Source organism: Phalacrocorax aristotelis, chromosome 3 (assembly GCF_949628215.1).
Source record: "Phalacrocorax aristotelis chromosome 3, bGulAri2.1, whole genome shotgun sequence".
Classification (NCBI taxonomy): domain Eukaryota; kingdom Metazoa; phylum Chordata; class Aves; order Suliformes; family Phalacrocoracidae; genus Phalacrocorax; species Phalacrocorax aristotelis.
Genome location: NC_134278.1, coordinates 65515318 through 65587225, shown reverse-complemented (window position 1 = coordinate 65587225; position 71908 = coordinate 65515318). Strand labels below are relative to the sequence as shown.

The following is a 71908-nucleotide window of genomic DNA, read 5'->3' as shown; positions in this document are numbered from 1 at the left end:
GTAAATACAAACTGGTGTGCTATTACCTACATTTTCTTCATTTTTTACAATCTTATTTGTAAAATTTTAAGTGTTTAGGTTTTCTGGTTTCTGGGGAGGGTTGGGTGCAGATGGGGCTTTAACTGCCTGTTTATTTCATAGGGAAAATGATATGTGTGTGTGTGTGTGTTAGATGTGGCTTTGGAATTCTCTTTTAACAGTATATCACTTGTTTTAGACCAGGTGTTGACTGGTCAAATTACAGGAACATGAAGTATAATTTGTACTTGTCACGCAGGCAGCCCTTTCTTAAAGGCATTAAGTACTATCTTTTTCACCTGATTCCGTGAAAAGAGATCTAAATGTGTGGTGGGCAGTTACACCCTCTCAGTGTGCCTCCACCCGCATCACCCTGCGGATAGTGCTTTGTTATCTGAGCACTGGAATCATGCTGGACCCAGCTGGAAAAGAGGCAAAGAAATAGATGTGGGAGGAGCAGAGCTCTTAGAAACCATTCCTGGTTTTGTAAATAGGAAAAAGCAATTTTAATTCAAGATGATGTAGTTTCCAAGTGATTAAGCCAGCAAGAAAGATGACTTACTCTTCCAGTGGAATTGGAAGAGGCATGTAGGGAGTCCCTAATGCACACAAGGGTCCAGACTGCCAGACACAGGGGTCAGAAATTATATTCCTAAATTCTCAGGCTAAGTTTATCATTAGCCAAAATTTGACATTATAGGTGCAGATAAGTCAATCAAAGTTGTTGGTGCTGAGGCCCCTATATCTGCAATTCAAGCAGTCTGGAGGACTTCAGACTAGACTTAGTCCGATCCCCTGAGCTGTGTGCTTCCCTGGCCAATTCAAAGTTGTTCAAGGGAGCCGTTACAGGCTTGGATCATCACCAGCCGTCGAAGTGGTTTCAGTGTACAAGCAGAGCGAAGCTTCTGGTTTAGTTTCTCTGAAAGAAAACAAAATTTAGTTGGCACGTACCAAAACCACTTTGCAAACTAAGCCAGAGCTCAGTAAGTAGAGACAATTGGGGAATTAACTTTAAAACTGCATTGCTGCTTCAGCTTGGAACACCATGCACAGCCTCAGGCACCTGAAAAAAAGAATCTTGGTTTCCAAAGCAGCCAAGTACCAACAGTACCCGCTGACTGTTTATCCTCGGAAATAAAAACATAACATTAAGCTACATAACAACAGCCAATTAATTAAAAAAACCCACACACACAAAAGAAATATTGAAGCTTCATCTATTCTTTCTAATGCCTCATCTGACAAATTACTGAATTAGAAGAGCTAAGCAGTGTTTAGAGCAGGGAACTGGAGGCCAAATAGTCAGGCCAAAAGCTACAAAGGTCTAAGGCACCAAGCAGCTGGGTAGATGGCCAGCTCACACTGAAATCACTCAAACCCAGTGAGGTGCCTAAATACCATTGTACCTCCTGTCTCCGTCTCCACCAAATAAACCAGGGCAAATAATTCAAAAATTTCTGGGGTTAGATTAATGTATTTCTGCTTTGGCAGTTATATAATAATTTTGCACTTCATTTCAAATGCAAAACAACTGACAGACTTTCAGACTGTAGATAAACTAATAACGCACTGCATTTCTTCCTTTGTCCTTCAATGGATGCTACGTAAAGTGGGATGGATTTTGCAGCTATTGCACTTGAGCAGCTCCTATTTGGGGCAATGGGCGCTTGTGTGGGAAGAACTGCTGTGGAAGCAGTCCACATAATGCACTTATTGACAAGATTAATCCTCAGTTTTCCTTCAAAGCGATTACAAGCTGCATCACCATTCCAGTGTTCTTAGATGGTTTCTGCAAATGTCCCCATGTGGTGTTAGCAAGAAGTTTTTGAAACTTATATGGCAAAAGCTTGATTAAAAAAAAAATCCCTAAACCAGGCCATATGTAGGACATTCCTCTTGGTGATCTCTCTGTATTATGGAACAGCCTCCCAATTTAAATAGAAGTCAACCCAATTTACAAAATTGGATTGGATAAAACACTAGAGAACATGTACCAGTGTGGGGAGTCATCATGCATATGCAGTGCAGATGCACTGCTGAATGACCTAACTTGCCATTTGCATCTCTAATTTGTATGATATAATCTCCATTCCACACTGCAATTATTAGAGAAAGAAATTAGTTTCTTGGTTTCGAGGAAGTTTAGAGAGGAATAGAGGGATGAAGAGAGGAAAACAAATTTTGCAGAACCATTATTTCAAAAATAACTCGGAAAAGAAAAAATCATATATGTGTAAGAAGAGGGTAGAAGATTAGGGAAGAGAACTGGTGTTCAGCATGCCTTAAAGGAAAAAGTTTGCATTGTTGGAATAGCAGCAACAAAGTCACTCCTTGGTTCTATTGTATTCAAAGTGTTTTGTTCTCTTCCACTATTCTCTGCCATTTGTTTTTATATTTACTGTTTCATATACCTATTAAGAATTCTTAGCAGGTCTTCTAAACAGTAGAAATTTAAATTGGATTACAAAACAAACCTCAAAAGCAGAGTGAGATTTTAAATGGATCGTTGAAACCAACTACAAAATTCTTTTATCAGAAGGGGGGAAGGGTAATGCTTTTTAAGAGTGCCTTAAAATTAATCCAAAATGAGTATCACTTATTTTTAGAGTGTCAGATTTGGCAGGTCTACTCTGAAGTTAATGTGGAAGTGAATGTAAAAATATTTTAAGCTTTTTGTTCACCAAACTGGAATACCATGAACTGAAAGCTTTGGGGAACCAAGGTGGTATCAACAGTACCAGCCACATAGAGTGCCCGAAGGTATATTCTGTTGAGGGAACAGAATTGGGGTACAGGTTGCTCAGGGTATGAGTTGCTGCTTCTCTTTCTGCTGTGTAGGGTTGTGAACTGCTGTTCACCTGTAACAGTGAAAAAGGTATCTGGATGCACGTTACCTGAGGGGATCTGCTGTCCTGCCATGTAGTTGCTCCACATTGTATAAGCTAGCAATACAGGCATTCCAACCTTGCCCCCACACCACCAAACCCCCATCTTTGCCTCCTGCCCCATGCTGGCACAACGGTCATGTCTTGACCAGAATCACAGCTGGCCTTGCACATTTAAACCTGTGATTTTTTTTGCTAGCAAAAGCCAACAAGTAGTAAACAAGGCAACCTTGAAAAACTGCAGCATCTGCCATTCGGGCCACAGTGGCCTTGTCTGCACCAGTGTTTTTTCTGGAGTCTCTCAGGACTGACAAGGCCAGTCTAACCCCATCGGTACCAGCCATGGTTGGTGCAGAGATGCAGATGAAGCTCCCCAGCCCTGTGTATTTCAAACACTGCCATTGAGACTTCATGGCCTGACACTGCAGTGCTAAATTCATCAGCGACTGTTTTATCTCCATCAGCACTCCTAAAGTTTTAACAGGAGCTGTGTCCCTACCCATTACCAGTGCTTAACAGCTTTTTTACAAAAAAAAAAAAAAAAAAGATAAAACAGCAACGACCAAAAAAACCCCCCCTCAAAATCCCCTTAGGGAGGAAAGTTTGTCTCCTCCTGTGTAAGGCTGTCTCGGAGCAGCTGGGCAGCTTTGCTCTGCCATGCTGCACCACTTCCCACACACTGTTGCAAGTCTCTAGCACTTTATGCCGTTCTGTTTTGACACCAGGTGATCTGAACTCCTCCTTTCTTTGTTTAAAGTAATTTTCCATTCCTTATACCTATAAAGAAGAGTTTGAAAAACGTGACCCATGCAAAGCCAAACTGCAAGCCAGGTGATTTCTGCACCCATTTTTGGGCAGTTCCCCAGGCCCAGCCAGGGACTGACCACACAGGACCACAGCTCTCCTTCCTCAAATCTGTAGGTCCCTGCTCACAGCGACAGCAAGAAATCGCTGTGAAAGCAAAGCCTGCCCCAAAGCCCCAAAGCCAGGAGGCGGCCCCACCAGCCCCTTTTCTGCTCCCCGCATTGGGCAGACACCTGCCAGCCCCCAACGAGCCGTACGTCTCGGCCCTGCCTCCAGTTTATCCAAGTTAATCACAGAAGCACGGGACCCCAGGCTCAAAAGTGAACCCTCAGTCAGCTCCAAACTGAGATGTGGGTACTTTGATGTGTCCTTGCACAGAAAGCATCATTTCTCAACTTTATTTTATTTCTGAAGCTCTCAAGTGGCTGCGAGAATTGCTTCTGAAGAGATTGCTACTTGTACAAAAGCCGTCAGCCCATCAGATGGATTTAGTTTATAAAGCAGCTCCCCATCGCAGCAGCACTGAAGTGAGACAGGCCTGAAACTCACCTGCCTGTACAGGACACCGAAATAACAACACTTATAGCAACAAAAACTTCTGGGTGAACAAACAGAAGTTTGTGAAAAGAAAGAAGGCTTTGGTGTCAGATCTTTGGATTTTGAGCAACTTTGTGAAGCGATAGCAAAATGCAGGGTAATGGGGAACCATAGGAAGGCTTTGAATAAAGATGGTTTGCAAAGGGCTGCTAAGGAAAGTCAGTTGCCAGGAGGAGAAGAGGTGGTAACATCCTGCCAGTCGTGGATGCAAATCCAGTTAGGGGATAGCATGCAGGGGCAGAGCAGGAATAATTGCTTGGTTCTCTTCACAGCATTTAAGTAGTGGGGTGCCTCAAGGATCAATACAAACAGCGGCATTGTTTAAGGTACTTATTGAGGACCTACTAGAAAGGCTGGATACGTAATAGTGGCAGGCAAGACAAGGCTGGTGGATCGTGAGGCACCTCAGTAAGCCTTGACAACACTAAGTAACTGAGTAATGCGGCAGCAGAGGGAATGTGGTGTAGATAAGTGGAGAGTAATGTGCCTTGGAAGGCATGATTTAAACTACTCGTATACACAGATGGGTTCTGAATTAATTGTAACCTTTCAACAAAAAGATTGAGGCATCAGTGTGGACAGCTTAATGAAGATGTCTGCTCAGTGTGCTGCACTGGTCAAACCCAGAAAATAAACTGTAATAAAAATATGGATGACAGAAAATATTGTAATATGATTATATAAAACATTGATAGAAAGTTTCAGTAAGCCAACCTTAGAGGTATGCGGAAGAGAAACCTGCCTACAGACTAAACCAAATGACCTTGTAGAGGTCAATCTGGCCAAGTGCCGGGTTATTGCTGTTACTGACTACAGAGCATCCTAGGCTTTCGGCACCTTCACTGAGCAGAATGATGGCTTTTAAAGGAGGAGCACAGGAAAGTTTGTAAATATTTGGACCAGGCATGGCACATGGCACGCTTGTGTACCTTGTTCAATAATAACGAAACATGCAAAAGGACATAGTTTATCAATGCAGTGTATTACTAATCTCTAGAAAACTGGTCATAAACTGTTACTATGGTAAATAGATTAGTTTACCACCAAATCAAAGGAGACTTAAACACACATTTAAAAAAAAAAAAAAGGAAATCCAGTCTTTCAGCTCATGTAAATCGAGTCAGTCCATTAACCGCTGTAATCAGTAGAACTGATTATACAAGCCAGGGAGGTACCATTTCATCAGTAGCTGTACAGAAAATAAAAATGACAAGAGCCTTCAACTTCCAATGCTCAAGACTCGGCAGGGTTAAGAGAGAAATCCCTCAGATTTATGTCTCCATCAGTGATGATATAACTGGCAAGTTGCTTTATATTAAACGTTTGTCTTCTCAGTTGTATGGCCACTAGGGAATCCTTCCCCAGGTACGCTGTTGCTGAATGCCTGATGCATTATGAGTTCCTTAGAAGACGTTAGTGTTGGCACTGCCAGTAGGCTGATACCGAACTTAGTGTACCAGCAGCTTTTTCTGTGCTATGAATACCTATCTTCAGGCAAAATACATGTGACTGAATTTCAGATACCCTTTAAGCTATTTGTTCTTTCTGAAATCAAGTTCCCTTGTGCTGTGCTAACAAAAATTGATCCAGGGATAGCTAGCCATAATACATGAGCAGCAATGAACCTTACATTACAGTTAAAAATAGCATTAATCAGAGCTATACCCGGAATTTAAGCCAGTATTAGTCACAGAGCTGTTTGGTTTATTCCGCAAGCAACATAAATATTCTCGAGCAATCAACTAGCCTTGAGAATTTATACATGAAAGACAATGAATGAAATGTTCATAAAACATTGCAAACTGGCAGGAGTTTTGTCCTTAAATGAGAAGACTTTTAGAAATCTGTAAATGAAAATACAGAGTAGTAGATATTTCTCAAACTCTTGGAGGAGTAAAAACTATATGTACATATTTATTAGTAGCAATAATCCTCTTCCTACTCTGGCACAGGACTGGCGGGGAGGATTGCAAGGGCAGGTAACCTCAGGAGGTAGAAGGGTGGGCCAGCCTCACACTTGGAGGAAATATTTTGCTGAAGATCTTGAAGACAACTTCAGATGGATGTAAGAGCCCTAACACACATTCTTGCTACCACTGAACACCTTCCATACCAGAGCAAACTATAGGATATTTGTTTTATTGTGCATGGGCATTATCATGAGGGAAGTTCTTAGATTTAGCATTTTCTGCATGAATGGAAATCGGCTTTTGGGGTGTCAGAGTCTGGAGAGAAGAAAGTGGCTGTGGATCCAGTTATGCAAAGAAGTTATTGTCGAAGAACGAAGAACATAACTTCACTGTGATAGGTTGCTGGACTGCTTGCCATTCACCGAGTGAGAGATTTGGTTGGGGGTGTTGCACATAGCTGCAGGAAATGGGCTATTTGGAAGGAAAATTGCAGTGATCTTCCTGGACAAGAGCTACGAGGATTGAAAGTTTGCAGGGATAATTCATCCTGGAGCAGAAAGAAAGCAAGAGCCTCCAAAGAGTCTTGCAGAGGTAATTGGTAAGAGGCACTGGGAGTGGAATATTTAGGACACAGGAAAGGCAAAGAAGAGAGGGGAGCATTTTGTCCTGTTGCTTAGGTGGGAGCAAGCGCTGCACAGAGCCACTGCCAAGAGGTTATTGGAAGGGTTATCTTTTGTGTGAGATTAAAAGTGCCAGGGTGGACCTTGCCTACACCAAAGTCAGTGATGGTAGTGACTGTTTCTGCTGACATCAAGGTGGCCAGGGTCCCATGCATGATCTGAAATAAAAGCACGAAACTAGGATAGCTTTAAAACCTTTTTGACATCAAATATCTGTGGCCACAGTAATGACACTTAGGCGTTCACCCAAAAAGATCTTTGCTAGGGATTTTCTAGGAGGACGGTATCAGTTTTTCCATTTTATAGAAAGAGAAACTGAGGTCTTTGTGAGACTTTCACAAGGGAAAAGAAATTTGGGTGCCTAGGTCTGATTTTCATTACATTGCTGGAACTGGGAGAGGGGGGAGAACAAATACCCTGGCTCCTGGCCTGTTGATGAGACCACTACATAGGCTGTTAAAGGGCTTGTTTTCCTTTCTGATTGCATATCACCATTTAAATCCATCAGCTTCTCCTTTAGAAGGAAGAGAGTGCATGCTCAATTCTAGAGTAATTAGGTAATGTTAGTATTATGCTCTGAAGCTGTAAAGTGCTAATTTATGTAAAAGGCAAGCAGTAGTATTATTAGTGCTTGAGTATGATATCAGCAGGCTGATGCATAAGAACAGCAAAGTGTGAAAAATCACATACATCTGCTGTGCCTTCCAAAAAACATCTTAAACCGAAATTAATCAATTGAAAAAATCAGTGCATCATGATTTTGCAGCACTCACAAAGATATATCTGATAAGAAAACAGGGTTTATCTTTATGTTTCCAAATAAGGGGCTACAAAACTTGAGTTTTAACTAGTTTTAGGAAATATAAACTGTTTTGAACTATTTACATTTACTTTGCTTGCCTTTCATTATTTTTCAGGGGCCCAACAGATTTACTGCACATATTTCAGAGCAAAACTTGAAATGTACTGAAACCAGGTCCGCGGCTTCTGAATCCTATGGCCCACGAAACAGCTACTTACACAAGTGGGAACAACACTTGCTGGTGCCAACCAGAATGCAAGGCTGAGGCATAACAGGAAGTAATCCACATAGAAAGTGTGTAACTAATCTTGAGAGGGATAGCAGCAAGCCTCCTCTGCAGCAAGCATTTAGGAAGGGAGAGAAGCACAGATAGGCATCTTCTACACTGAGAATGGCCTGTCTGAGCAAGATTAACCCTTGCCACAGAGAACAAAGATAGCATATCTGTGTTCCAGAGAAAGACAATGTGAACTGCTAGACTGAGATGAGACCCAACTTGAAATATAAATCCTCGACATAGAAGGTTGCAGTAAAAAGGGTTACAGGTTCCCAACTACAGAAAAGCAGTGAAAAACCACTGAAAAGACGGGTCAGACTGGAATGATTTCCAGATCCTTCATACTTGTAAAAGGAACCCAAACTGCAGAAGGTGTATGTGAAAGAAGTTGCCTAAAATGCTGAACAAGATGAGATGGTTTAGTGCTTACAAATTCTCAACCACAGCATATTCGTAAAGGCCTGGAATGAATGCTGCTGCCATTACCACACAGTACGCACATTATAATTATTTAATTTAGGAGAAAAAACATAATTAAATCAAAGGAGAAAATGTAACTGAAACTGCAACTGTCTGCTGACAATGTCTGACATGTGACCAACACCGCAGCTGCTTGTAACCCTTTATCACCATGAGGAGGATTAAACTACTTCCCTATTTATTTGAATAAAATTCAAAGTCACAAGGATGCTGGAGAAGCTTTAGCGACCACAGCGACTATACTGAAGAACTACTTTCCTACATGCTACAACACTCTGTCGGCACACACTCGTCTGCTGTACACTGAGCCCTTGTAGAGTCCCATGGAAGTCAGTATTTCTCATGTGATCTAGAAAAATTCTGCTGCATGTGATACCGTCAGGTCTCATAAGCATGTCCAAACTATGTGCTTGCCCAAAACTAAATTGACGTTCAGTACAGCAACAGAACATTTCTCTTATATAACTATTATGTTAATTCTACTAATATTTTCTTCGTGTCAGAAATATTGGAACTGCAAAGGGAAAATGTGGACTTAATCAAGGGACTAATATAATTACATTTTAGATGGGGTATTACTGAATTCCAGGCCAGACACTCACACAGATCAGTGTCTTAAGTGGACTGCTGTGCTGTAAAGATGCGACCACCTGGAAATCTAGTCCCAAGTACAGACCATCGTTGGATTTAAGTTGTGTCAATTTGATCAGTTGGTGCTTTGAGAAGTCAAGATTTTGTCACCCTTACTCATACTGAGAAGTATCTTACTTCCTGCGTAGCCTCACTGATTTAAAATAGAATATTTGTGTGCAGATGGGAAAGAGTAGGGTACCATGTAAAATGATCTGCCTAAAAAATGTGACGGTCAATCGTGTGTATAAATGTATCCTGGATTGGGGCCTGTATTTGTAATCATTAATCTTTCCTTTTTTGGAGCATTCCAATTCATTCTAATAATAACCTTCAATTATTCAGTGGACTTCAAATAAATTACTTGTCAACTACCAGTTCAATTAATTACAGAATATAGGCAATGAACACTTTGGGTGTAATCATCCAGGTCTAATACATACTTAGAAGTATGTACTCTGCTTTCTAATAAATCTTTAATTAAATAAAACATTTCATTCTACCTGAAGTTTTTTAAAAAGTCTGTGTTGACCCAAAACAGTATTCTTATTACTTGGCTGGGTCCCCAAACAGAACACCTAGCTGGTGACAGCTTTCCATCTCTGCGCTTGATTCGAACCTCGTGTCATTTCATTTACTACAGAAGCTACTGCCACTTTCTCAAAGGCACCTGGACATGTTCCCTTTGCTATTTCTTGCTCCCACTGACAGCCAAAAGTAAAGGTCAGCAAAAAGGTCCATGTCAGGGTTATGTGACAATACAAATAGAGTGATACTAGAGTAATGACTTACTTTATGGTTTGTTTATTTTTGTATATTTACATCTTCTTCAGCCTCTTCAAGAAATAATGTTCTTAATAAGAATTCCCATTTTTACAGATTTACTTTTTCAACGAAAATACCTTGCAGTGAAATTACACTTAAGGAAGAACCTCGGTTGCGATCATAAGGCTTGAAGCACTGCACTGAGAGGGCGTACTGGTAAAACAATGGAGCTTGTCACCCTTCCCAAGACACTCTCACAAGAATAAGGCGATGCAGATGAAGGGTGCAAAGCCACATTTGTCCTTACTGATATAAAACACACCAGCATATTACTATCTTGAGCCATCTAAACAAACAGGAAAAGGTGGGTGGGGAGAGAGTAACACAATTTGCATAGCCTGTGTTCCTTAATTTAGAACAGCACTTTGATGGGTACATCTTTGGCTCCTGGCACACCAGCAAGGGATGCAAGAACATGAAACCCTCTAACATACCCTCAAATGCTTCAGGAAGCTCCTTGCTCTGGGTAACTCTTTGCTTTTCATAAAGATTTGTTGCTAACAAATACACTGGTAACCCCCACTCTCAGCAGAGTAACCATTTCCAGTCAGCACACAGACCAATTACCTTGTACAACCTGGTCCTGGGCTGACTGGCGGAGACCGCCACGCTCTGTCTCTCTCTACATTTCCACCGATGCTCCCACACCTGCCAGCTGTGAGGAACGCAGTACAGATTTGCTTTGACATCACTCCAGTAGCTCCTTGTAACATACGCCACCACTGAAAGAAATCCCCGGTGGGTCATCTCCTCCACACTTGGGCTTCCTACCTGTACGTCAGGTGCACTACCTCACAGAAGGGCAGCCTTACCCAGGAGAGCAGACTGTTGAAATTGCAGGGCAGATGCTCAGCTCTGGGAAATGCCTGCCTATGCCTGGACCGGCAGAGGGGAGCTGTGATGGCTTTAAGAAGCTTGTGCCTGGTATCGAACTAAGTGAACTGAGTTAATCCTATGTTTTCTGCCATAGTCTGGACTTTGGTGCTGTACAAACAGCCGAATTTGCCAAGGTAATTCCTTCCCACCTGGATACTCAGAGGATCTTATGCTCAGACCCACTGCTAATATTGTCTCCACTCTTCCCCCAATCACATAAGAATAATAGGTCTCTCAGTAAAGCATGACAGAAAATGGAACTCCCTTCTAGCCAAAACCCGTGTGTTTTCAGCCCATAGGGAAAAAAACCCACTGTTCTTCCCACAAAGGGAATTCCGGGGGTGGGGGGAAGGCATGTTGAGAAACCAGAACACCAGAACAGATTTCTCTGCTTCCTGGGTGCCCATCTGGAACAAACTTGCCACATTCATTTCTTTTCCTCGAGGTGGGCAGTGAAACCAGCAGCAGCCATCCAGCTCAGTGCTGGTAAAGCAAAGAGCTGGGGACCTCCTGCACCGCAGTTCCCTCTCGCCTCCCAAGTGCAGGTGCCCCAGGCAAGGGTGGGATTGAAGGAAGCTGTAAGGAGGTCAGAAGCGAGAGCAGCCAGAAAAACATGGCTTCTCTTCTCAATAGCAGAGCTTAATCATTTCCACAGAAAGGGTATTTCTTCCAGGATATCATTCTAATATAAAATTTCCTATCAGATAACCCTAGCAGATGTCCTGAACTGGGTTTTCCTGACTGCTTTGTGTTAGCATGGGAGGGAACATATACAAACTCACCTCCACAGTGATCTGGGACATACAAGTCCCACAGACTTAGGGATTATATTTTCAGAGTTGCAAAAAAGGACTTAGAGATCCAAGTCCCTCTGAAATGCATTGCCCTGTGTATCTTGTTCCAGTGATACATCCCTGGAACTACAAGTACACAGCCGGCTTGAACGTTTCCAGTAAATACCTGGAAAAACACCATCTGGGATTCTCCTTTTTGATTTTCCTTTCCTTCTTTTCGCCACACTCTCCAGAATTTCCAGTCTGGAAGGAGTGAGTGGGGCCACATCCGCAACCCAGCCTCAGTGCCTGCTCGACCTTCCGATCCAAAATGTTAACACCCAACTGAGGATCCATCTTTCCTTTTCTTTTCTGTTGTCGTGTTTGATATTTCTCAGTGATTCTTCCTAGATGGGCACAGCAGTCACATTCTGCTTTCAACTCTACTCAGATTCTTCACTGAGGAGTGACTCTGTGAACCCTGCTGCTTTCATTCCTGCCCCCGGCCATCTCCGGCATTCTCCCGATAGGCAGTGCCCTTCTTTCTCGCTGTTTGACTGAAGAACCAACTCAGGTATGCAGAAGACTTTGAAGAACATGAGTGAAAAGGTTTCTTTAAATAACTGTGGCTTAGATCAGGAGAGGCAAACAGATGAGATTCGGGGCTTCCTGCTAGCTCAGTGGTGATGGGCTCATGCTTTGTCCTGCATTCCCCTAGCTGCCTGTCACCAGTTTTCCAGCCATTTCCTGGAAGGCAACCAACTGATTGTGTTCCCACTTTGCTATGGCCATAAACAATGACAAACTTGGCTTGTCTGGCACAGCTCTGCTGAGCCTTATCTGGACGCCATTGCAACCCCTGATGAAGAAAGCACCATTCTGCCTAATTCTTTGCATGTGGGCTGTAAATACCTGGAGATCTGTTTTGTACGAGTGAGGTGCCATGGAGCCTGTGACTTCCCTACTATTGCTTCTGGCGGTCTCATGCCAATTCTCCATAACTAACTCGGCAAGCTGGCAGCTTCCAGCATCTGAAAGCCAAAAATAGGAAAGGGCATTTGCAGGGCGGTGATATGATGTGTGCTTGGCTTTAAAAAGGATCACAAACTTAAGGCAGTGGAGAGCAAAAGGCATACCAGTATCACCATGGATATGTGACATTAAACAAACCACTTGTCACGATACACAGCTGACTACTTGCCAAATGGAACAGGATCTTCTTATTATTCATTGTTTTGCCCTGCAAAACCTGCACAACCATGAGAAGGAAAAACCTCCAGGAAGGTACTGTCAATTTTCTGACCATCCCTTGCCAGGCTGCAGGTCCTGGTTCAAGGGCAACTCCCAGGCATCCACCTACTCACATGCATTTGAAGGTCAAAATGTGAAATCATGGTGGGCACCCTACTTAAATAGCCACAGGAAACGGAGTTGCAGGATGAGGTCACTTCCTCAAGGTAACTCTGACACTTGTAAAGCTTCCTGTCTTCCCAGAGCTTTGATTCCATCCCTGCCATCCTTCACAGCTGGGGTGTCACAGCCAGGTATTTTTCCAGCACCTCGTGTGTGCCCACCCACTGCCGCCTGCCCGCATGGCTTTGCTAAGGATTACACCAGCCACAGGAGCAGGGAATCACCCTTCTCCTCTCATCCTCCACACCTCGCTGCACCCAGGAACCCAGCTCTGTCTCCACCCCAGCAGGAGACGAGGTGGAGCTAACCCTCCTTTTGTTTCCACCTTAACAGGTCACTGCGGCCAGGTAAGGGTCCACCCAAAGGGGGTCAAGGGAGCTGCCACATGGACAGCATCTTGAAGCATCGCATTTGCTCTCACCTCTGCCTCCCCAAGGAAGACCTTCTGCACCCCTGCGACCTTGTGGGGTGAGTGAAGGAGCAGAAACCTCACCTCAGCCTATGTGATGGATGCTTTGACCTCAAAAGAGGAGCACACAGTTCCTCCTGCCCGGGGAGGGTGTCCTGCCTGTCACTACCCCCTCGGCATGCCCACTGGGCAGCGGAAAGGGGGAAAGCAGAGAAGGGGAGTGGGAAGCCCGTCGAAGGCACTAGTGGAAATAGGCCTCCATCCAGCGGCTCTCACAGCAGGCCGCCCCCGGCCCCTCAGCAGGTGGCCCTTCAGCCCGGCCACCCTTCAGAGAGGAGCTGCTGGATCCGGAGCGAGAGACAGGAGCACCGGTCTCGGGGCGCGTGGGGGTTTGGACACGCATGGCACGGCCGTGGCAGTGCTGCGAGACAGGGCGCTGCTGGACTCAGAGGAGGACTAGGGGAATTGGCCTGCCAGGGCGACTGCCTTTGCAAAGCTCCTACCCACCCGTGCTCCGCGTGTTCTGGTTTTCTTTGCCATTCCAAGAAAAACAATCATAAATAATGCTAATAAAACCCATCAAACCGGCCAAGGGCAAGAGTGGGTGGGCACTCGCCCCGCACGGTCCGGGTGCCTGTGGGGCAAACACGAGGGGTGGAAGGGTGGGGGGAGTGTGCCGGCACCCCCACGCGCACCTCCCGCACGCGGCGCCCGTGCCTGTGGAAAAAGGTGGATCTCGGATCTGGCCTCCGGGAGAGGGGCCGGCCCCGGGGACGCCCACGCGGGGCCAGGGGACCCAAGCCGGTGGGGCCGGGCACCTGCCCGGGCGGCGCGGCCGGAGCGGCCGGCCCCACGCAGCCGCCGCGCTGCAGCGACACGGGCGGACGGGGCGCGACAGAGCCCGGCCACGCCTGAGCGCCGAGCCGGCCGGGGCCGTGGGCGGCGGGCGGCGCCCCGCGCCGTGGCCGCCCCGTGGGCGGGTGAGCGGCGGCGGGGTGCGCGGGGTGCGCGGGGCGCTGCCCCCGGCCGCCACGCCGCGGAGCCCCGCTTTGTTCGAGGGGCGTGTGTGGGGGGTGGGGGGAGACACACTGAGCGGGGCGCAAGCCACCCACGGACACACGCGTCGCCCGACCGGGGGGGAAGCGGGGTGCTCGGGTGCCTTCCAGAGCCGCCGGGCCCCTTCCCGCGCGTCTCCCTGCGCGCGTGTGCCCCTCTGCGCGCGCGCGCGAGCTGGGTGTTGGGTTTTTTTGGATTTTTTTTTTTTTTTTTTTTTTCCCTCGCTTGCTCCAGGTTTTACTTCTGGTTGCCTGTAAGGGTTTTGCTCCTCCCTTCTGAAATCCTATATTAGCTGCGGCCAAAGCTGGGTAAGAAACACAGCTCATTGTTGGCAAGTGCCGATGAGCCTCGCAGAGGAGTGAGAGCCGGCGGCGGGGCTGCGGCAGCGATCTCGGCACCCTCCCGCGGGCGCCGGGGAGAGAGCGGGGGGAGCCCTCTCTATGCTGGGCGACTTCTCCTGACTGATTTCACCGCCACCTTTGAAGCAAAAGAAGAAAAGCAAGGCGGGAGGTGAGTGCGGCGGTTCTCGTAGCTGGTGCCGGGTGTCCCTTTTGTGTGCAACAGGAAAAAAATGGGACTGCCTGAACACGCGAGGAAAGGTATTTCTCGGCTTCCCGGCTTTACCTCCTCACCCGTGCATTACTGCCTTTTTACCAAAATAATTCGGACTCGATTCCAAAAGTTGCTGACAGCGGCTAGGTGGGACTTCCCAATTCTTTGCTCGTTCCCCGCAAGTTCGCGAGAGTGCCGTGGGAATCCGCCGCCTTCCCCGGCGAAGCCGGGGGGCTCGGGCGCCTTCTGAGCGTGCGGGGAGGCGGCGGCTGCCGTGCGCAACGCTTTCCGCTGCGATAGGTACGCACGAGTTGGAGTGGGAAGGCGTGTTGTGGTGCTCGCCGGGTTAGCGGAGGGGACCGGGCTTCTCGTACCGCGGGCTCCCCTTCTATTTTGCCCTTTGTACTCCACGGCACGGAGATTCTGGGGTTTTCCTCCCTCTCCCTCCACCCCCCCGCGCCGAGGAGGAGCGGACGGCGGGACCCGCGAAGTCGTTTCTCCCGGAGCCGGGCAGATGCAGCCGGTCCGGGGGAGGGGGCGGCTGCGTGTCCGAGGCTGTATTTCGCCTGTGTATTCACACGCTAACTTTCCAGGTGGGCAATGGCAGACCACATGATGGCCATGAACCACGGGCGATTCGCCGACGGATCCGGCGGGCTTCACCACCACCCAGCGCACCGGATGGGCATGGGGCAGTTTCCCACCCCCCACCACCACCACCAGCAGCAGCAGCAGCCGCCGCCGCAGCAGCAGCACGCCTTCAGCGCCCTGATGGGCGACCATATACATTACGGAGCTGGGAATATGAACGCGAGCAGCGGGGTGAGGCACGCCATGGGGCCGGGGGGCGTGAGCGGAGGGCACCCGGCCGGCAGCATGCCGCCCCCCGCCCGCTTCAGCGGCTCCCAGTTCATGGCCCCCCCCGTCGCCAGCCCGGGAGGGCAGCTGAGCGCCAGCATGCAGCTCCAGAAGCTCAACAACCAGTACTTCAGCCACCACCCCTACCCCCACAGCCACTACATGCCGGACTTGCACCCCGGCAGCCACCAGCTGAACGGCAGCAGCGGCCAGCAGCATTTCAGGGACTGCAACCCCAAGCACGGCGGCGGCGGCGGCAGCGGCTTGCCGCCCGCCGTCCCCCACGTCCCCGCGGCAATGCTGCCGCCCAATGTCATAGACACTGACTTCATCGACGAGGAGGTCCTCATGTCCTTAGTCATCGAAATGGGGCTGGATCGCATCAAGGAGCTTCCCGAGCTGTGGTTGGGACAGAACGAGTTTGACTTCATGACAGACTTCGTTTGCAAACAGCAGCCCAGCAGGGTGAGCTGCTGATTCATTTAAAACAAACAAAGGACTTTCTATCGGTGCGAATGAAAACATTCCCCCAGACACGGTGTCTCACTTTTCAGGGCTTGAAAAGGTGAGAATCTGGAAAGCGGAGTCAACTATGCGCTTGTATAAATTCTATTTTTTTCTTTTGTTCTTAAATCGCTGCCACTATTTTTTTTTTTTTTTTGGTAGGTTTGACATTCACGTCCCCTCCCGTAGTAACGATTTCTAGCGAACTCTGCCTTTTTATGTTGGTCGTCCCCCCCTCCCCTCCTTGCTCTCTTAATTTCCTCGCAGTAACGTGCCCATAATAATTCCCACAGTGCTGAACCGTTAGATATTAATCTTGGCAAATTGCTTGATCTTGTGGATTTTGTAAACCATGATTTCCAATGACTTGAACTGCATTCAAATTCTGAGCGAACAGGGAAAAAAATTTGCATTAGTTGGTTGCATGAACTTTGAAGGGCAGATACTACTGCACAAATGCTGCCATCTTGCTTAATTTTTAACTATGCATTGCAGTGCAGACTAAAAAAATTTTTTTTTCCTTTTTTTTTTTTTCTTTCAAATACGCTAAACTGGAAGCTTAACAGATGTGGGCCAAACCTTTCCAGATCAGGAAAAGTAATACGGTTACTTAAAAAGTCTGCTACCCATTCCCCCTCCCCCATATGTACAGACAATAATATGGTGTGGATGGAATGTTGACTAGTGGCAAACATTTCACAGATTATTTTTTTTAATTATTATTTTGTTTCTGTCTTCGGCATTTTGACACTGTGCTAATATAGTTTATTCAGTACATGAAAAGATACTACTGTGTTGAAAGCTTTTCAGGAAATTTTGACAGTATTTTTGTACAAAACATTTTTTTGAGAAAATATTGTTAATTTATTCTATTTTAATTTGCCAATGTCAATAAAAAGTTAAGAAATGCTTTAGTTTTTCTAGAAGTCATTTACCAGTATTTTTCTTCAAAACTCTTCCCCACTGTCCCTGGTAAGTAGAACATCTATCTGTACAACCGTGTTGGTGTGCGAAAAGACATTCCAAAATAGAAAGTACACTACACCCATATATATGTCATGGTGAACTCGGTAGGTGAGCGGGATTTGAACATACTTACAGCATAAAGCCTCATACGTAACATTGTAATATGCCTGTCAGTGTGGTTTTATGAAAAATAAAGTTGCCGAGGCGCAACTTTTTTGTGACTTGCCAACATACTTGCTTTAAATGTAGTTGTCCAGAGTTATGATGCATAAAGTATTTATTATATTTATCTATTAAACTTGTAATTTTATAAATCTGCTTTCATTTATATAGTAGACTTTGTTCTTTTGTATATTTGTTATCTCACCTGGAAGAGCTGTGTAGAAAGACCGAGCGCTTAAGGTGCCAGTATTGTGTCACTTGGGAGGGGAGGGTGGTGGGTGTCGTCCCATCCCTCTCGGCCTCACAGGGGTAACGTGGGAGGTTGCTGCATCGACCCAGATCTGCATCACACCAGAACCGCTTTGTGCTTCATTTCCAGTGACTTAGGAGAAGGGGCGTACATCCCTAAAACTGTACACGCTGGGACATCTCTAACCCCTTTCTCCCAGCAACTGCTACCCACTAAAGCCACCGAGACAAATCCATACAGGTCTATACGGGAGAAAAATGCCGGTTTTCGTAAGGCGGTTGACACCTTGCTCCTTTAGTGCCAACTGTTGCAGCCTCCCGCCCCCACTCAGCCCTTGGCAAAGCTCCTGCACAAGTTGCTACTTCAGTGAGGACTGATGGATCGGGACCCTAATAATACATGTAATCCTGTTTAGCCACGCTTCCCAAGTTTGATACGGGAGCGATACCACCATGCTTGCTTTCTGCTGACGTTTTCAGCCTCATCTCCTGAACGTATTAGGAAGAAAAACAGTATGGTGGATGTAGTTAAATTTTAAACCTGGGCACGTAAACACGGGAGGATATCGCCACACAATGGGACTGTAAATAGCAGTGTTTTGAATCAAGCTGGGAAATTAAACTGATTACTGTTGCTAAAATTGTCCCAGCTGGTGAGAAGAGCGATGCTTGGCCTTCTTTGCCTTACAGACGTGAAGCAGCTAATATGTTTTATGAATGTAAAAAGGAAAATGCTTGTATTAAAGTATTAGCAAAACTAGAAAGAAGGAAGTGTACGCTTCTGGGAAAAAGTGACGACAAAATGCTCTCTGCAGGCAGTAACAGCCTGTTCTTAGACAACTCTCAGCACCCAAGAATTTAAAAAAACAACCGTCCAGTTTCAGCCAGTGGTCGCTAATGTTTGTAATCGCTAAATTTAACATCAAATGGCAGTGAATCATAACTTATCAACTCACCAATAATGTAAAAGAGTGTTTAGAAGAATATAGCTGTAGTTGCCCAACTTGCCACTGTATAAATCCTTTTCCCATTTTAAGGCTGTCTGAGCTGCACACATTGCATTGCCTTCTTCTGCTGGAGTTTGGGAGGGTGATTTTTCTGATTCTAATCAACTTCTTATAATACAGCCTATCAAATTACGTGCATACCAAATTGCGTAGATGTTTAAAGCCTCCACGATCTCCTAAATAAAAGGGAATGCTCTCGCTTTAATGACAAGCACTTTTGCTTCATAAAGTTGGTTAAACAACAGATTCTTCACAGTTGAGACATCGCTACTTAAGTCTGTCAACATTAAATCCTTCCATATAAGCTTTTCCCAGAATAGGCAGTTTCACGGGCAGGCTGGTGGGGTCTATTTGCGTAGGATTCCTTGTAAAACTCCCCAGAGCCTCTAAGCAACAGCAGCTACTGGAGGAAAGCGCTGCCTTTGGGCAAGGCATCGTCAAGGAGTTTTACGATTTCTTAAAAGTAGACCCGGGGGGGGGGGGGGGGCGGAATCTGCAAAACAATCACATTGGCTACCTTGTCCCTTAATTTCTAATGAAAAGTCACGTCCCGGTAGCACAACTACACATTTTCTTACTCGTAATATCATTCACCAAGCAATATTGGGGGCCTGACCCTCATCTTCCAACGTGAACCCCTTGGCAACGCTCCCACGGCTGAAGCAGTAACAGGCCTTCAAGTAGATCCTCTCTAGCCTCCACACTGTTTAGAAATACTCTGAAGTAATTTATTATTTGAACCCAGCGATTAGTGAGAAACGCACAGCGACCCAGTTTTCCAGCTACCGCCAGATCCTCGCGAAGGACGTTGCCGTCTCGCGTCCCGCTAAGTTGCTTTTGGCACAGGAAACCTGACCTCTGTACTTTGGCTGTTTTTCAAGAACTTGCAACAGGGTACACGAGATCTGCTCCTCTTTAAGCCACGGCCACAAATAGACGCGCGGCTTTATTTGGAAGGGAGATCAGCCCTAAGCCGCCCCGCCACGCGAGACACGCTCGGCGGGAAATTAGGTGCCGATTAACGCAATCCTCTGCCTTTTTCCCCGGGGATAAAGAACTGAGGGCTGGGCGCCGGGGCGGGAGCGGCCCCCTCACCGGCGGGGCCCCGCCGCTGCCGCAGACACCTGCGCGCGGCGGCCGGCGGCACCACGGCGCCCCCTCGCGGGCGGCCGCCCCCCCCCCGCGCCCCGCCGCCGCCGTCACGCGGGCGCCGCCGGGCGGAGCGGGGCGCGACGGGCGAGGGGAGCCGCCGCGGGGCCGGCAGCCGCCCAACCGGGGCCGCCGCGGCCTTGGGCTGGCGAGGCCTGCGGGAGGGAGAGGAAGGCGAGGGGAGCCGGCCCTGTGCCCTTGCGGCGCCGGTGCCCGCCACAGCCCAGCCCGAGGCAGCCCAGAGGGCCGGTCAGGGCAGCGGTGCCCGCTCCCGGCGGCTCGGCTCGGCTCGGCTCGGCTCGGCTCGGCTCGGCTCGGCTCGGCTCGGCTCGGCTCGGCTCGGCTCGGCTCGGCTCGGCTCGGCTCGGCTCGGCTCGGCTCGGCGGCCCGAGGGGTGCGGGGCCTCGCGAAATTTCTCGGCGTGGATTTAGAGGAGAGGCAAACAAACCTTGTGAAAACATGCCTGTTGGTCTCAGGTTTTATTAAAAAAAAAAAAAAAATAAATATATATAGATATAAACGAGGATCATCCCCTGCTTATCTTGTCTTGCTAGGGGGACTGGAAAATTCCAACATCTGGATTTGCAGAGTTCCTTTCCTTTGTTTCCTTTTCTACTTTCTTCCCCTCCGCCCCCCTAATTTTTTTGCCCTAGATGTTTTCCACTCTCCAGGTCTTCTACAGAAGTTGGATATGAAGCCCCGTGGAACACTGCTGTTTGCCGAAAGGCTGTGGCACGTGCCTGTGGAGCCTCAGCATAATGCCTCTTCAGGGCATGGGTAGCTTCTGCGACAACATCTTGCTATAGGAGCTGTGCTGTACCTACCCTGTTCCTCCTGCCCTCCGCCTCCGCTCCCTCCTGGCCGTGCAGCCCGGCAGGGCTTAACACGTGAGCTGGTACCCAAGGGACTGATATCCCTTTGTATTAGAAACCTCAGCAAAACCGGGGTGGGCACGGGCATGGACAGAAGGGAAACGAAGTCAGAAGCAGTTCTTGTCCCTGACCCCACAGCTATCGTATTCAAAGCCTTCATTGCCTCTAAAATACTCGCTGTGGGGCTACCGCCGGCAGGAGTAAGATATGCCAATGTTACAGATCTAGGCTACACACACCGACCTTAACCCGATCTATTTCTGTACCATCACTCATAGGGAGAGCAGTGTGAACAAGGACTAAGTAACATTGGCAGGAACTGTTTAAATGACAAGATAAAGTATTTTTTAAATAGGCAAATATATTTGTCAGATAACACTGCATGTGCAAGAAAACTAAGATGAGGAATCAAAGGAGTTTAGAACCCAAGGCAGCAGCATTTTTTCAGGATTTCATGTATTCTAAGTGCATCATTTTGTCAGCACAGAGGAGGTGTTTTACATAGTTTCTGAAAATATATTTACACATTTCAATATGGTGCCACTATTGTGCTCGTGCACAAGATAAAGCTGACTCTTAGTAACTGTAACAATAACAAGATACATCAAATGACTGAACAGATGAGCCCCTCTTATGGTAGGTTCTCTGTTAGTCTCTTTGCCTCATTTTAGAAAGACATTTGCTATACCAGGTTTTTAATAGAGATGGGTCAGGTATTTCATCCATCCGCTGTGCCCTTCCCCCCTTAAAAAATTACAGAGGGGAAATTTGATCACAAGCTTGAAACAGATTTTGAAAGGCATATGTTTTTTATATTAAAAATAAGCAAAAGATTTTCCAGCTTATCAAGCTTCAAAAAATGCTGACCACTTTTCTCAACTTCTTTCTTTCACCAGGCCATTTTGTTATCTCTGTCTATTGGCGTGTTCATTTGGCAATACTTTCCCTATTTTATCAGCAATAAAGTAACATAAAGGAAACTTTCAGAATTGTCAAGCTCCTAAAACTGGGGCTGAAGTTACTGGAGTGAGTACATAGCATTTATTGAGCTCAGACAATAAATATTTAGCAGATATTAGTCACAATAAGACGCTGAAGGCGCACCTACTTATGTGCAGTTTTGGCCAAGAGCCTCCTGGCAATTGCACTGCTAGTGCCTTGCGCAGGAGAGGGTGAAGTTTCTGAAAGTCTATAAAATGTCTTATCTGCTGCCGTTCAAACAGAAGTAGCACAGATTTCACACTCTTTCTCTCTGCCAGGATAAATATTTAAAGGCTTCTTACTCAAAATCTTTTCTGTTTTCTTCCATCTACATTATTTAGTCTAATAATTGATATTATCTCTGGCTAAAAACCTTGTACAGCTATATGTCGTCCATCAACTTTATATGAAGTAATGTATGTATTTGAAAGCAGGAATGCCTTCCTGGGATTTTCCAATGACAGGAAATGACGCCAAGCCTCTGCACACATTTGCTTTGTACAGAAGCTAAATACTTATATTTTGGATTGCTTGTAGGATTATAAGGGTTATATAGTTATATTTGGGTTGCTTCTGGGTTGCTTATCAGCAGGCCGCACTAAGGCTGGTGTTGATCTGAAAAGGAGATGAAGGGCAAGGTATGAATACAGATATGGAGACGAATGTAAAGCCTTTCTAAGTAGTAGACAAAAAAAAAATATTAGTTATGATCATGACTGAGAAGGTTTTAGGGGATAGGTCTGAAAACCAGTCAGGCCTAACCCACAAGCTGTAAACAGGTGCCTGTCTGTGGAGTGATGGGGACAGCTTGGTTTTGCTTGTCACGTCTGACACGGTGCAACATTGTACACTGGAGAAGTGGAGAATTTGAAAAAACATGACATGTTAACCTTCTTCACAGACCATTATTTACAATAAACCTGAATTTTGTCTGGTGGAGATAAGTGAAAGCTGCCGTTGGATGGAGCCAATGAAGCCTGCAGTCCTGTGTGCTGGCTGCTCCTGCCTCCTGCTTGAGGATGGATATGGGATCCGTGTCCTCTCTCCTGGAAGATGAGTAGGGAGCAATCCCATTCCTAGTCAGCCACCATCCTGGAAACCATTGCAGCCAGCACATGGCCTGTGCTCAGTCCCGCTTCTAAAAACCACCTTCTCTTCTTTCAAATCCCCTGAAATCCAGTATCTCAGCCGTTTCTGGTGGGTTTCTTTTCAGTGGCCAGGAAGCACTGCAGGCCCTGTGCTTTCTCTTGCCCTGACTTCAGTTCAGTCAGGGTGCAAATAAACCGTTGAAAGAGTTTCGAGGTGGTGTGTGTTTGTTTTGGGATGCGCAGCCGGCCGTGCAGTGCGTGGTGCGGTGCTTTGTAGCAGCCATGCCCTGGGGTGGCAGGGGAGGGCGACAGCTGGCCTGTCACAAGTCACCTCGTGTGTGACTTTGCCCTGAAAGGACAGGAGCAGCCTCAGACGGGTGTCTTGCCCTGTCCCCGGCTTTGCAGATGGGGACCTGCTGCAGGGCAGCCCGCCGTCCCATCCCGGGCCTGCTTCTTCTCTTTCTTAGCTCTCCCCTTTTGAGACGGGGTCCTCTTTGCCCGACCTTTTAATCAAGCGCTTTACAGGAAAGACAGCAGTGCACAGATAATCACACAGATTTTATTTTATTTTGTTTTGGAAGGAGCTGTTTAAATTGCCTGTGCTTACTTGGAGGTGTCTAGTTTCAATTTGCAGTTTATTCCTTGAAACAGAGCAGGAGTAATTTAACATGAGAGACAAACCCACGTTCTCGAAGTGGCTGCAGAAAGGCTGCAGTACTCAGAGCTTGTCCACTAGGTGTAGCTGAAGCCCCGCTTTTCTTATTGACTAAAGTCTTAAAAAGCAGCCTTTTAATTTGATTTATCGTATACGTTTTAATGAACGAAAGGTAGTCAGAGTGAATAGTGATGGATGCTTATGGATTAGAGCCTTTACCTAATGCAAGAATTACATCTTAGCAATTCCACAATGCCATCACAAAAATGAGGTTAATATGCACAGGGACTCTTTACTCTGGTTCCTCTAGTTTAGACCTTCTAGTCCAGGAGTCTTTTTGACATGGTTCATTGTACACCGCAAGCAATGAAGTCCTCTGGTAGAGGACCTGGGTTTGGTTGTGTGTTTTTCCCCCAGGCTTTATTACCAAGGGCTGTGTTTAAAGGAGGAGGTTGGCACCACAGAAACCAGTGAAGCAGAGCACTTCTAAATTCCAAAGCTGAACTCTTAGTTAGTGTTTTGGCCTAAGGAAGAAAGGGAGAATACTTTGCTTCCTTGCCTCTCTTTCAGATCTCTCTAGCAATTTCTGCACTTAACAGCTTTGGCCTGAGCGGTATCCTCATAACTTTGATTGAAGATAAGGCAAAACAAGAGATAACCTCCTGTATAAAGAATGGGTTTCTGTTTTAGGAAAAATGTCTTTACTTTAGGAAAAATGTCTTTAATTTAGGAAAACTTTCTGTACTGAAAGAGTGGTCAGGCATTGGCACAGGCTGCCCAGAGAGGTGGTGGAGTCGCCATCCCTAGAGGTGTTCAAAAAACATGTAGACGTGGCACTTCGGGACATGGTTTAGGAGGCATGGTGGTGCTGGGCTGATGATTGGACTTGATGATCCGAGAAGTCTTTTCCAACCTTAATGATTCTCTGATTCTATAAGCCAAGTTCAGGAGGTCCATTCTCCATTTTGGTGGGTTTTTTTTTATGGTTAGCTTTCAAAAGGCAGTGATCTCAATTTATTAATTTTGAAGATTAACAAGAATTAAGATTATTATTCACCTGTGATTTTCCCAGATGAGCATCATCACCAAAATCTAGATCAGTGATACTCTGGGTCTAGTTCTGACCTATGTAACTGCTTGGACAGCAGTGTCCAACTAAAAAATCAAGGCCTGACTGACAGCTTATTCAGTATAGTCCTATGCCTGGGATCCCTTTTGGAGTGCAGGCAGTACTTTATGCCAAAATTGCATTGCCTATTCTAAATCTAACACAGTTATTTCAGTTTTCCCTCAGTTACCCCACCAGCATCAGTGGGCCTAAAAGTGCTCTGAACACATTATTAATTTTAGGAGGACTGTACATTGCTTGGCCAGGGTACACCATACTGGTGTAAACCAGGTTCAGGTCTTGTAAGTCCTTCTTGAGAGTCTGGAAGGGTGTTGCTGGAGTCCCTGCTCGACCAAGTTGAAGCATTGCATGAGTGCAGCGCCATAGGTGCAGATGTGAACCATCCTCTGTAACTCCAACCCCTCATGTTATGATGATAACTTCAGACTGGATTAAGTCAGGGTTCACAATGGTAACCAAAAGCCTGTCTGAGGTCCTTATTAACTTAATTCAAATATATAATCATGTATTTGAGTATATTCTTAAAGTAGTGTTCAGGTCAGGAATGGATTAGAGTATTTTCTGATCTGTATTTTCCTCTGACATTAGCTTATTGTTTTTTATTGCTGTTAAAATCATTCTAATAATGACTTAGTGGGACCTTCTGGTTACTTTTTTCTTCAGCGTAAGGTAAAATAACTTGAAAATATCTTCTTTCTTAGTTTGGGGGGTTTGTATCACCCTTAACGGTGGCCTTTAACTACTGAAAAGGAAAGGAAAGTAGATGGAGAGCTGAGTTAGATGTTTTCTGCTAAATCTGATTGACTAACATTTTCCTAATTTTTTTTTCCTCCCCTACAAAAATGAACAGCTCCAAACCGCTTTTGGTCAGTGGCTTTTCCCAGACTCTTTCATTGTGAGGAAATTGCATGTTACTTTTTAAGGAAGCTTAAGTGTACGCATATTTCACTTTCATGTATGTCACATCTTAGGGGTATAGATGCATTTGTCTTTCTGGTTGTTCCGTTAAAATACTGAAGAAATAAATATTTATAGTATTTAAAATCCCAACCTATTCAGGTTGCCAGGAAAGCATCCATTGTTATCGGGGGTTTCATACTTTCCTGTAGTTGCCAGCTTATACCTGCTTGTGCCAGCAGTTACTGTGTTCATGATTCCACAGTGTTTGTTGCTTGAGACGGGTGATCATGCTGAAATGCTGCATTTATCTTTTCTTCCACTTTTTGATGAAGGTTACCTGGAAGATTGATGACCTGTGAGTATGCTTGACATCTGACAGTATACGAAGGAACAGAATGACAGAACAGGACTTTGAACTTGATAAAAGCCTCATAAGGAGCCAGCTAGTCAAATATTAGTTGGTGACAGAAAAGGAAGGAGACAGAGCAAGCCAGACTTAAGGGAACTGGATCTTCTCCTTGTTTGCAGTTGGCTAGCACGCAGGAGTGTTTTGGGGGCCTTAGCGCCCGGTGTGTCTTCCAGTAGCTTCTCCTTTTTGTGACTGGTAAATATGTGAGAAAGAACAGGACTAAAGATAGAGTTTATTTTTTCCATTTTCTGATTGCTGCAACGGTCCACAATCTTATGAATAATGACTATCCTTCCTGCCTGCTCTGCTAGATGACCACCTAGTGAGAAAAGATTATGGCACAGAAGCTAACACTGAAGAGCCTGGAGGTGCAACCAGACAGCAGGGGCCTGCTGTGCCAGGGGAGTACAAGTATGCAGCAGAAGGGTGTCTCTGGAGGACTTACCCACTGGCTATGTTACAAGACAAAGAAGGCAGGTGGGAGACCAGATGATGAGAAAACAGAAAACAAACTGAGAAAGATAATATTTATTAGTCATTAGAATAACAATAAGACAGCCCTGGGATTTTATTTACATTGTCCTGTGTGGGTTGTCGTAGTCACAACCCCTGAAATGGCTCAGAGAGCTCACAGGTGTCTTATGAATTTAATGAAAATCAGAATTTCAATTTTCCATGGTCATGTGAAGTACAGTTCCTTTGTACAGAGAAGGTTACTTTGTGCTGGCTAACGTTTAGGCCCTACAGTCGTATAATTTACGTAACTTAGCCCTCCTTTGTGCAAAGTAGTGTGTTTATTTTAGACCGTCTTTATTCAAGCTGTCTAGACAGGTTCTATGAATTTCACAACTGATGCAAACCCTGTGCAGAAAGTCAAGGCACATAAAGACACAGAACGTTTTTATGAGGTGGACCTTCCCTTCACTCAGAGCAGGCATCTCTGGTCCTCCTGCATAAAGCAAGCATGCCACAATTAAAGTAGAAGCTGAGCACATCTTGTTCCTGTCTGCAGGCCCTTGGGCAAGTCATTATTTATTGTGTATTACAATGTAACACTTCGTGTCTCAGTTTACCCTTTCAAATAATGAGTACAATGTGCTTTTTGCAGTTCACTGCTGCTTGATGTTGAACTTGCTTAAAAGGTTGTATTAGATCCTTGCATGCAAGCTGCTACACAACTGGAAATCACTGCCACAGGAGTTTGTTCTTACATCTTTAATTCTAAAATTTTATTTTAATATTATAACCACAGATAACTGTGATCTGTAGTAAAATACATTTTGGGTTCAGAAAACAGAACTAAGAGCCAAAGAAAAAAAAAATTAGTAAGGTAAACTAACTAGTGATGTGTCTTGCAGAGCTATAGGAACAGAGTCAATATTACAGGTTGGATGATGATGATTTCAGAGTGTGCAGATGAACTAGAATTGTTCTCCCTGATTCCAAGGAGGTGCTAAATAGTTGAGTTTTCCCTAGTTCAGCAATTCCTCACATTCCAACTGGTTTGACACTCTCCAAATTACATAACCTCTGAGGTTATTGAGAAGCACTGCGATCTAACCTATCCCCTCTTTTAGAGTACTATTGGAAGAAAAAACTTTTTAAATTCATGGTAGTAGTAGAGTTTTGGAGGTACCTCTGAAGATACCTGAGACTAAATATTATGCATATATCTGTCTGTATACTCCTATTCAAGTGAAGGATCTAAATTAGAGACCAATTTGCCTTTCACAAGAAATATGACTTGCATTTTATGTACACAAAATGAAGATTTACTATATTATAACAAATAGGTGACATTGGTGCCACCTCTTGTAGTTGTCTTTAAGCTCAATAAAATATGAAAATCACTCTCACCTGATCTTTTATTTATTCATCCTTTCATCTCTTGGGTTCTATTTTCTTCCTTACCCGTTTGGTCCCCCAAACATGTTATGTTTAATGAGGTGGTTCTACCTGTACAGCCAGAAAACCCTTATAAAAAAATCCAATTAACACCATTTCACAGTTTTGATCTGTTAACGCCAATATATCTTTTGCAGCCTTTTGTGTTTTCCATGTAGTGATTCTCTTTCCACGCATGTCTTAAAATAGGTCATTGGTGTTTACATCAGCAGCAGTTTTAGGCATCAGACAGTAGTGCTGCCAGCTCTGCAGATCACCGTGTGGTTCTTTCTGAACTAACAGTTCATCAGCCACCCTGTCACCCAAAGGAAAAATTCTCATTAGGACTTATTTCACCATCAATGTCTCTGTTATTTTCCCCCTTCTTTCTACACATCTTTATCTTTCACCACAAATGTCCCCCTCATTTCCAAGTGTTGTTTAAGTGTTATCTCCATCTGTGTCATTCCCATTGTGTCAGTCCCTATTCTTCCCTCCCGTGGTCTTAGGCAGGTTAGTCATAACCTCAGCGTTGTTCAGCCCAACTCCCCCCACCCCCTTTTGTGACTGTCAGCAGAATTTGGACCTTGGCCTTTCCAGAGAAAGATGTTTGCCTCCAATTACGAGATGCTTTACTGCCCATGTACAGCCCGTACAGCTGAGAGAGCTAGCCTTCAATTTCTAATTTGCTTTATTCTCTGTGCTGCTCACCAGCAGGTGCTGCTTGGGAAATCAATGGCAGTTCCACACATGGAGCAGCTGCAGGACTGAGCCTTTAATAAGTCTTTTCCATTTCTAATTTTTACAAGCCAGCTTTAGCAGCAATCTGAAAAAAAAAAAAAAAAAGAAACTGATGCAAGTGAATGTTACTAGCAAATGGAAGGGGCTAGAAAAAGGAAGGAAAAACAAAAAGCTACCTAGGAGCAAGTCAGTTTACATTATCTTACTGGAATAGATTATTTCTTCTCTACAACTCACCCTTGACCAAGGTAATTCTGGCATTTGAAAGACTTCCAAATTATGCCCGATATGTGATTTGCAGCATGATTACGTCTGAATTGGGCCCAGAGATTTCCCCTGGCAGGTTCACAAAATGTCCAGGGTTGACAGTTGACTTGGCCCAGCTCTGTTCCCACAGTCTGTTGATAGAAGATCATTTCTAGCTAAAGGGACACAATTATAAAAATAAATAAGATTAAAATTAGACAGTTTTAGGTCTCAGTACCTTTTTGAAGTTTCGTGTTTGCTTATAATGGTGTAAATCAGCAGTAACTTCACTGCAGTACCAGAATAACTGGAAACAACTGATACTGTTCTTTTCCTGCCCAATAAATTACCCATATATATTGGAGAAGAGTTGTCTCCAAACTGCAGAGGTGCATTCAAGTGTGACTGCCTGCCTCACCTGAGGGATTCCTTTACCTTATGTGTGATTTTTCAAGTGAAGCTATCCTCCACTTTGCCAAATTCTTCAAATAGCACATAGCATAATGTATTTATGGAGAGCCTATCTCCTGGGCAAGCTGAAGCGGTGGAAATTGCCTGGAGAAAATTGAAACCCTGATAATTGATTTTGCTTGCTCTTAAGGTTTCAAAAGACTTGAATCTTTCCAAGAATAAATCAAAAACTGTTCAGTAGCAAACCGTGGGGAATTTATCCAGGTTCTTAGAGTGGTTTCCTTGCTAAATTTCAGAAATTATATTCTTACTGATGTAGATTAAGAATTAAATTATTTGCTTAAAATAGTTAAGTCTGTTGCCTATTGGGATTTTCTGTGTCAGCTCATTTGGCTGCATTATTAACTGCCATTGGATCCTGCCTGGTAGCCAGGATCTTTGAGCTGTAGAAGAAAAAAACCTGGCAAGCCATAGGTATATGACAAACCCTTCAGGCCATAAAATCTTATTAGAAGGCAAATCATAACCTCCCAACCCTTTAGAGATCGATTTGGGACTCGGAAATCTGTAGAAAATTGATGCAGTGTGGAACACCTGCTTTGTGTATGCAAATAAATGCAAATATGGGGATTTTTTCCCCCTTTTTTTTGTTAGCACAGGACTAAGCAAAAGAGAAATGATTCCCAACAGGTCACTATGCAAAATGTCTGATTGGTCCAGATGTTTACAACATTTCTATAGAAGCAAATTAAACCCAATGGAGATTGGTCTTGACAGACTTTGAATTGGGACCTCATAGGACTCTCCCAACACTGGTTCAGCTGCAGAGCTGCCCAAAGCAGGGAAACACTGCCAGACTCAGCAAGCTTCTGACTTCTAGACCACTGCTCACACATCACCAATCTTCTGTGTCTCGAGACCTTTATGAGGGCTCTTTCTAAATTCTAATTTTGCATTGTATGTTGTAGGCATCTCTAAATCCTTCTTCACACATGCTATACTTTCATTATGTATCTCACATACCTGCTTGTTACTATATATTATCACATTATAAGTATATTATATAATTATGTAATGGCATAAATATATTATCGTAAGGGTTTCAACAGAATGGATCCATTTTATTTCCAATATAATTAACTGAAGTAGTGGTATTGCAGGAATTGGTTCTGCCCAAGTACAATATAATCTGAAAGACTTGTATCTTTCCAAAAATAAACCAAAAGTTGTTCAGCAGGAAAGTTGTGAACAACTCCTCCAGGTTCTTAGCAGGGTTTCCTTGCTAGAATCCAAAAATTATGTTCTCACTGATATAGATCTGTCATTCAAGTGGCAGGCCATGGCAGCCCACTGCAGTCTGCATCCCCTTGTGACCAGAAATTATTGTCTCCAGATTTTCTTGTGCTGCTGGCAAACAGGATCTCGTGGAGCAGAGCAGCTAGAGTTTGCAGACAGGAGCATGTGGCCCTTTTCTGGCCAGTGTAGAAGGCATGAGACCCTCCCAGCCTCTTCACTTTCTGTCAACAGACTGGCCTGCAGGCCAAATCAGTCTGTATGGCTTCCAGGGGATATTAAGGCTTCTGTACAAATCAAGCTTTCGTTTAGGTGGAAGAAGAAATAGAGGCTTGCCATTGCTCGTGGTGAAAAAGAAACCCTCAAAACTTTTTTAAAGTGGTTTTATCCAACAGAGTATTGCCTTCAGACAGTCTGAATTTTGTAAAGCTCTTGAGCATTTGAAAGGGAGACTCTAAACTTGAACTGTCAGTCTTTCACCTAAACCTTCTCATGGCACACAAAAAGTATACATAAAACCCCCAAAAGTAACTGTTTCAATGCCAATGATATTAGCACCAGAGGGAGGGGGAGAGCATCAGCAGGTGAGACCTGAATGTTGCAGTTGAGGAAAATGGCCTGGGGAAAGGAAGTTATGCCAAAAAAAGATAGGAAGAAAACCCAAAAACTTCAATAGAATTGACTTAATGATGAACTCGTCCTTCCATTTGATAAGGCTGAATGCATTGAATATCATATAGAAAAAGTTATAAATACAGGTAGAAATTCACTTATTAGATACATTTTCCCCTGGGAAGCCTGTTTCTTCAGTAGGTTTATGTTGTTGATGATTATCTTTAATCCAGAAACAGGCTGCAAGACAAGCAATTTCTGTGTGACTTCACCAATTACATCGGTGGAAATGCCACCGTGCACCAAAGAGGCAGTAGGGTTATGGATAGGCAATCCAGCTCACAACTGAACACAACAAAAAAAGAAATTCAACCTTGTTACAGCAAATCTCAAGGAGGGGTCTGGCTTTAATATGGGGGAGGTACATTTCTCCTTTCTTGTGGATTAGCTTTTCATTCTCTTCCCCTAAACAGGGACATGAAACGCCCAAAGCGTTGCAAAAGCAGAAACCCCAGAAGCAGTGCAGGTTTCACAGAGAGGGTTTTCAGACAGCTCTCTCTTCAGCTTACCAGATGCAACCATGGCAGTGTGCAGTCAGAACGCCAGCTGGTCAGTCCTCAGCATGTAAATCGACTGCGTGACAGTTTCAATGCACTCCTCTAAATTTCTCAGTCTGAGTTTCCCTTTCCATTCTTCAGGTGGTTGTCTCAGTTCATGGGCCAAAATCCAGAAAATGCCTTTTAATCTTCTGGGGCTGTACAGACATACTCCCCACATACTCAGGAACACTGATTTTTATCTGCCCCTTTCCATTCCCTGACTGTACCAGTGACTGTTTTCTTTACTTGCATGTTTAGGAACAATTCAGAACGTGTAGCTTTGGATTTCTTGTAGCTAACTTTTATAATGATGACCCCAACTAATTTCTTCTTATCAGCGTGCTCTGGTGTCTCAAGGACTCCACCAAATTCCTACTGCCCAGTGAATCCTCATGTGTCATTTGAACTGCGATAAGGGTCTGTGCGCACGCTGTCAGGCTGTTGCAAAAATGAGCTAACACGTAATAGCTTTGACCCCGGCAGAAGAGGGTGAAGCTGAACGTGTCTTGCCTTGTGTTTGCCAAGGAGTGAGGATATGCTGGAGTAAATTTCTGCAATGCAGCTGTTGGTAGCCCAGTTACTCATTTTGATCTCAGAAACCCTGGAGCTGATTTTATTTCAAAAGAAAAACTACTAGAATAGGAGAATTCTCCAGTCAAAACAGAAGGAGCCCAAGGAACCTGCACACACACTCTTATCTTCACTGGTATTCTGCTCATTCACAGTGCCTTGTCACAAACAACCCCAGAGCTTTATCTTCTCTCAAAACACATCCAGATGGTTCCCAACCTCCTCCAAAAGATTTGCAGCAAAAGCCCCCGACCTTGCAATCTCCCTTTTATGATCCTTAAATCTTTGACTTCCGTAGGAGCGCTACCAAGCCAACACCAGTGTCTGAAGAAGATTTGAAGAACTGATTTTTTCCTTAAGCCATGATGCCCACATATTCCCAGATAATATGAGATGACTTTTCCAAGTATACTAATAAGATTAATGAGAAACCAGCCCAAGTATGTTCTTTCCACCCCACAGACACTATCTCCAAAAATATAGCAGGACCTTTAGTCTATGATTCTATGATTCCTCTCCAGTGAAAGTCTGGGATGCTACTAACATATGGACTATTTCTAAGCCAGTACTTCTTGATACTGAGCTGCCTGGTACTTTTTCCTCTTACATCCCTCATAAATCAGATGCAAAACATTTCTGATCCTCTAGTCCCATGCAACAACGGTTTTGTTTGAAGGCTTACTCCAAATCATTGTAGTATACATGTGGTTTTTTCTCCTATTGTTGTTCTGAGCCTTATTATTTTTCACTTTTTCTCTTCTCATAGCACTGGCTGCCACTTCCAGTACCAGCTTATTGCATCTCAGTTGTTTGCATATTTGTGCATTAAACTGACCTACATCTCTCTCTAGGGAGTGGGCAGCAGATGGTCCTTAGGCCATCTGGCATCTCAGGATGCTGCCTGAGTGGTTTGTGGGTCACAGCAGTGGGAGATGCTGGTTGCTGGATAAACAACATGCAGCTGAGCTTCCCGGGGAGTGCTCTGCTTGTTTGTATAAACAACTTTGGGCCAATGTGAGCCCACACAGTAACATGCAGAAAGTAGGTCAGGCAGGTTACCTTGACAGCAACGAGAACATTTGTTTGAGAGCTACTGGGATCAGGGGAACAGCTACAACAGCCATCTCCTTTACCATTGCTGCCCCATGGGAGAGGCTGGTCAATTCACTGGAGGGGAACTGCGGTGGCTGGGGCTGGAACACTTGTCCCATGAAGAGAAGTTGGAGGAAGTGGGATGTTCAGCCTGGACAAGAGACAGCTTTGGGGGCCCCTAACTGCAGGCCCCCAGTGCCTATGAGGAGATTATCAAGAAGACAGAGACAGGCTTTTCATAGGGACATAAGGTGGGAGGACAAGAGGCAATGGGCACAAGCTGAAACAAGGGAGGTTCAGGCTAAGTGTAAGGAGGAACTTTTTCACAGTGAGGACAGTCAGGCAGAAGAACAGGCTTCCCAGGGAGGTCATGCAGTCTCCATCCTTGGAGGATTTTAAGACTAATATAAAGCCCTGATAGACCTGGTCTGAGATCACAGGTGAGCTTGCTTTGAGCAAGAGGATGAACTAAAGACCTCCTGTGGCCCCTTCCAGCCAGCGAGTCTATGATTAAGAATGAGTCTGGTTTTCAACAAATCCTGCCCAAATCCCCGGTTGGGAAGGGCAGTCACAGCTGGGAGTTCACATTATGGAAAGCCATCCAAGTCTTTCTGGTAAAGACAGAAAAATTATATCAAGTCTGACCAATCCATATCAATACAGACAAATTTCACACAGCACAACACATCAAATCATGGAAGGATTAAGACTTAATTTTGAAGGGTAGCAGCTGTGTATGAGCCCTTCAAAGGAAGGATTCTCTTTCTGAGGGCCTGAGTCTCTAATCTGTCATGCTATCTCTGTCGGAGCAGGAATAGCCAACATAGCTGGCTTACACTGCCAGCTAGCAAGCAGCCTCCCTGCTCGCCTATCAGAGCTGGTCCCCTGAAAAGCATGCATTAAATCTCTGCAGTGTTTGCTCCTGCTGTGTCATTCTGTCCTTCCCCCCCTTGCTTGGTCTTCCTGTCCCTCTTCCCTTGGTGGCTGGATTACAGTACCAGTGTCCTGTTGCTGGCGTGCCCTGGTCTGAGCTTTCTGCCCGACTTTTCTCTGCTCAGCTCTTCTCTTTGCTCCGGTAAGTCTGATGAACAGCTTCCTTGCTGTCACTGCTTGGTGGCACGGCACAAGGACTTTGATCTAAGTACTTCCCTTTGGGACTGTCAGCCCACATTTTCTAGGAATAGCCTTAAAAGCCTGGGCACCTTGTGATGTGGAAGGAAAACAGGCAAGTATCTAAGGCTGTTGGTGAAAGTAGGAAAAGCTTCTCTAAAGAGTGATCAAAAAAATTTAAGCTGACTTTGGTAGAGCCTGCCTTTAAGTGAGACTAAGAGCTGTAGCTGGTTTGCTACAACAATAAGTGATCAAGGCTCACTTGAGGTGAGGCAGGGGACTTCAGAAAGTCTCTAAGTCTGTTTTTTCCATGCCTGATGAAAACCTGCCACAAAGTCTCTGAATTTTTTTCAGTTTTGTACCAGAAAATTGTGCATAAATCATAAAACTATTCAAATGTAGCATGCAGTTGATAAAGCTGATTTTATCACCGCTTTCTGAAGTAATACATAGGACAGTGTCTAGGCCGTAACAAGGCACTTGCATTTTTTTTTGAGGGTTACTGGAGCTACAGTAGTGCGGGCCATTCCAGAGTTTAATATGTGCTGCCTTGAGGTGCTGCTGTAGTTCAATCTGGTGTTATGTCAAGGTAAAAATTCAGTCTTTTATCAGCATATGCTGGCTGGTGTATGTATATGGAACACTTTGTTTTAGAGAATTGTGTGTGTGTTTGTGAATTTTGAGCATAAAGTGCTAAATACCATTACTTATTTTAGAAGTGCTTAAAATAACTCCTGGCTGCAGAGCAGGTGCCATGTGTCCTTCTGCTGGATACGTGGGGAGGCAAGAGCTAAATATAGAGGGTTTGCAAACCCTCTAGAAGTTCAAGCTGCAAGAAGGGAAGGAGGAAGCAATTCCCATGAGAAGGAAGGCGAAGCTCTCTGTTTAAAAAAGATTAAACAAAAGTCTGTGACAGTATGCAAGACAGTCTGCCAGAGAAGCCAAGAAGAGGATGTTTGTTTTGTGCTTTCTTTGTGCCAGGACGGTGCCTCAGTATCAGGGTCCGCTCCGGCAGTGCGACAGGCGAGCTGACACGGCTCCCGGCACAGGGGACAGTTTTCCCAGCAGCAGAAGGATGGTTATCACAGATCTGCTAAATCAGGTGCTGGCTCTTGCCGACTGACCTTTTACTTTGGAGGTACTGGCTGATTTCAAAGCACAGCAAAGGCAAATCTTGCCATAAATGTGAAATGCTAAGGGATATGGTCAGAGACAAGCAAACTCGGCACATTACAAGACTGAGCTTAGCAGCACACCTTTTTCTGCTGCATCTGAGTGCAGCTGTGGCTATGCTATGTGCTCAGCCTGGTTTTGTGCCTTTGGGGCCAAGCACAGACTGCTGCTGCCCCAAGCACCAGCCTCACTGTGGGATGGCAGGCATGGCCACGAGTCCTCCTATAGAAAGGCATCAGGCTAGGACTGGTGTCTGTCACCTCCCACATGAAACTGGGGGTCACCTGTGCCCCAAGGAGCTCCATTGCTCTCCTGGGTTATCCCAAGTTTTTAATGAAGGAAGGAGGACAATAGAAAAAAGCCTGTCCCGCAATGGGGAGGCAGTAGCGCCCACTGACTCTTGGGGGTGTTTCCTGCTGGAGGAGAGGAGGACCAGAGTGGCTATCTGTCGGGAGGAACTACAAGTGCCTGCGATCAAGCTTCCATCCAAAACACCAGGGCCATGACAGATGCTGATATCAGGGCTGTGGAACAGGTCCAAGATTTGGGAGCGCAGGAGGAAAAGAGTAAACAAGATGCAATGCTCAGACTCGGTCAGAAAACTGGTCAGTCACCCCCCTTTGCTATAAAACAGAATAAGGCTGTGTTGGAAGTTAAGGTGCCTAGAGGAAACAGTAACGGTAGTAGGAGTTGCAAAACTCAAGAGGTGAATAGTCTAAAATTTGGCAAGTCTAAAATTCCTTGAAGAACCAAGGAATTTCTCTTCTGGGCTCAATCACCTAATTTTTAGGCATTACTGTGTGTAAGATAAGTGTGCAATGTAAACACTTTGGGTCCTGCTGAGATTGGCACCGAAAGTCTTTTGTGGCCTGATAAGGAAGAATTCCTGATGTACATCAAGGTTAAACAGGCTGGAGCACAAGGAGGACCGGGGCCAACTGCAGTAAAATCTCCCAACATCAAAGGCTGTAAGTGGGCTGCTCTTAGCTGATGAGAGCTGCCCTGTCTCCCCAAATATAAACTCTGTGACGCTGGGGAAGCTGTTACATAAAACAAGGTGCAGAAGTCTTAACAAGCATTGTCTTTGTGCTGAAAGTAGTTGTCAGACCTCTGGTTTAGCCTGAATAAGAATGGAATAAAGCATTAAAATATTCAGTTGTCTGTGTAAATATAATCCCCAGTACGATACATCAGGTGGGCACCTTTGGATTAAAGGTTCATTGCTGGGTTATGTTTGTGGTTCCTGCCTGCTCAGGCTGGTGGCCGGAACCCCAGCAGATGTGAATTGCTATGGTTTCAGAAACTGATTATTACTAACCACTTTCTAGCCAGGAATGTTAGGGAAGTGTTGTGGTTTAACCCTAGCTGGCAACTAAGCCCCACACAGCTGCTTACTCACTCCCCCCTGATGGGACGGGGGAGAGAATCAGAAGGGTAAAAGTGAGAAAACTCGTGGGTTGAGATAAAGACAGTTTAATAGATAAAGCAAGAGCCACGCACACAAGCAAAGCAAAACAAGGAATTCATTCACTGCTTCCCATGGGCAGGCAGGTGTTCAGCCGTGTCCAGGAAAGCAGGGCTCCATCACATGTAATGGTTACTTGGGAAGACAAACGCCATTGCTCCAAATGTCCCCTCCCTTCCTTCTTCTTTCCCCAGCTTTATATGCTGAGCATGACGCCATATGGTGTGGGATATTCCTTTGGTCAGCTGGGGTCAGCTGTCCCAGCCGTGTCCCCTCCCAGCTCCTTGTGCACCCCCAGCCCGCTGGCTGCTGGGGTGGGGTGAGAGGCAGAAAAGGCCTTGGCTCTGTGTAAGCACTGCTCAGCAGTAACGAAAACATCCCTGTGTTATCAACACTGTTTTCGGCACAAATCCAAACATAGCCTCATACTAGCTACTAGAAGAAAATTAACTACCCCAGCCAAAACAAGCACAGGAGGATTTCTTGTGAGAACAGCTTTTAAACACCTTGTGTCCTTGATTCTATACCTCCAGTTTCTCTTTCATTCACCTGTGTGTTCCCCTTATTACTGAGAAACACTGCGCATAAATCGATTGCCGCTGTTGATTTAAAGCCTACTGTGTTTGCAGGCAGGCTTAGTAATTCACATAGGAGGAAACCTTTAGCCGGACAGTGCTGCTCCATGAGCAATGCAGCTGGGAGCTGGCAGTCAGCCAAGGGAGAGAGTCGGGGTGCACTGAGGACCACATCAATTCGTGCCTTCTTACAAAGAGAGGGAGAGAGGCAAAAGAGAAATTGGTGTTTGGAAACGGAGCATTTAGTGGTCCTGTTCTCCCTCTGCAATGAACATACTACAAAAATAGCTAGTTTAAATTGGGGATGTACTTTGTGAGACTTTTGTTCTGTCTAGACAAGAGCTGGTGATCCTGGGTTTTCTAGCTGATTGATCGCCAATTGCCAATTAGCTCAAATTAATGAATACAATTGTAAACACTACTCTGAACATGTCAGAAATAAACACTTATTTTGTGGAGCTTCTAGATTAGTATTTACAATAATCTTACTGACCTTGAATTAATTAGCAGCCAATTAACCCTAGTTAAAACAAGATCACAAACTGCAGTCTAACATTCACGCTATCTGTAGTTATTTACCTAAATTGCACATGTAGGGTCTAATCTTTCAATGTAAATTAAACTAAATATGAAATAAAATCAGGCAGATATAATTTGCAATCACTTTGCCATCATATAATGACCATGCCACAAGCAGGAAGGAAAGAATGGGATGTGCCTGTCTGTCTGACAGGGTCCGTGGGACCAGGCCCAGCTGCTTTCCCAAGCCGTTCCTGCTGGCGAGTTGTACCTGTGGGAGGGCTGCAGGGGCAGAGATTTATAGCTAACAGTTTTCAAGCACATTCTGAGCCCTACTTTCAATTATAGCTTTCAATTATAGGCTTACAATTAATTGCTTGAGAGATGATAAACCATAACATTTTACTATCTTATCTGTAAGCCCAGACAAATAACTAGACAATCAAATAATGAAAAACGGTGCCTTAGTGATGGCCAACACTGCACTTCCTAACATCACTGTCACTGGGGACAGTTTGTTTAATAACAAACATCAAGTCATGTATCAGAGTAAATTACATCTCTCTTATTATATACTGCCTTTGGCCAAGTTAGTTTATGATTTTGAAAGCTGTAGAAATTTAGACACCATAGAAGATATATATTATGGCCAACTGAACAGGGAACTAAATGCTTCCCAGCTAGCTCCATCTTTTCAAAGCAAGTAGTCTTTTAAAAAACAAGAAAGCATCCACCTCGGGTGCTGGAACAGAACTGAGAAAGCAATCTTCCTCTCTCCATTCCCTGCTGGCACCATTGTAAATCGTATCACTAAAGGGGGGAACAAAAATCAGCCTGAAAAAGAGAGAGAAAGGACCTATGGCTATAAAGAATACAGAGTCTGTAGTCAAGCAGAAGGAGAGGGTAGTTGCAGGGCGAGACCCAGCTGTGCACCCTGCACCTCATGAGGGCAATGCAGCAGCAACAGCAGCTCTGCTGGCACTCTGAGAAGGAAGGAACCTTCTCTACACTGAGTTTTCCAATGGCACACAGTCAGAGATGGTGTTTCTCCTGGCACACACCTTGCAGGAGCTGGGGAGCAGGTGCCCAGGACACTCTCGTTGACACCCTCATTGCCAGGTCCTGGGTAAGCCGGAGCAGCCTCCAGAGGAACACAAACACATCGGGGGGCTCTGGATTCACCTGGCTGAGTGCAGCCACTCAAAGAGAAAACAAAAGCTTCCCTTTGCAAATTGGGAACAAACTATGTGAAATTCTCCCCAGAAAACACCATGGACTATCAACCCATGTTATGCCCTGTCGGTTTTACTTCACTGATTTATTCTGTATTTGTACTTTGACAGGCTGTCAGCAGCACGCAGCAAGTACAAGAGAAGAGTGGTTTATAGATGTTTATCTTATTCTTTGCTGTTGTTGTGACAGTACCAAGCCAGGCCACTTGTAGATCAAGCACCACGCTGGGCTCTCCAAGAGCACAGCGCAATTTTCAGTTTGCTGGTTTCATTTAAAATATTCCTTTTTTGTGATTATTGACTTAAGATGTGCCAACAGGGGAGAAATAGGAAATGAAACTGATGGAGCTCTGAAGTGAAACTGCCCATATAAATAGCCAGCATTGCAGATAAACAGATCTAGAAAAGTAAACATGTGGCAAATTGTATGTTCAAGGAGGGTAGTGGTATAAATTACTCAGGTGTCATTTCTTGTCTTATCGCTGGCAACACGAATAAGAGGTTTTGATTTTTAAGTATTAGGTTTGTGCAAGCTTTTTCCTCTTGGGAAGTATATAATTTGCTTTTCGCCCTGCAGGCAAATCACCTGGGTTGTTTATTTAAGTAAGTGTGACATATTTTTCAAGCCAGAGCCAGCAGATGAGCTGCCATCCCAAATTCCACAAAAAAATCACTCACGTACTAGCTGAGCTTTGGGAACAATTAGATGATTCCATGTGCTTTTAAATTAACCCTCCATTTGTTTGCTGTCAGGTACTGCACCAAGCATGGAGAATGACCAGTCTCCCACCTTGCCGGGCCAGGACATCCAGGGGCAGAGTGGGGACAAACCTGCCCCCAGCTCACAGCCCCCCACTCCCGCCCCTGCAGAGCAGCCAAGCGCCCAGCCTGAAGCAGCTGTGTGTGACATCTCGGAGGAACTGAGCCGGCAGCTGGAGGACATTATTAAAACCTACGGGTCTGCGGCAAGCCTGATGGAGAAGGAAAGCGCTGCTACAGGAACCGACAGGCCTGAAAAGGGAGAGCCAGGCAGCATTGAGGATGCGGAGTATGAAGATGCAAATGAGGAGGGTGAGAAAGAGAAGCTGGCTCCTGGGGATGCTTCCAGAGCCAAGGAGCCCAGTGGCAGCAAGGAGCAAAAGCTGGAGAAGAAAATCCTGAAAGGACTAGGCAAGTACTTATGTACTTATGCAGCCCTTCTGTGAAGACAAGTAAAACCTCCTTGGTCCTTGCTCTTTCCTATCTTAAGCTTCTGCCATGGATGGTAGGGACCTCTAGTTACCGCTGAAAATCACAATCACTGTTACAACTTTTCTCTGACTGATAGTTATTTTCAGCACTTGCCCGACAGATACATGTAGGCTGCATCAGATGTTAGTCCTTTTAAAAAGACAAAAGTTTAGGATTATATCACACAATTCTGATATATTTTTGGGCCACCCAAACTAGTTAGCCAAAGTTGCTTCTTAGACAAAGGAAAACTTGGCCTCTCATTTGTGCCTCAGTGAATTTTTCTTCCCCTGCTTCCTCAGGTATGACTTCTCAGCAGTTATAACCGTGCTAATGGCGCTGCTATGTGGCATGGGAATCTGCAAAACAAATTCACTGACATGCCCAGGTTATTTTTCATCTAGCAGACCTCTGGACTCATCAGGGACTATATGAAATAAGCCAATACACTTATTCTCTTTAAGTACAGTGCTGAGAGATAATCTTGTCCATGACAGAGCCCTGTTAGCTCAGCTAGAAAGGATTCTCAGCGAGTTTTTGTAAAGTATGTCCTTTCTGCTGGGCAGCCACTAGAGAGCAATGTAGTTACATCCCAATCTATCAAACATGTAATTTATTTCCCTTCCTACATTTAACTCCAGTCAATCTTCAAGCCTCTCCTTTGCATGAGAACTCAAACCCAACTGCAGGCTAAGCCTATAGAAAAATCACTGCAGGGCGTTCTTACAGACAAGGGAATAAGCATAGGACAGAGCAGGGGTGTTTCTCCCCAGTTTCCTTGAATGTCCAGGAGAAAGTGAGTTCCTCAGTTTCCATTGCTTTGGCTTTGGTGTAGTTATAGGTGCCTCTTCAAGATCAGTGAAAACACTACCAAAGCACAGTTCTCCAGCTGCACTTGCAACAGTTTTCACTCCAGGATTTTATTCTAGCTCTCTTCAACTTATTTATACTGGTGCTGTAGAGAGAGTGAAATAGTGGATTTTCTTCACAGGCAGTACTCCTGGACTGCACTAGACCTGAAGTAGAAAAAGTCCAGCCTAAAGCAGAAAGCAGATTTGCTCTCACAGCCTCAGGAAAGAGGAGCATTTGGAAAAGCACGGCCAAGCCCTGGCACCACAGCCGTCCTTATCTCCAGGGATGCCAGGGACATTTTGTATTTGATGAACAAGTGGTGTTCAAGCTCCATCTCATACTTAGGGCTGAAACGAATATGGAGAGGTAATAGAAGAGCAGCAATACATAAATGTCTCCGCAGTGATTGAGCTATGCATGCCCAGATAGTTATTAGACTGTCTCTGGTATCCATACTCTCTTCACCAAGTCAGGGAACTGATTTACACCACTATCATGTAGCCCAGACCTGGCTGGCAGTACCCATTGCTCTCTGATTGTTTCCACCCACACCATAGTCTCCATACCTAACTTGATCTTCCTTATGTCTTGTACAGTCTGGGCAGCCCAGGAGCTGAGTATGCCAGCTTTGATCAGTTTTTGCCGGAAAAGAGCTCTGGTTTCTGAGACTTTGGGGTCCAGGCCCTTTCCATCCTATCTCAGTCAAATATGCCATATATGTGACACAGTCACGTTGCAAAAACATTAAATAAAAATCAGATTATACAGGACAAAAGCATTTCACAGCCAATGCTTTTGCCAGAAGACAGCACATTACTGAGGTCTGAAATGGAGGAAAATTCAAGCATGTTTGTTCTTATGGGGAGAAGAAAAACCCAGAAATTCATAGCAAAAGTTATTCCCTTCCTTCCAAAATGACATATTTCTCCCTGAGTTTTTATAGATTCATGCATCAAACAATCAATTTCATAACAGTACATCAGCTACAAACCACCTCTACCATCAAACCTCTGCTTCTTTCTTTTTTTAAGGGAAGGAAGCCACCCTACTGATGCAAAGCTTGAACAAGCTGAATACTCCAGAGGAGAAGCTGGACCTGTTATTTAAGAAGTATGCTGAGCTGGTTAGTACAGCATTGGTTCTCTTCTGTGCAAATTGTCTATACAAGAAAGTATAAAAAAACATATGCCATGCAGCATGGTCAAACCTCATGCAGTAGCATCTGTCCTGTTAAGTGAATCCCAAAATAATTGTCAGGGTTAAATAATCAATTATGGGTGAGAAGAAGTAAAAAAGTAAAAAGTAAGGAAAACAAGCTGGACTTTGGGTTGAAATGTTGATAAGGCAGAATATTTGTACTTAAAGGCAAATCTACCAAATCAACCACGCTGAAGACTAGTGCCTAGGCTTCCACCTTCACCTTCTGCAAGGAGTTTTGCATACCTCTGTATGCAGGTATTGCGTTAAATTATGTATCAGTGATTTAATCAAAATTAAAATAATACAGGGCTTAGTATAAAATGTTAGGAAGCAGAAAATAGAGAGCTGAGCCTAACTGTGAGAGAAACCACAACACAGTGAAATGAAGAGTCAAAGCCCCTACCACCATAATGTCACCCCTGTAACAATGCCAGCTACGTGACTCTGTTCTTTCCACACTTAAGATAAGTTGTTTTCAGATCAAGTATTTTATTCTTAGTTAAAGGACCCTATGGCCATAAGCTGTGGAAATCATACAAATGAAAAGGCTGCAGCATTTTATAGTTTGTAGCATACCAAAAAGTGTGCCAAGCAGAACATTGACTTTATAATTGGTTTTATGCACAGATGTGTTCATGTCTCATCATAATGTGAAGTTTAGTTTTTCCTTTTTCTCATGTAAAACTTTCTGATTTCATAAATTGGGATCAGGCTGTCTATGGTTTAGCTCATGCTTAAAGGGACTTCATGCCAATGGATGAACTGAAGTAGGTCGTCTTCTTCCTCTATAATGTACTCTCCACTGCATTCAAACATCATTGGAGCACTGTATAAAACAAGGGCCATATTGCCAGTAACCCATGCAGGAGAAAGGTGCTAAAACATAAATTCAGAACATTCAGTTTGGACATTCTGTGCAGTGTCACTAAAATAAATCATTTAACAAATATAACTAACAGCTTGTTGCAGAAGGCCTTGCATTGCTCACTCAGCACAGCTGAGGGGTGTAGTGTGATTAATAACTTGTCAGCAGTCAGCTGTAGCGAATACCGTGCTCTCTGCTCCCTCCTGTCCATCCCCAACGCACAGCTCAGGTCACTTTTTGCTTTTGCTGAGTTGTTTTCCAGCCAGGTCAGCTCCCTCGTCCAGTGAACCGTGTGGTGACACAAGCACTTGTTGCAGCACAGCCCAGGGGATGGTGCAGTCTTGCACAGGCTGAGCTGGGTGCCCGCAAAGGCTTCAGCTGCATTGGATAGTGCTGCTGCTGCCTGTACTCAGGGACCCTACACGGCACCAGCGCTTCCCCACAGCCACCCACCTATATGCTGTTTGACTGTTAGCACATGCCCTGGCACAGTCTAGAATGATGGGTACACCAGAAAATGGAAGGCATCAGGGAAGAGCATGGGCTGGTGTGAAGGAAGCCATGCCTGCGGGGCCACGGGAGGAAGACAGTTTAGCCATTTGGGCACAAGCCATGCCACGCTACTCACCATCAGAAAGCATTTTATTCATTAATACTGGTGTAGGCAGAGTGGTTGGGGCTAGTAAAGCAGACTGTCCTTCAGCTTTTGCCTACAAACGTCGGTTGCAGAACTGCTTGTGACTGGTTTGTTTTCAGAGGTCCTAAGGGTCTCACAAGTGCTGGGTGCAAGGGCTATACACTAATAAATAAATATGAGTGTTGTCATTGTCTGCAGCGCGGTCAAGATAAATTATTTTTTCCTAAATTGAGATTTTCTCTCCCTAGGTCAGCCTTCCAAAATCAGAATTCCTTCTATTTGTAGTTTATTTTAGCTAATATTTCATTAATCATTCTTAAAAATGGATCATTGGTGGCCCTTATGTTATTCCTATTTACCAGTGAATTCCCTTCCTCAGTGCAAAAGTAACACCATGTCTTAGAAATTCCTGAGAACTTTGAAATACAAGTTTTTAGTGCAAGTCCTTTTTAGGGGGCAGGGTGGTGGGGAAGAGAAAAAAATCTGCTTGGAAGATATCTCATATCACGATTAAGACCTATTTTATTCTAAGCCCCCTATCTCAAGCACAGCTTGACTGAATCATCTAAAATTTGGATAAATCATTATCCGCTCAGCACAGGCTGTGCATGCAAAATGTGAAGCAAAAAGAACCTTTTTTGTGTTTTTAAAAGGGAAGGGGAAGGGGCCAAAATCAAGCTTATAAAGGAAAACAAATCTCAGCCTTAATTACAGAGAGGCTATTTTTTCTCTACAATACTAGAAAATTATTTCAGCTAGTGCAGCTTGATTAGATGCAAAAGCCCCTATTCTCATCTACTAGGGTAAAAACACTCAACACACGTGCTGAAAGTTGAGCATAAACTGTAAATATACTCCAAGCTGGTGATTGCATTGTTTTGTGGTATGCCTAGCTGTGATTTGATTGATAATACACAGAGCTCTGTACTGTAAGCATAAATTACGGAACATCTGCAGAAAACAGATTGTCAGGCAGAGAAAGTGTAAAATATGATGCCTGTTGACTGTCTTGTTTGTGCTGCACATCATTCCCCTGCACTCACAGACTTTTCCAGTCATACTGGGGTTAATAATTAATACTAGTGGTACTATATTATTAGATAATTTAATCTTAATAGCAACTATTATTGTTCAGGTTTGTACATTGCAGCTCATGTGCTGCTGGTTTTCAACCAGAAAACATCTGGACTTCAGAAATGTCACAGAAGGTATGCATGCCTGTAATACAGCAAGGAGGGCTGCTGTGCATTGGAACAGAAGAAATCTTTAAGAGCTTCAGAGGTTCAATACTTCTTTGACATATCTGTTATGGTGTTAATTTGCAGTGCAGGAAGTTTTTTCAAAACAGCCAGTAATGGGCACATGACAGAAGAAATGACCAGTCCGTGTGGGGACTGCTGCTAGCCATTCTGTTGCTGCCCCTCTTCCCCAATCCCAGCCCCCACAGGAACAGCAGGTTCCCATGGGAATGTCAGGGACCGTTCATATTTTCTTCAGTAATTACATGGTCGCAAAGAGCCCTAAAGAGGTTCGATTCCCTGCAACCCACCCCCATTGATGATGGGACCTCCAGAAACACAACTGGCAGATGGTTCCACATGTGCCCATGAGCAAGAGGAGCCTGACAAGAGGAGGTGCCCACGTGTTGTTTTGGAGAACTCTTAAGGGAAGAGCATTTTCCTCCATCAGCAGCAAAGCCTCCACACAGACAACATCCCTGATCTCCAGCGCTTCTTTTGCTCTTGTTTTTTCCAGCAGGTTCCTGGGCATCTAGGAAGCCAGTTCTTTTTTAGGTAGCCACAAAACAAAATGAGAAACTGTTGCGTTATCACATGATCTGAAGAAATTTCATCTCATGAAGCACTACCGGCTGCTCCAGTTCCTAATGTTGAAACAAAAATAAAACCTCACAGCTGCCCTTCAAAGAAATTCAAACCAAAGAAGGAAGGGCTGAAATGGTGTGACGAGAGTATTAAGAATTATGTTCACTCACCCACACCACAGCACAGTTGGGACGGTTGCAGTGAGCAGGCTTGGGACACCCCCCAGGTCACTCACTGCTCTTCCATTGGCACTGATAAATACAAAACATTTCCTGTGAACAGTTTCCCAAAAGCAAAAGAGCTCATTTTCTTTTCCTTCCTTTTCCTCTTCATTTTGATTTAATCACTGTTCCCCACCCAGCTTGAAGAACATCGCGCTGAGCAAAAAAAGCTCAAGTACCTGCAGAAGAGGCAGGCCCAGATCACCAAGGAGAAGGACCAGCTGCAGAGTGAGCACAGCCGAGCCATCCTCGCCCGCAGCAAGCTCGAAAGCCTGTGCAGGGAGCTCCAGAGGCACAACAAAAACCTGAAGGTGAGTGGTGGCCTTTTCAAGGTACCCAGCAGTGGTGGGGAAAAAGATGCTAATGCCTTCCCATTTTGCTTTAGTACCAAATCAAAGGGACGTTTGCATCTGCATATGCAATATACAATTATATATATGCTCTAGTCTTGAGGCCAGTACACCAAGACCCCTTTATTCCTCACTTGGAAATAACCAAATGCTTTTGAGCGTTGAGTTCGCCCACATTAACTGTAAGCCCTTCTCATGTTAGCAGGGAGGTCAGCACACAGAAAACCAGTTGTGCTAATAGACCAGCTCTGCCAAATCTGCTGTGGCAGGTCGCCTCTACCCCCCAGCCAGGCCAGCCACCCAGCACCAGGCTGGGCTGTGAGAGGTGTCCTTGTTGCTCCAGCTCTCAGGCCAGCTTCAGCCATGGCTGAAGCTGGAGAGGGGGCAGCACAGGCACACGTCCCCCTCCTGGAAATGACAGGCAGCTGGGGAAGGGTGTTTTTTAAGGTGTAGCAGCTAGGTCTTCCAGACCATGCCTTGCCAGGTCCCTGAGACTGCAGATGCAATGGCATGTGCGTGGCCAGAATAATAGGAAACACCAGCTTTGCTCCAGGGCACTCACAGAAGGCTGGCCAGTGTTTTCATGGAATTTGAGCACTTGGGCATTTTCAAGTGGTCTGTGAGGTTAGGCAATCAGGACACTTGCCTCAACACATCAACTCTCAAGACAGGAAGAACGCCAACACTGTGGAAGTCACAAGCATCAGTTCAAACACAAAATTTTCAGGAGTCTCAAAACGCTGGGATCTATATGCCATGTCTGCCTATTGCTTGATGCATCACGCCATTTAAATGTGAAATTTATAATATGATTATGCTTCTTGAAAAATTTTAGGTTCAGGAAGTGTATTTCTGTTGTGATCTTCCTTTTTTTCTGAGCGTATATTAGTGATGGTGGCGTTATTACAGAAAAAGCCTCTGCTTTGATCTATCCAAAATCCTTCTTTATGAGGATATAGTTATGTATAGAATTACACATATGAATTCTCAGCAGCAAGAATTTCACCTGATATAACCTCTATAAACTGTAACAGATTTTCATTCATTTCCGTCAGCTCAGGAGTGGGCCTTCAGTGTCCAGCTTTGACTTTCATTGTACATTGGTAAGAATATAGCTGGGAGGGGACACTCAAACTGTGCACTAGTAGAAGGACAAAAGCAGTTTAACAGTTAGTTAAGAAACCTAGAAGCAAATCTCTGCGTGCTCAGTTATAGTAGTGCAAAACTGGGAGTGTCAATTAAATTTGCGCCTGTTGTTTGTACCAAACCTGGTGCATATTGAGCTATACCTCAATATTGATCCACACTGATTTACTGGACCATTTTTGGACAAAATCTTTCAAGAGGCATACAAACCAATTTTAAAGTGATTTAAGAGTACAGTTTAAAGTGCTTTGCATAGACTTAACTGAGATTTCTAAAACAAACAAATCATATCAGTGGAACAAATAAGCAGGAACTGGGGTATAGAGAAAGCTAATTATATTCAGAAAACATATTTGGAACAGGTTTTGTTGAATTTCCCAGCTATCATATGCATATTAATGTCAAAATTAGAGAGCATGGTTTTTCTTTTCTCTTTGCATATAAATACTTCATTACACATTTCAACTTTACATTTAGGAAAGTCTCTTTCCAACATCTTTCCACTCGTTGGACTGTTTTATTTTGGGACTAGGTCCCCTAAATAAACCTATCAATTTTCAGATTCAGTTAAAATTTTTATCCTGTACCTATGCCAGGTGAGCCAGGAGAGGTACCCGAGCTCATCTTGTAGTAGGAAGTGTTCAGATTTTGGCCACATCTTTCTAAGAATTTGGAGACCTTTTAGGAAACCCAGAGTACTAGCTTTCCTCTGGTTTGTGTGCTTTCAGAGTAAAAGCAACAAAGTTAAATAAGACAGTAAGATAAAATATACTTGCAGAATGGATGAGGATTAAATTAGTAAACAAAGGTGTTCAGTATCTTTATCGAGTTTTGTCTCTCTAAGAATTTTAACATAATTCTTGGAATATTTTACTTTAGCCAAATAAAGCTTAGCCAAATAAGCTTTAGCTCCTGGACATCTGTGAATCTCCAGAATCTCATCTTCTGTTTATTTATATGAGTGCAATTTTCTTTTGCTTATGACTGTACTGAGATGGCCCAAAACAGGAGAATCCATCAAATGTTATTTTTAAAATCTCCTGCTTAAGTCATTTTTACTTTGGTTTTGGCAGGACAGAGAAGCTGATTCATAATTTTTTAGCACTTGGGATTAGCACTTCTGATTATATTCCAAAGCATGGAAAATAAAAACTGTAGGAGATTGTGTCATTTCAATAGCAAAGGAGAAACCCAGCCTGTCCAGATCATGAACCTCCTCTGACTTGCCATGTGGTACATTATATGCACATCACGTCATGTAAGCGTCGTCTTCACTCATCTGGTGTGTGGAATTCCCATTAAGTGGAGATTGGTGCAGCCAAGTGGTGATGAATATGCAATGCGGAGCTGTGCTGAAAGCAAACAGTGCAGAGCAGAGAAGAAAAATTTCTGGTTAGTATTGGATACCAGCCTCAAAATTTTACTAACTTACAGTCCAGCTATTCAGAGTATTTCCTTGCAGTTACAGTTCACGGCAGAAAACAGATGTTTAATTTTCCCTCCAAGAAAGGCAGAATAATTGTTCGTGAAATAGCAGCGTGCGTTCCCACTGCAACAGAAAGTAGCTCTGCTAAGACCAAGAGCGACTCATTTCTCTGCATTGTGTTTGCGTTCTGCCAGTTATCTGACAGTTTGGTGGCAACTTAGCAACTTGTAGTGACATGAACACCTCAGGTCCCTTGTCCTTCCTGCTGCTGGGCATTAAGCAATGACTTTCAAACAAATGTCAGAACAGGCAACAGCTTCGACTGTGGGCTCAGCTCCAAACTGCAGACCTTGAGGCTCAGACCGTGCTGCCTGGCAATGAGGAGAACGGGTTGTTGGGAATGGGGAGTCCACGCTCATATCGTCTCGGCTGATATGACTTCAGCAGACTAACAGTCTTCTTGGCTTGCCCCTGAGAGGGAGGAGGACGAGAGACAACCTTGCCCTTCTTTTTGCAAATTACCTCACATTCCAGTGATAAATCCCAAACTGCAAAATATCTTTGTCTGAATTTTACAAGGTTTCATTCAATGCATTCTTACATTCTTAGCAGTAAAACACGAGACTGATAGCAGCGTTGCGGTAGGACACAAGACTATATCTTTGATAGGGTAGATATGGAGCACAAAGATAAGAAAGGGCAGAGGAAAGGGAACAATAGTTTATGGCTGGACTTTAGGCTTCCACAACTGGAAATCTAAAAAGAATTTACAATGCTTTATTTTTCTCAGTAAAACTGAAAATCTAATTTAAAACTATTAAAAGAACAACCACAGAATGAAGCATCTGACAAGGCCAAGCATGGTTTGCATGTTATGAATTCACCATGATGATGCCGAGAAGTCACCACCGCAAACACCCTCTGCTCGGCTCCGTACAACCAAGCAAGCCAGGAGCTCTGGACTCTGCACAGCTGCTTCAGCTGTAACAGCAGTAACACAAAGCAGAATTTGGTCTTCAAGCCTCCAGTTTGGGAGGAAACTTAAGGATCTTACTTTACACTCTGGGGTGTTGAAATGGGAACACTAAGGAACCTATTGGGAAAAAAGTGCATTTTCTCAGGTTATGGGGACAGGTATAAGCAAAGAGTTGGGAGTGTAGCTTTGTGATAATAAAACTTGGGTGATGCTGATGGTTTGGGGTTTGCCAGACTATCGCCACCCAGGTGAGGTGGGTGAAGGGGAGCCAACCCCACAGCCTGGAGCAGAGCTGGCAGGGAAGCAGCGCTCTGCTGGTGGCACCGTGGGTATCCAGCCCCCTCCCCGGCTCCAGCGCAAGCGCAGCCTCGGCTGTAGGCTTTTACAGCTAGTAAAGGCTCAGATTCAATGCAGGAACCTCCAAAAACCCATCACTATTCCCATGGTATTATCAGTAGCACTTAGAGATGGAAATGCTGTTACCTTAGGGACTGGGCACCAGCCTACTGTCAGCAGTATCGTGGCCTGTTCTGTGGCACAGCAGACCACTGAGGCACAGAGGGGCTTGTTTCCTTGGCTCAGGGAAGAGGCAACACCTGCAGGTCTCTGCATGGTGCCGTAGCCACACACTCACCTTTCTGCTCAGCCAGCTCCTCTCACCCACACCCACCCTTAATCTGTAACTGGGATATCAAGGATTTAACAAATGCCTGTCATTTTATGACGGACTCTGAGGAGCTCTCTGAGACACACCTAAGCCCCCCAGGCAAATATCCTCCTCAAATATCTTTTTCCTCAAAGCAGAAGATGTCAAGAGAAATACTGTGCCCTGCAACTCAATGCTTCCTGGCTCAGTGTCTTCAACCATGAATCTTTGTATTGTCTCTGTGCTCTGTATAATTATTCCACCTCTGAAGAGAGGACGAGAAGGAAATAAGATCCTCTGAGTAACACATGCACCTTTTTTATTTTCACATTTGCATGTTTGCCACTCTCAGGATGTCTCGTTTCACCTTGTAACAGAACTGTGCAGTGTGACTTATGCGCACAATCCACCAATTTTTTATTTTATATTCAGCTGGATTTATTACTCCAGAGAGCTTTAAATCACAGCATTGACATGCTATAACACCATTTGGTCCACTGAAACAATAAAGTATTTTTGAGGAAGGATGTTCTGAAGACATAGAAATAGGACTCCAGACGTGCAAGCTCAATTTCTCATTCTTGAAGTCCTTGACTTCTTGGAGTGAAAGCACCTGGTCACTCTTCTCCCTGCTCAGGGCTGCACCTATACAAAGGAGAACAAAGAGGCATGAGCAGTTTTTTAAACAGTGTATTAGAGGTAAAATGGAGTTCTGACTTGATGGAAACTGTCTAGGAATTCAAGATAAAATTGCCACAGTTTCAAACAAAAATAAAAGGGATGACATTGTAAACAACCCCTTTCAAAAGAAAATTAAATGTTTCATTTTGGGAATGCTAAAGCGGTTGATTTAAAATACTTTCTGAGTAACATTTTTAACTCTACTTTCCACCAGCATTTCTGTTTCAAAATGGTCCTAAAAAGAGTTAAACAAAAAGTAACTGCAGACAGAACACAGCTCAATTTCTGGTCAAGCAAAATGTTTCAGGCTAACTCAAAATCATTCTCGCTTATTTAAAAAAAATTAGCTTCTTTTTCATCTTGCTGCAGATTTTTTGTGTGTCCAATTTCCAAGCCAGGTACTGAACCAGGACCCTCTCTGTGTCACTTGCCCAGCTCCATCTGAAATTCTTTCTTCCTCTTAAGAGTGAGAGCCCTTCTGGGCTCACACTCTGGTTTACTCTGTGAGTACACACACGTGTTCTTGTGCAAATTGCAGAGCACAGCAGGGCTTCATGGTGATTCCTGTGCACTACAGTATTATTAGCACTAATGGCACCAGTACTTTCCTCCTGTCATCTGAGGTGTTGTCATCTCTATCCTTCCCGTCAGCAAAAGGAAAAACATCCCCTACCTTGAACAGCAGTTGTCCAAGATGAGGCTTATGTTGTGCATGCTAAGTAGAAATTGGGTCATTTGGTATTTGTCTTACTTTAAGAGTAGGGCCTGAGTCAACACCTTTTATGCCACATTTATGATATAAATTACACTTCATTAGAGTCAGCTAAGGCTTTATTCAAGTATATTTATAGAAAATATCCATATGCAGTGTTATCAGAGATTTTTATGTAAATGACTATGCTAGTTGAAACCTTATTAGAGTAGGCCATTTGCATGCTGTGGAGAGGGTTCTTAACGTGGCTCTGGCAAGATTTGTAAATACACAGATATGGTCCTAGCCACTGTACTTCAGGATTACATTCCCTGGAAGGGCAGACTGACCTGCAAGCAAATGAGTAGACAATAAAAACAGTCCGTATTTCTGGATCCAAAGCAACTAATCCAGATTCTTTTCTGCATTGTCTTTTATATAAACAAGTCCAAACCAGTATTTCAATAATTGTTAAAAAAAAAATTCATCAGTCTTTCTGCAGGTAAAATTCTGATTCTCTGCTTTGATTCTGTAAGAAACAGCCCACAAGATTTCCTTGATTCCACCACCTAATAAATTAGTGCAAATATTGGTGTCAGTTAAAAAGTTAGGGAAGGAAAATTATGGAATTGGGAGGGATTTTACAGAAAGTGATGGATTTCTCTTAAAAATGAAAATCCCAAAGACCACAAATTTCATAAGATTCCTAATTAAAAGGAGGCATTTTAGATGGTGATTTTTAAATTCAGTCAACAAGAATTTCAATAAAATAACTTTTGACCACTTCCAATAAATATCTTCTTCCAAAGCAAAAGCTTGTGCTGCAGTATCATGAATTAAGACATGCATGTATGTCCCCTTTTCCAGGCTCGCTTTGATCTGAAACTCTGCTCTACATCCATCTTTATAAATGCAAATTCTTAGTTCCCTAATTTTTTCAAGGCCACTGTGTAATTTGCTCTGTAAATTTAGAATCATGCCTAATGCTGGAGCAGATGAAAGCAAGAAAATCTCAAAAAAGGAAAGCAAACATGTATAATCCTTCAAAGGGAAGCCTTATGCTACTCTGAAACAGTATCTTTCTGGAACCACTTATGCGTCTTTCTTACACGACTGCGTTCTCTCCCATTTAACAACAGGAGGAAACAATTCAGCGGGCACGGGAGGAAGATGAGAAGAGGAAAGAAATAACTAATCATTTCCAGGGCACACTGAGTGAAATCCAGGCTCAGATCGAGCAGCAAAGCGAGAGGAACATGAAGCTCTGCCAGGAGAACACAGAGCTGGCAGAGAAGTTGAAAAGCATCATTGACCAGTACGAGCTGCGGGAAGAGGTGAGAGCAACACCCTGGCTGCCCACGGGGAGAGGCAGCAAACCCGGCTTCCCCACGGGAAAGCAGAAAGCATTGCCAGCCTGGTCTCCCCACTGGGAGCACCTCCCAGCTCCCATCTTTCTGGACAGCCTGCTCTGCTGGTGATGCCAAATATACTTTTGTTCCCTCCAGACACAGGTTGCTGGGAAGGGCTCTGAAGTTAACGCTTTAACCTTTCCCCAGAAGCAGAAAATTAAGAAGACAGATGAAGGAGGCCCTTTGTATTGGAATAGATTCTTCTTTATAGGCACAATGCTCACCATAAGATCTAGCGGACAACAGACAGATGGGAAGTTATTCTTTCTTTAGAGTTGGTCAGAAAATTTTGACCAAAAAAACCACCTCCACAGTAAAATGCCCAGCTACCTTTTTTTTAATAACAAACACTACCAAATATCAAAATAGGTCTTTTTATTGTTCCTAAATACGTTTATTGTGTGCCTTGGTGCAACCAGACAACATTATCTTACTGAATAAAACATAAGTAATCTGTCCCTACAATCTGGAATGCCCGATTCAATACATGCATTTCCAAATCTGTTGCATCATGTATGAAGTCTTAAGCTGAATGAAGGAAATGTATGTTCCTGTCTTGTGGTTTCTATGAAAAGAAAATGTAAAGCAGAGGGATGTGCTCAGAATATTTGCTCCTCTGAACTTTATCTAAATGAAGGAAGAGCGAAGAGGGCTATCAGCACCATTTACCCCCTGAAGGTTACCATGGAGCCAGATGTTTTACAGGCCAGAGGAGGCCTCTGGTTCACCTGGTCTGATCTCCTCCGCATCCCCACTTACGTACTTTCACCCAGGCCCTCCAAGACCACATTATCCGTGTGAGGCCAGAGCAAAGGGGATGTACAGGGCTTGTATTTACGGAGAGGATGGTATGAGCTGTGCACGTGCTCCCAGGTACTGCTGGTGCAATGAGTCTTTACACATTTATCCACACAGTCGCTTAGATCCACTGGCCACTTAACAGGTCCAAAAGTGTGTCCCCCTGCATATTTATTATTGATGAGCAATTATTTGATCTTCGGTTATATTGGATTATACTGATGATTTTGTATGTAGACCACAGAACTGGCAAAGATGCTAAGGTACTTTTTTTAAAAATTTTTTTGCTATAATAAATCAAAATAAATAATGTAAACAGGTTTCCCTTCCCATGCAAGTTCTGGCACGGTTTGTTCTTGTCAGACTGTAGGTTTTTAGTAATTGCAATAGGTTGGGATTCTTCCTGTTTTGCAATGTTTTTGTCTTATGAGTGTTTTAGTAGACAGCTGTACATGCATGAGCATGAAGACCTGTGTACACAATTAAACCTGCGCATTCAGCAGAATTTATTTTCTTACAGCACCTTGATAAAATATTTAAGCACAGAGAACTTCAGCAGAAACTGGTGGATGCCAAGTTGGAGCAGTCTCAGGAAATGATGAAGGAAGCCGAGGAGCGACATCAGAAAGAAAAAGAATACGTACCTATCCTTCTAATCTCTCTGTCTTTTATCTAACTTTAGGCCAAAACAAGACCTGCATGCTATTTCACTAATATATTGGTTCTTCAGGTCTGAGCTGGGATATGGTAGCAGAGACGTTTTTATTGCTACTGTCAATGCTCGATGTAAAGGAACAGCCCTCCAGAGGCTGCTTTCATTGGCATTTACAAGTTTTGAAGCAAAATGCAAGAGCAGTAGGTTAGAGCACAGACTGCTCAAGCTAACCCACTGTTGCTACACCGTTGATTCATTGTGATGTTGGGTCAGGTGATGCCATTAGTTTTCAAACAGCTCTGATATTTGATACTCCATCTCCCCACATGACAAATGAGCACATTTAAACAATCAGAGAGGAGAACAAAAACAAGGGATTGAAGCGAAATGGCTGAAGGCTGGTATCCCCCCAGGCTCGGAGCCTCCCCAGACATCCTCCTGTGGGTCCAGTTTTGCCAACAGAGGAGGCCACAGGAGCTGCTTGCTGTGACGGAGCCTCCCCTTCTCTGTTGCAGAGGTTGACCTCCCCACACTGGTCTGCCAGTGCCTCTTTCAGGCAGGAAGGGTCTGGGGCCCTTTAGCAGCCTCCTCTGCCGTTCCTCCCTACCTGGCAGAGGGGGCAGCTCTAGCAGGGGCTCAGCAAAGAGAAGGAGGGATGTCGCCTGCAGGCACAGCTGGGATGGGAGGTGGGCACTCCTCCCCGGTCTCACACATTTTGCAACTCAGTCAGACCAAAATTAATTTTCTCAGGCTGCCTGGTATTTTCACAGCAATCCTAACATCTACAAAGGATTGGAGCTCAACACTGACAGCTAGTCCCTCTTCTCAGCGGTGGCAGCAGCTGAGACTACTCAAGGGGAGCGACAGGTTCTCATCAGTTGGAAGAAAGGTTTGGTTTTCATCAGTCCTCCAGCTAACTCAGGAGCAGCATGAGAGAGCTCTAGAGAGAGGATCTTTATCCCCTCCCTATATCTGGAAACAGATACATTAGCACAAGCATGGCCAAAGTGTCTTAAAGTATAGATGAAAATGCAGGGCTCTAAGCCCTGTGGGTAGAGCAGCAGGGAAACACAGCAAACATCTCTTGCCAAAAATTGCCCATAAGAGCATTTATTCTCTTTCTCTGCACTGATCTTGTGGCTGGGACACCTACTCCTGCTCAGCTTTACTCCCAGCTAAAGACTGAGGGGGAAGAGGAGCTGGGGCTTCTGTGTGTGCACATCTGCATGTCACTGCATGACAATTTGTGGCCCAGCTGCGTCTTCCCTTTCACTGTTGGGCCTATGCAAAACCAAACCTCCAAATTTCATTCATGACACTGGATTCTTGGCAGACTAAAACCCCAGGAAACATTTCTAAGAAATCCCTTACAATGACAAAGCAAATTTGGGCTTACTTTACTGCCGTCACTGGGAGTTTTGATACTGAGTACCAGATTCCAGATACTGGGGGGGAACAAAAATGTGAAAGGCAGGGTATTGGCTCTGTGGAAAAGTGACCTGTCTTGCTGTACCTCACAGAATATGGGTTTTGGGGCTGCCTGTTGCATGTGACTGTCCCTCCAAAACTGATATGCGCGGTTTTGTTATTTTCATTTCTTCTAAAGCAGTGAAAGTCATCACTGTCTGCACTTGGGAGTGGGAGATTTTCTATGTGGCTTTGCTGTATGTATGACTAGCACCTATGAAATAACAGGTTGGAAAACAAGCTACAAAGGCTTTAAGTAGTGGGTGTATAATGAAGTGCACAGTATGCAAAGAATATTTTTCACACCATCCAAGCTAACACTCAAAACCACTGCCTTTGAGGTAGGCTGGTGACGTATGGCTAACATCACCTCAGAGCAAGGTAGATTTAGCTGCAGAACTTAAGTGACCAGCCAAAAGCCACGCAATGAGTCAAGGCACAATTAACATGTCATGATTCATCACAGGTAGCCCAGCACCCAGCAAGCTGTCGTATACTTGTCTCCCACCTCAATCATATTGAGTCCCACCCACCCAGCTATTGTGCCAGTGTCTGTGGGAGTAATGGGTATATATGTATGTGTGAAACCAAAGTGGTTTTGCTGGAGTCCTCTCCTTTAGCTTTATCTGTCTCCAGCTCAGTAACACGCAAAGCCAGAGCCTTACTGCATTTCAGCATCCTGTCATCTGAGGGGAAGCCTTTCAGAGCTATATGCCAATTCTCTCCCTACCATTTTTTTATATCCCTGTGCATGACTTTTGCTACAGGATTTTGAGAATGTCTTTAAATTAAACTTTTTTTATTCTTTTATCTATTTGATTAATCCTTGAAGGCTCACTTTGATGTCTTCCTATGCAATGCTCCCATTTGCCCCTATACAAAACTTCTTTACCTCAGACAAGGAGAGGTGTCCCCTCTTGCAGCCTCTGTACATCAAATCTCAATAGGCAGGTCATCTTATTGCTTACACAATTCACTCCACAAGTGCAACTAAACATGTGATTCCTTATATTAGGAACGATGGTTCATATTGTGTGGCCTTCCCAAAGGGTCAACTTTACTTAAGGATGCAATTTTACTACTATTCTATAACTGGTCAATGCTTCATCCCCATACCATACATCTTTAGCACTTGTAATACAAACTTTGATGTGCAATTAATTGCAGTTTAAAGCTTCTGCAGCTTTCAAGTATATTAGTGGAAGGTATTGATCAGATTTCTACATAATTGGAATTTACAGAGTCTGGCAGCAAAAAGGGAAGCTTAATTTTCGCTAAGCCAGTCCCTAGTTCCATGTCATTAAGTGGGAATATATGTTCTTGGGGACTGGCTCTTTTAGTGTGAGTATGATGTGAATGTCTGGGCTTCCAGCAGCTATGATAGCTCTAATAATATAGTGTAACATCACCAGACTTCACTGAAGTGCTGCTTTGTAAACACCACATGCAATATTTATTCATTTCTTTATATTTCAGCCTCCTTGTTAGCACTTCATAGCCCATTAATAAATGTATCAGTTCTCCTGATGCGTTTTCTCCCAGCTTGGTGTTTGCAGATGACCTCAGGCTGCATAAGAGCGCATGTTAATTTGAGCAAGCCTCTCTGTGGCTTGTTTCCATTACAGAAGAGTTTATTAACTCTTGGATTTTTACTGACTGCTGAAGCTATGTGGGCCAACAAGAGAGAAGGATTTCATTAAGAGGCAAAAGAAGCAACTTTTCTTTGCCTTCTGTGTCCATCTCTTGTGTTGTGGCAGAAGACGTAGCACAGGAGGTAGGACCTTTTCATTATCCCAGGCACACTGGGTATGAAGGTAGCCCTAGCTGAGATTTAAGCAATACAGATAAAAGCCCAGCTCTTGGACTGACGACTGGCCTGGAGACTGGTAGCTCTGAAGATTTTCAAAGCTCTTTTCATTTAATCATTCAAACCAGACACCCTATAATTCCTAAAATCTAAAAAAAGAAAACAACAAAAAACCCAAACCCTGAACAAGTAGACATTAAAGAAATATGAAACTTAAAAATTCAGATTTCATCCAAACTTTTAAAAATGGCATTATTTTTGAGTGTGTAAAACATAACCTCTCCTGAGAAAACAAATGCATGAACTGAGGCTCATTTAACCCAGGCCTACTCGTACCATCTCTTTTTACTGGCTATGACACAACCTATTTGAAATTTTAGTCAATAAGCTCTAAGCTCAAGAATTTGACTTATCTCCATTGAACCAAACATCAAATTAAATTCTCAAAATAAATTTTAAGAGGCAGGTAGAAAACAAACAGAATGTGGCATTTCTTCATACAATGCATACTTGATCTGTAAAACATTATTGCCTAGGAACTTGTAGATGGTAAAAATTCAGTGGGTCCAAATCAAAAGGCCAAATTGATGGAAGAAATATTTTGCTAGAGCTTTTATATAAATATATATAGTCATATATATATATGCAACAAGTCTAATTCAGATAGTCTCTGTGCCACAAATAGCTGGACACAGGGAGGGAATTCATTATGTTGTTCGGTCAGCATTTGTAGGGTACATCCTCAGCTCTTTTGCCAGGTGGTATTCAAATAGTTTACATGTGTTATTTCCAACAAAATGGTTAGAATAAAAGTTTTTCTTAGGGATCAAATACATTTTATGCGCATGGTTCTACTCACCTTTCACTTCTAATATAATAGCAGGATCTATTGACTTACACAGTACTTTTATTTTCAATACCTTTTCAGAGCCCAACAGTGCTATTTTAAACTGTACAATTTAATCCAGCAGAAGAAAGTCCTCTGTAAACTAAGTTGTTTATATCTCATTTCTGAAGCTATCATTAGCATTCTTTTTCTAAAATACATTTGGCCTAACCAATAACACGCTTCATAAATGTTTGGTAGGTGATAGACACATTTCTGTAACACTTCAGTAAATGTTTCCTGCTTTCAGATTAAACCAATTGCTAGAATATTACTATGCACTTTGGAAGTGCTGACTCAGAACTGCAGCCAGAAGAAGACTCTGTACACCTTACTCCTACAATTCATTCAGCCTCAGTCGACCCTCCCATCCGCAGCCTGCACATCAGAATGTCATTTTGGCAAACACCTTGAAGTAGGGAATCACATCCTTCCAGGAGGAGCCAGGGATGAAACTGCAGTCAAGCTCTTCCTGGGCCACCTCCTTGACCTCAGACATTTATTACCCAGAGCTGGGATTCTCCGTTGATGGCATGTCAATGCAAATGGGGCCCAAAGATAACAGACACCAATAAATGTATGACATTTACCCTGCATTCCCTTTCTGAAAGCTCACAGATTTTTTTAAGGCATGTCTGACTGTGACCGTACCTCTACGCTAAGTCCTGATCATTAATGCAAAAGGGAGTTTGCCATTCACTGGAGAGCAGGAATTTGGCCGGAGCTGTGCTGAAAGTGTCAGAAAGAATCATAGCCGCTCTATAGAAGTCTGGCAAAGGTATGCTTAAATACCACACTTTTAGAGCCCACTGTACTGCACACTTCATTCCAAATAGGTGTTGAACTCCTATTCAAACATGCCTTTGGAAACCAAATGCCCTGTCCCACATCTTAGGATAGCACTAAATACTCTATCTTGCCTAACGCCTCTAACTACATTAATGTGAAAGTTAGATCACTCCTTATCGAGGTAGCAGTGGCAGAAGCATAGGTAGCTGGAGGATGAAGATTTCTAGCTGATGAACTTGGGACCTAACGTTTTTCTCTCTGTTGCCCAAAACACAGCTCCTGAACCAAGCTGCAGAATGGAAGCTCCAGGCCAAAATGTTAAAGGAGCAGGAGACTGTCCTGCAGGCACAGGTGACGTAGGAGAGGTGATTGCATGGTGTGCCTTTGTTTCCCAGTTTTTAATCCATGAAGCACATTCCAGGTAAAGTATCCAAACTACTTTCTGTGTATTCCTTCTAGCCTCATTCTACATCCCATAGACTATTGCAAAGGAAACAGGTTATTTTCAAGCCAACAGTAGGGTATTGTCCATACTGCAAATCATACTGTGGCACATGGGTTGTTTAGAGAAGAGAAGGCTCTGGGGAAACCTCATTGCAGCCTTTCAATATTTAAAAGGGGCCTATAATAAAGACTCAGAGACACTTTTTACCAGGGTCTGTGGTGATAAGACAAGAGGTAACAGTTTTAAACTAAAAGAGGGTAGATTTAGATTAGATATAAGGAAGAAATTCTTTACGGTGAGGGTGGTGAGGCACTGTAACATGTTGCCTAGGGAAGCTGTGGATGCCCTAATCCCTGGAATTGTTCAAGGCCAGGTTGGATGGGGCTTTGGGTAAGCTGTTCTAGTGAAAGATGTCCCTGCCCAAGGCAGGGGTCGGATTAGATAATCTTTAAGGGTCCCTTACGACCCAAACCATTCTATGGTGCTATGATTTATGAGTGTTTACAGTACTCAGCCACATAACAACATGTGTGCCTTTGCTTGATTATTCACCGTAACTACCCTTCAGGCAGGTTTCTAATTCAGCAAAGCACTGGAGTACATACATATAAAACATATTTACCAGACTGTAGTTCATGTGCTTATGTGCTTTTCTGGACTGGGGTGTGAAGGTAGCATTTTCATTAACTTTAGCAGGAATTCTGCCTGCTAAGGGCTTATACAAAGGGGCCTCTATGATTTCAGTGTTTAGCTGGAATTTGAAACATTGAATAAAATAAAATTACTTGCCAAAATTACACCAAGAGCCAGGCTGGAGTGAAAGGCAGTAAAAACAAGAAACAGGCAGTATACACTTTGAGAGCAATACAATAATCAACCTTGAATACAAGTGAGAACACTAGATAACATGCTGGACTTCCACATCAAAAAGAGACAGCATTAGTAGATTTTCCTAGACTTACATAAACAGTCATGTAGATCTATCTTCTTTAGCCTGCCTGTGAGAAAGGTCCCCGCCCCAAGCTCTGCTGTCAATCTTTCAGCCCCTTTGCAGCCGCCCATCTCCTCACCCATCAGGAAGCTTCCTCCTAGCCCTTGCTCACAGTTAATCATACTGGTAAATTGTTCCAGCTCTGCCCTTGTAGATGGTCTAATTCCTACCTGTTGAGCAGTCAAGAAAGGCTGGCATTAAACTGATAACCTGGAAAGATGTTATGAGTAGTTTGGTCCTTTACATGGTTTTCAAAGGCTAAGATAAGCCAGTAGCGCATGGAAGAATATCACATAAACTGCTGCTGACACCAGTTTGACAGGTTCTGCAATCAAACCTCAAAGGCCTCCAGCTGAGTCTGTCCCGACTGCAAACCTGCTCCCAATTTTCTCAGACTGGTTTTAATTAAACTTTTATGTTCCACCAGAAAGAGTTTTGTATGCAGGCAGACCTCTGTAGCCAGCTTAATGAAACTGAAGGTATTGATAAAAGCTAGAATATATTAAACATACATTTGAAACAGTAAAATCGGTTTTAGAAAAATCCAGTCAAACAAGTCTGCAAAGGCGCTGATAATACATGTGCCCCTTGCAAACTTGCATAGACAAAAATTAAGCGACTCGCTGAAATTAAACATGCAGTTAGGTGTTCTGCTCAAATGTGAGAGCTCTGTCACTTACACAGCAGCCTCCATTTGGAATGAAGGGGATTATGATTATGATTATTATTATTATTATTATTTCCAGTACGATAGCACTGGAGGGCCTCCCTCGTGGACCAGATGCCATCGTGTAAGGCATTGTGCAAGGCATTGTGCAAGCACAAAACAGAAAAAGCATAAAGAGCTCCTTGATGCAAACAGCACAAAACAACTAATAGATACTAAAGAGAAACAGCTGTTATAAGACATTGGTCAATGAGATAAGGAGAAGCCATAATATAGCCCTCACTGCCTGCTATAGTGAGATACCTCTCCATTTTAGAGGAGGTTATGAACACCCACTGTTTCCCTGAGCTGGAAGGAATAGGGGATACCAGCTTCACGCCAGCTTGTCTCTGGGCAGCACAGGGTGCCGGAGATGGCCAAATCCAGCCCTCCAAATGGTAACAGGGATCTGGCACCATCTGAGGGAATACACCCAAACTGCAGTAGTGCTTCCCAGGACACTGCACGCCCTCCCCAGGCACATTGCTTAGGCAGACTTATTTAGCTTCATGCTTTGAAACAAAGCAAGAAGATAAAAGTCAGCCAAGGCCTCTAATTTTTGGTAGCCAGCATAGTGCAACCACTGGGCTATAGCAACCAAGATGACTGTAACAGGGCCAAAGGGGTGTCCTCACCATAGTGCCCTCACAGCATGGCAGTGCTGAGATGCACCCACTTCCCGAAGCCGTGCACTTATAAGTTCTCACTTGGCAGCAGCACTGCCTCCGCTCCCCCTGCCTGTGCTGTCAGGGGACCTGGATGGGTGGGGGGCAGCAGCGAGGGGATCCTCCTCTCCCTAACTGAGGACCACAAGTGCACGCTCCTAGTGAGAGACAGCTCTCACAGCCTGTTCCCAGCCACTATGAAAACATTCATTTATTATTCAAATTTAAATTACAGAAGCTATTTTTGGTGCTATGGTACTGCCTAGGGCTCCAGCTGAGATCAGAGCTTGCCCTCTTCAAACCTGAAAGGTTTTTAATCTAATTAAACAATAGGAAAAACTCGGAAGGGAAAAGCAGAGATGGAGAACTGAGGTGAGTTTTTTTAAGACTATGGCTCTGGCCTAGGAGCCCCGGTTTGCTGGCTCCCACCCCTGTTCCCTCACCTGGTTTTGGGATGCTTGAGCATTTTTCCTTAGAGTCATGATGTCTATTCAAAATGTATCGTATCAGTGTCCCGCTTGTGCTGTGGCACTCAGGGTTGCTAAAACAAACCCCTCTGTGCTTCTGTTCATGCATAGGCCACAGCCCTGGCTACAGCCTAGCTGTAGCTGGTCACAGCCTGGCTACACATACTCAAGCTTCACATAAGCTAGCTCTGATATTGGCACCATAAAGCTCTGCATGGATTAACCTCCCATGCCTTCACCCAGCTTGGCGGAGAAGGCCTACAGCCAGTGCTGTATTCATGGCCGCCGAGAGACTACCTAGTTCAAACTGATCTCAGGCACATCCACACTACACTGCAACTAAGGCTATGACATTTTCTAGGGAGCATCATAACAACTAACCAGAATGAACATGAATCATAATATAACTGTATTACACCCGCCCCACTATTAGCAACATTTTCTACATCTTCCTTTCTTCAGTAACTGAAGAGTAGTGTCAGGGGAGGGTGTATGTTGGCTGGCACCACACAAAATAAAAGCTCCTAGCTAATCATTTAGTCAGCTTCCCACCAGTGCAGAGGGGGCAGCCAGCCTCCAGGCAGATGCCTGGATACCGCAGGCTGCTCTTGAGCCTCCCATTGCTCTGCGCCCACCCCGCCTCAGCCACTGCATGCTATGCCAATCGCTCTTTTTCTAACAAGAGCTGTCAGGCTGAATAGATAAAATGTCCAGTCACCTAAACACTGTGGGGGTGCTCTGGCACTAGAAGGAGGTGGCTGAGTTGGAGCTGGTCCTCTTTTCCAAAGAGTAGATAATGATGCTTTGTCTATATAGCATCCTGCGTTATTTTTGACCTTTAAAAGTGGTTTTCCCACTCAGAAAGCAGAAAAAGTGGAAACCAAGAGAATCTTACAGAAAAACTCAGTTCTTCAGAACAATTTTGTTCAAAACCATCCACATATAAAACTATGTCTTACTAACAAAATACACACACAGATGAACTTTCACATGGCTACCAGGTGTAAACTAATAGCAAAATACGGAACCTTAATCTTACATGTTGGCACATTGCAACAGAACTTTCTTCTGCCCTGCTTCATGAAGTGAAGTGAAGCTGGCAGAAGAAGCTGGCAGGGGATTATTTTTTCTGCCTTTGCTGGCCTTGCCCACAGCTGCAGTCCACACACACACTATAAAACAGAGCTGACAAGGTGCCCTCTCAGCTCATTCATGCCACAATGCAGGGATGCAGCTTGAAGGGGTCCAGTGCAGCATCATGGCAGTGTGAAGCGAAGTCTGAGCCTTGCTCAGTGGTGGGGCTACCCTGCATGCCAGATAGCACAGGAAGGGAGCAGCGATGCTCCTCTTCAATGGTGGAGTCCAGTGAAACACATCAGGTGCTGTCTGGTGCAGCTCCTGGCCACAGCCTGAGCCACTAAGTGAGGACTGGAAATATGGAAGAAAAGAAACTGTGGCTGCAGCATGATGAGGGGATGCCTCTTCCCCAGCTCGCTTGCACATCAGAAGCAGCATAGCCAGGGTAGCACCTAGCTCCCAGCCTGGCTTGTTGGGTAGTCAAGAAGGCAGGTAAACAGCTGGGCAGACAGGCTGTACTGAGCTCCTCCCTAAGCCTTCCAGAGCTTACACCCTCAGGTCAAAGTTGGAGGTTGGCAATGTCTGCATGGCAAAGCAAGGCTTAGAGCTCAGGCACAGCTCTGACCATGCTGGCTCTCATCTTGAATTAATCCCACTGCCTGGTCCTGCACAGCATTAGTGGTTGGACAAGCTCAGGTTAGTCTCTGCCCACAGAGATGGCCCAGGGATAACATTATCATTTTCCATGCTGTAGTTCACCCTAGGAGTCCTTTCCTGTAGCTGCCAGGCACAATGGTATACAGAAAAAAAGTATAAAGGGCTTGTGAAGAAAGGCAGGGACTGGAAATCTTTGTAGGATTTAATGCTGTCCTCTTGAGGTCTCCACAGGGTTCCCTAGGGAAATGTTTTCAGAAGTCTCCACTTATAGTGAATTATTTTCATTCTGGGCACCTGGTGTAGAGACACCATAGCTGCAAGATTCAGGAGACTACAGCATGCATAATTCCCAGACCTTTTTAAAATCACTGGCCCAGGTCTTTCTATTATTCCTCAGTTTACCTTTCTGCAACAGAGGAACCATAATAGTTTGCAACTGTAAAAAGATGCAGAGAGTTTCAGTTCCCTGATGTTTGTGCTTCATGGTCTCCAAACAGAAGCTAATTCCCATGTCCAAACACAATACTTACTTTATAATTTTCTACCAAAGTAAAAGTTCACCATCGTGGAGACTGAAATTACTGTGGTTATTTTTTTCCCTGTTAATGCAGATCACTCTCTACTCTGAAAGGTTCGAAGAATTTCAGAAAACATTAACCAAAAGCAATGAAGTGTTTGCCACCTTCAAACAGGAGATGGAGAAAGTGAGTAGCAGCTCATGCCTGAACTGTGCTTGAGACTCTCTTTTTAGATTTCAGTATTTCTCACTGCAATAATTTTACGTGGGATGGGGACATTTCTGCACATTTTGGAGAACAACCTCATCAACATCCAAATAAGATCTGGGGCACACTCAGCCACAACTGACAGCAGCTTAGACTTCAGCACTGTAAGCTCAACACTTCACTCTCACTTTCAGCTAAAACTGAAATTGCCTTGAAGAACAAACATTTTACCTAAAACCTAATGTGGTGGTTGGGTACAGACCCCTCAGAGATACCAGAGGGGGAGTCTGGAGCTGCACTTGTCAGCCCATGTCTTCAGGAGTGCCCAGAGCCTCCTGGATGACTGACACTGGTACAGAAAGGTTGACACAGGCTACATGTCTTCCCACTGGAGTGTGTGGGCAGAGCTGAAGCCCACCAACAGCTTCCCAACATTAAGCCCAGGTGACTGTTTCCTTGCAGCTGGTGTACTTATCTCCTATAATGAATGGGAATCAAAAACCAAACGCACCCACTTTCATAATAAACAATGTTCTGTTCTGCCACCAGTGCCTAAAACCCTGGTGCTCTGATCCGGGCAACTTCTAATGATTTTCACAGAGCTTAGCCTGCAGAAAACCAAAGGGAAAGATGGTGCTATATAGCGAGCAGCATGTGTTGGAGGTAATATAGCAGTGTGTAATCCAGAGGGAACTTCCTTGACAGTGCTGGCTCAGAAGATACAAACACTTCTTTAACCTCCCAGCAATACAACCCTGTGGTCTTTGTAAAGAGACAAACAGAATAATGTCACCTTTTCTTTGCCTTTTGTTTTTGTGATAGTTTGTACTCTTGAGTTGGCTATACTTTTACACATATAATCAACTGGTCCTACTTTAGGACTACAGACTGGAGTCTGAAAGTTATATGGCAGCTACTTAAATCTAAATCTGTCCCTTAACATAAATTATTATTTAGCACAGTCACTACAGCTGCTGGTAGCAGCGCTATGAGTACAGCCAAAGACCTAAATAAAAGGGCTGCTCTAATTTAATCTGCAGTGTGGAATTCCTGTTGTGATTCACCTTTTCCTCCTGCTTCTATAGATGACAAAGAAAATGAAGAAGTTGGAGAAGGATACTGCTACATGGAAATCCAGGTTTGAGAACTGTAACAGAGCACTACTGGACATGATTGAAGAGGTGAGTGGTCTTTTTCTTCTCAGGACACGCATCTTCCTCCACATAATGCTTTCACTAGGAGATGAAATGATCCTATACCTCCAAAAGTCAATGAAAAAAATTGTTCTTGAATCTAAGGGTCTTTTTTTCAAGCTAGATGTCTTTAAAAAAAAGAAAGACAAAAATCCCAACTGCTAGGGATTTTAGATTATGTAGAGACATTAATTTCGTCCACATGAAACTGAATTATGTAACTGTGAATTTTAAGTGCTCTAAAAATGTGTGATTGTTAATGCTCTCACATAGAAGCAAATTGGCATTAGTTCACTTCATGCTACTTTCTTTCTGCATAAGAGCATCCACCCAGGGAATTAATGTGCTCTATCTAGCTAATTAACTTTAAATTCATGCCTTTCGTTAACTTCCTGTGTAGGCAAACTCTAAGAGCCAAAAGCAAGTACTGTGGCTCACCATAGTTTTAAACATGCTGTCACAGGGGCATTGCAGAAAAAATTTATAGGCATATTGGAACTTGTTCAAATAAGATAAGAGGCTGCCTGAAGTTTCACCCAAACTTACACTGAACTTGGACCAGGTCTTTCTGGATAGCTTTGTAACTCTGTGTTATTGATATTTCTATGGGTTTCTGTATCTCTTGTTTCCTCACTGGGTGTAGAAGCAAGAAAATGTTGCAATTCAAGCTGCTCTCACAGAACCTAGAAGCAAAATGAACAAAAAATATAATACAGCTTCTTTTCCCCCAAATTCACACCTATGACCACCATGCTTATGTATATAGACATCTGCTATGTTTTTGCATATCTACACATCATTAGTAGGTACTCCTGCAAATATTTTCCAGTGAAATTGATCTGAATCTGAATGGAGAATGCTAATACACTACAGTAACAGGGGTAAATTTCCTCTTGAAGCTTCAGTACAAAAGACCATAGTTATTGTAGAGCAGGTGGTAAAAGCCAGCTACCTGGCAGAGTCCTGTGAAGGCTGGCTAGATCTCAAAGTGTTTCCTAATTGCCAGTTCCACCAATTAATTGCATGCAGCCAAACTCAGTCCGTACCTTTGTCTGATATCTTTGACCACAGAAAGCCATGAGGTCCAAGGAATATGAGTGCTTCGTGCTGAAAATCCAGAGGCTAGAGAACCTTTGCCGGGCTCTGCAGGAAGAGAGGAATGAATTGTACAAAAAAATAAAGCAAGCACAGTTCCCTGAAGAGGTGAATGGAAATGGCATCTTGGAAGAAGAAGAAGAAGATGCTGATATAAGCCCTTCCTCCACTGAGCAGGCAAGCATTGAGCTGCGCACTACTGATGAAAGCATGCTGAAGGAGCTGGCTGAAGCTTTCAGGGTGTCCCATAAGGCAGAGGAGTCCCTCCCAAGCAACAGCAGCAATCCAGAGACCTGTGGCGCTCAAACATGTAATGCTCTCCCAGTGCCAGAGCTCCCCTCTCCTCTCACCCCGTGGTCAGAGGCTGGGAATTGCTGTGAGCAGCCCAGCATGAGCACACCAATACCCACTGGACACGTGCCAGCATCCACTGGGAGCCCGCCAGCGCCCACTGAAAATACAACAATGCCCACCGAGAACATGCCAAAGCCCACCAAAAGCATGCCCACGCTCCCAGAAAGGGCGCCAACACCCACAGAAAGTGCACCAATACCTCCTGAGAGCATGCCAGTACCCACCGGGAATACACCAAAAACCACTGAAAGCATGCCAGCAACCCCTGAAAACGTGCCAACACCCACACAAAACATGCCCACTCCCCTTGGGAATATGCCAGTGCCCACAAAAAGTGCACCAAAACCTGCAGAATGTGTGGATGACCCAGCAGAGCAGTCTGTCCAAGGTCAGTCTGCAGAGCAAACAGGGGACACAGACATGGAAGCAGTGGATTAAAGACACTGGTGTGTCCAGGCTTATATTCTCCAAGCCACAGCCCTGCTTTGTCCTCTGAATTGATACCTTTTTTTTTTTTAAGAAACAAAAAGTGGGTGCTAAAACACACTCAAATATCTATAGGCAAATGTAACGCACTTCTCTTTGCTACCACTATCCAGTAATAATGGGTCTACAAGTTTTGCTCTCCTTCATCTGCTAGAAGCATAATATTTTCTTAATGACAGGAAAATACAATGAAATTACAGGATCTTTTTTCCCAGGCAAAATGAGTCATCTCATTCAGCAAAATAATTTTAAAGTGTTGAAGTTTCATGTTTCAAAAAATCATTGCAATTCACATACCTATATTTAAAGACTCATAATTAATTGTATCTATTTTTTATGATGTTGCATAAAAGATGGCCTACTTGGACACATAGTGATTTTAATAAATGAGGTGAAAAGAATCTGTAATTATAAAGTAAAATAGTGAAATCATCGATGTGGGCAGCCATATCCGAGGAGAGGTGCAATAATAAAAGGTGAATTTCTGTACAAGTAAACTACCACTCAGCACTATGTGGCCTGAACACCCACAAGCTCTTAGCCTTACCTTGAATTGGTCTTTTCTGCTTAGTGCTTTAAAAGAAGTTTTGTTTTCAACAGAGCTACAGGGCAGGGGAGAAGATCTGTCCTAGATTCCTTATAAAGTGACAGAAAACAACAGCAATTTCCAAATTAACGGCAATTCTGAAGATAAGGGTCACAACCCTCTTTCTGCATCTAACAGAAACCTGCTAGTTTGTCATACTATTTGGGTTCATGAGCCCAACAGAGGGTCTCATGGGTGTTTCCAGCTCACAAATGAGGTCAGAAGTTCAGAAGTTGGTTGCAGATTCTGGCTTCTAGACCAGGAGCAGTAAGCAGAGTGGAGATGCACTAGAAGGTACCAGGATGTATTCCAGAAGATGCCCCTGAGATCGTGCTTCCAGATCATCCCACCTCTCCCGGTCACAGCCACATGAACATCTTCACCACAGCTTCCTCCAGGTGCTGCTGCATGTGCTGATGCTCCCAGGAGAGGGGCAAGCACGCCTGTCTATCACTCCGTTCATTGGAGTGGAGCACAAGTAAATACCCCAGAAGCAAACAGGTACCGGGAAAGCAGGAATTCCTCTCACAGACACCTTCAGGGACTGGCTACATTCTCATACCCTCTCTTGTCTAACCAGCTCTTCCCATCTGCCTGCCAACACACCACTGCTTAATAATGTAGCCACCTTGTCAGAAACTGCTTGATTCTGGCACCAAGAACAAAGATAAAGAAGGAAAGAGGCAAGAGAGGGTACCTATCAAGGCAGCTGTACAGTCTCAAGCTGGGAGAGTAAGAAGGCTTTTTGGAAGAAGGTTAAAAAAATCCTGTTGGCATATTTCTTATTTCTCCTCCCTTTCTTCCAAATTCAATCTAGGCTTTCTGGAGTCTGAGCTGGATAGCTTAAGAATTTGAAAATTACAATTAAGCAAGATGTCCAGAGGCCAGAAAGGGAACGGTTACAATCAAACAAACCCATGTTTATAGGCAAATCCCAAGAAGCCCCCAAAGACAACGCAACTTATTCAAGCCAAAGTTGAAGTACAGGTGAACCAAAAGAAAAGATGCCATCTTTGGCAGACCTTGGGAGACTGTGGTCACGGAGTCCTTCTGGCACATCACCCTCCAAAAGCAGGGTTTGACTCTTTGCTTGCTGCCAACATGGTCCGCACCCCGGTTGCGTGTGTCTGTGTCTGCACTGCTTGGCTCAGCCTTTTTGAGAGCTAACCGTTGCAGCATGCAGAGTGTGATTTGCAAAAGTTTGTTTTGATATGGCCTTACCAGTAGCTATTATGGCTACAGTTTTCAACTGAGGAGGCCTTACTTTAGATACCAAGACCAACAGTATTTATTTCATGTCTTTAATCACCTGAAAGTAGATCATTCAAGTCTTAGTTAACTTAAGTTCCTTTTATAAGCAGTGGAGAAGAATAGGCATCTTCTGAGGACAAGTCATCTCATGGTAAGACTGGCATCCAAGAGGGAGGAAATTACTTTCTCTCTGAAGATGACATTTCTCTTCATTGACTCTAGAGCCAGCCTAAGACAACTAGCTTAAATTTAAAATATCTATTATTAGGTGTCTAAATTAGGCAAGAGGAGTCCCATCAAATGTTCAGATTCAAAGCCCTAAGCAAATGGCCATCTCTCCAAATTAAGCCACTTACGTGCCTGTGAAAATGTTAACCTATAACAAATCCTTATCCTAAGATAAAAAGTTATACTGACCTGATTTACTTTTTTTAGTTTCCATTGACTTGAGTCTGTAGAAATCTAGTTTCCATTACAAGTTTTGTTTGTTGTCAGGGTGACTTTTAAAATTAATGCAATTTATATATGCATTAATGGTTTTTTTTCCTTTCTTGGTCTTGTTTGATTCTGTTGCCATTTTAGTAATTACCTGCATGAAACCAACTTCTTTTTCTTCAAGTAGGCCCTTAGAATGCCTTTAATTGTTGAATTTTTCTTATACATTCAAATATTCAATTACATAATAATAATGATCAACATGGCCTTGCAACTTTAACTTGGTTCTATTTTGCATAATCATTATGGTCACATCTTTAATTATATAATTGTTGCCTTCTAACTTCAGCAAGCAAGGAGACAAAGATCCTACAGATAAAAACTTCCTACATAGTCATGATTGATTCTTACAGCATCATCCCTCATGAATAATTACACAACCTCCTGGGAAAATTACTCCCACTCTATTCCGCCTTCCTCATTTTCTCCCTTTTAATTCTTACATCTAAAACTACACTCACATACTTGCAATTCCTATTACTCTGTGAGTTTCCACCCACGTACCTGTTGCTCCTCTTCTTGCATACCATCAACCAACTGCATTTTATCCCAGCAGTTTCCTCCCCATTCTCAGTGCATACATACAACACTGAAAGCACAGAAGAGTGACCCTCCTGGCTTTTCATTCCAGGATTTGGACTCACGTGTTTGCAAGAAATGGGAGAAAAAATTGTAGGCAAAGCTGTGGCTGGTCTGAGGCTGGATGGAGCATTTATAGTCAC

The 71908-nt window shown here is 44.1% G+C and overlaps 2 protein-coding genes across 2 annotated transcripts; both read left to right on the top strand.

Moving 5' to 3' along the window:
* Window positions 1-14365: 14365 nt before the first annotated feature.
* CITED2 (Cbp/p300 interacting transactivator with Glu/Asp rich carboxy-terminal domain 2) lies at window positions 14366-17645 on the top strand. The gene is made up of 2 exons (XM_075087785.1): window positions 14366-14945; window positions 15581-17645. Exon 2 carries the CDS (start codon window positions 15588-15590, stop codon window positions 16320-16322), a length of 735 nt encoding a protein of 244 aa, XP_074943886.1. The 5' UTR covers window positions 14366-14945; window positions 15581-15587; the 3' UTR covers window positions 16323-17645.
* A 16652-nt stretch (window positions 17646-34297) lies between these two features.
* Window positions 34298-71386, top strand: TXLNB (taxilin beta). The gene is made up of 10 exons (XM_075087783.1): window positions 34298-34439; window positions 40192-40608; window positions 42552-42643; window positions 46407-46577; window positions 53322-53516; window positions 54910-55029; window positions 60270-60344; window positions 65613-65705; window positions 66812-66907; window positions 67991-71386. Exons 2-10 carry the CDS (start codon window positions 40206-40208, stop codon window positions 68804-68806), a joined length of 2061 nt encoding a protein of 686 aa, XP_074943884.1. The 5' UTR covers window positions 34298-34439; window positions 40192-40205; the 3' UTR covers window positions 68807-71386.
* The last annotated feature ends 522 nt before the right edge of the window (window positions 71387-71908 follow it).

Coding starts and splice junctions, on each gene's coding strand:
- CITED2 (XM_075087785.1), top strand. CDS start 15,588: ATGGCAGACCACATGATGGCCATGAACCACGGGCGATTCGCCGACGGA.
- TXLNB (XM_075087783.1), top strand. CDS start 40,206: ATGGAGAATGACCAGTCTCCCACCTTGCCGGGCCAGGACATCCAGGGG. Junction 40,609..42,551: donor GAAAATCCTGAAAGGACTAG/GCAAGTACTTAT, acceptor TCTTTTTTTAAG/GGAAGGAAGCCACCCTACTG. Junction 60,345..65,612: donor AGACTGTCCTGCAGGCACAG/GTGACGTAGGAG, acceptor CTGTTAATGCAG/ATCACTCTCTACTCTGAAAG.